Source organism: Miscanthus floridulus, chromosome 8 (assembly GCF_019320115.1).
Source record: "Miscanthus floridulus cultivar M001 chromosome 8, ASM1932011v1, whole genome shotgun sequence".
In the NCBI taxonomy this organism is placed as follows: Eukaryota; Viridiplantae; Streptophyta; class Magnoliopsida; order Poales; family Poaceae; genus Miscanthus; species Miscanthus floridulus.
The window spans coordinates 1,048,408-1,118,540 of record NC_089587.1 but is presented as its reverse complement, the minus strand read 5'-3'; the positions used below and the strand labels follow the sequence as shown (position 1 = coordinate 1,118,540).

The following is a 70,133-nucleotide window of genomic DNA, read 5'->3' as shown; positions in this document are numbered from 1 at the left end:
TTTTACCTCCAATGGTGACAGATTTTACTGCTTAAGTATGGAATTTTACCACCAGTGCTGGATTTTATCGTCCTGGTTGCTTGATTTTACCGCTCGTGGTGACATATTTTATTGGTTAAGTATCCGATTTTACCGTCAGTGCTGGATTTTACTGTCGTTTAGTATCCGATTTTACCGCCACTGGTGACAGATTTTATTGCTAAGTCTTGAATTTTACCGCTCGTGGTGACATATTTTACTGGTTAAGTATCCGATTTTACCGTCAGTGCTGGATTTTACTGTCGTTTAGTATCCGATTTTACCGCCACTGGGACAGATTTTATTGCTTAAGTATCCGATTTTACCGCCAGTGCTAGATTTTATCATCGTGGGCGCCTGATTTTACCGCCCCCAGTGATAGATTTTACTGGTTAACTATCCGATTTTACCACCAGTGCTGGATTTTATCGTCCTGGCTGCCTGATTTTACCGTCAGTGCTAGATTTTACTGTCGTTTAGTATGCGATTTTATCGCCCCCGGTGACAGATTTTACTGGTTAAGTATCCGATTTTACCGTCAGTGCTGGATTTTACTGTCGTTTAGTATGCGATTTTACCGCCCCCGGTGACAGATTTTTGATCAGTATCTCGCTACCGCGCTCATCCAGCTGATCAATGCTGATGATGCTGGAACGCAGCTATGAGATATAATATACATCTGTTAGCGCGCGGTGCTCACTGTTCTGGCACCTGAAGATGATGGTGCCGCGCCCTTAGATAGCCACCCTTGAGCTGTCACCAAATTTCACCATATTGGTAACATCGTCATCGAGCTCAGAGAAGGATGCCTTGGAGCCCGTCATATGGTTGCTAGCACCAGAATCTAGATACCACCGCTGCTCCTGGTCAGCGCCCACACATCCGAGGTGGACTTGGGCGCGTTGTTTGTCGAGGTTGACAGCTTTTAGGGCCTTCCCAGGTCCTTCCACTGTCGTCACCTCTTCGTTCTCCTCGACCTTGATGTCGTGCAGTGCACAAAACATCACCATTAGGATAGTGGCATCATCATCATTATCAACTTGCGCCAGATGAGTCTCAGCCTTCTTCTCCTGCTTGTGATTTGGGCACTCCCGTGCTCAATGGCCCATCTTCTCACAGCGCCAATAGACATTAGGGTTGACCTGCTTCTTCTTCTCCGAAGAAGCCTTGCCGTGGCACTTGCCATCGCCACCGCGGCTAGAGGCTGCCTTCCCGGAGTTCCTCTGAGCAGCCCACTCCTCTTCCATCAGCAGCAGTTTATCGCTGTCCTTCGTTGTTGTCGCCTGCTCTAGGTGCTCGTCCACCGCTCGTAGATGGCCTATCACATCCTCAATGGTGAGGGTGGACAAGTCCAACATCGTCTCTATGGAGAGCAATCTAGATGTACTTTGCTAGCATAGAGTGGAGGTACTTGGAGACCGCCTTCTCTTCGTCGATGGTGATGCCATAGCTCTTCAGCTTGTTGATGAGCGTCTACAGGCGGAGGAAGAAGTCATCCACTGTTTCACCATCCTTAAAGTTGAGGTCGGCATACTTCTGCTTCAAAAGCTAGGCCGTCGCCTTCTTTGCGCGGTTGGAACCGACGCACATCGCCGTAATAGACTCCCACGCCTCCTTAGCCGAGCTCTTAGCCCCCAATGGCTCCCTGTACTCTACCGATACAGCAGCGATGATGGCCTCCAACACTGACATGTCATCTTCTTCATTGTCTATGCCCTTTTTAATAGCATTCCAGAGTCGTCGGGCTCTGAGCTTGACCTTCATGGTCACCGACCACTCTCCATAGTTGGTGCGAGTTAGCGTCGGCCAACTGGTGTCGCTGACCTCCCACACCGTGCGAACAACGACCTCCGGTGGTGGTTGGGTAGCCACAGCAGTGCCACTGTTGTCGCCCATTTCTAAACCGCCCATCATCGTCAGCGGTTAGTCTAGCGACGGCGCTTGTACGGCTCTGATACTACTTGTTAGCCCATAGGATCACCAGCTCAGGTGAGTGAACCACTCATCAGTCTTGCCAAGCACCCACCAGCTAAGCCGATCACAAACAAGTATTGTCCGTCCCCACACACTATGACTAGAGGTTGTAGAAGAGGGGGAACAGAGCATACACACATAGTACAAGACATCAGCGTTGGCCAAAGCTCTGTATGGGAGATGTAACGTCCCACCTCTACAAGGCTGGGCCCGCTTATATCTGGCAGCTTTTCTAGGACATAGACTGCCCTCACAGACCCACACAAGTCTTTTCTGCGCACTTTGTCCTCACTCATGCACACCCGAGAAGGACTTCCTAGTCGATCATCCATTCTAAAATTTCTCTAGACCAAGCATGCTTAACCTCAGAGTTTTTTAGAGATGGGCTTCTAGAAAAGAAGTTGCAACTTGTTTGTATGAGTATCCTATTAATTCTGTTAAGCCCTGAGCCGGGATGCTACATCCTTACCCCCTTAAGAGACCGACGTCCTCGTCGATCAATCCCAAGCCAAGAACGTCCCCTCTTGGCCACATCCGTGTGTCTAGTACCAGCGCATATGCCATGCTATGTGACCACTCTAGGACCACCCTAGTCATGCGCACCATGCCTACGCAACTACGACACAAGCACCTGTGAAACCGCGAGAGTCGGCTCTGAAACCATTCTGTAACGTCCCGCCTCTACAAGGCCGGGCCCGCTTACATCTAGTAGCTTTTCTAGGACATAGACTGCCCTCACAGACCCACACAAGTCTTTTCTGCGCACTTTGTCCACACTCATGCGTAAGTCTTTTCTGCGCACTTTGTCCTCACTCATGCGCACCCAAGAAGGACTTCCCGGTCGGTCACCCATCCTGAAATTGCTCTAGACCAAGCACGCTTAACCTCAGAGTTCTTTAGAGATGGGCTTCTGGAAAAGAAGTTGCAACTTGTTTGTATGAGTAGCCTATTAATCCTGTTAAGCCCTGGGCCGGGATGACCAACGAGGACGTCGGTCTCTTAAGGGGGTGAGGATGTAACATCCCGGCCTAGGGCTTAACAGGATTAATAGGATACTCATACAAACAAGTTGCAACTTCTTTTCTAGAAACCCATCTCTAAAGAACTCTGAGGTTAAGCGTGCTTGGTCTAGAGCAATTTTAGGATGGGTAACCGATCGGGAAGTCCTTCCCAGGTGCGCACGAGTGAGGACAAAGTGCGCAGAAAAGACTTGTGGGTCTGTGAGGGCAGTCTATGTCCTAGAAAAGCTGCCAGATATAAGTGGGCCTGGCCTTATAGAGGTGGGACGTTACAGGAGATGGAAAATCTGAACTCTCTTTACTAAGTTGTCGTGTATGTCTATTTATATAACTCTATCTATCTAGTCCTAGTACAGTGCACATGCTGCAACAGTAACTAGATAACATAGCAGGACTGACTTCTGCATCTGTCCCTACATGTGGCTACAGTCCAGCAGGTGAGCCATTCGACGCCTGCCTCTATAGCGGCTACAGTACCATAGCATGGGGCCTTTTCGACACCGTATTCCCTTTATGTGTTCTCACAGGGAAGCAGTAGATTATTCTAACAGTACTTAGGACATCCCTGAGCTCCTTCATTGTATAAACCAGGGAGAAGCAAAGCACCATTGCCACGGATCAAAGCTATGTGATCAAGGCATATGTATGCTTCTGGGCACGGCGACACGCACATCGTACCTGGATGCCAGCAAAGCCATAGAGCGCCCAAAACTCGATGATGGCGATGGCCATCTCGGGCTTGTGGTTGTCATCCTTGTAGATGGACGGCCGCAGCGCATGCAGCGCCTCGGCGAGTTTTTTGTCCTGGTGCGCCTGGATCGAGAGCGCCTTCGCCACCGGCAGCACCTACAGCAATAACGTACGTAACCAGCGTCGCCGACCGATGGCTGAAGCATATAACGTGCGACGTACGTGATCGAAACAAGCAAGCCAAAACAAACAAAACAGCTAGTGTATGGTACATACCTTAAAGAGGAATGGGAGGTCGCCTCCCCAGCGTGCGGCGACGGCGGGACTGAGCGCGTCGGGTTTCCGCATGAGCCGGTCGCTGAGGAGCAGGAGCTCGCCCTCGCCATCGTCGTCGAGGAGCGTGGAGGGGCCCAACGGGTGCGTTCCATCTAGAGCTCAGCGTAGGGGTCGAGGTCCTGCTGGTCGGCGAGACGCGCGACGAGGGAGGCAGCCCCGCACTGGCCCCACTCGTAGTGCTGCACCGCACAGCGCAGCCTCTATGGCGGTGGCGGTGGGTCCTCTAGATCCATTGGCGGTGCGCTGGGGTTGGAGGGGCAGACGCGTTTCTCTTCTCTTTTCCTTGGTGGCGGCCCAAGGCCCAAGGAGAGCCCGATGCGGCGTGGCGAGTGAACTGGACCGCGTGCGTCCGTTTTCCTGTGTCATTTGTCCTCTATTTTCCTCCAACTCACCCAATCCTGATTGTGCGTGCGCCCCGCCCCGAGGAAGGTTCTCGCCGGTGAGAGGTTGTCACAGAGCCACAAAAGGGAGCCGGTTGAGGGAGATCCGCCATGGAAGACACCGCCGCAGGGGAAGAAAGAGAGCTTAGGGCTACTTTGGCAGTAGGGGATCCCGAAGGGTTCCCTGCGCTTTCCCTGGGCCAAGAAAGCACGCGCCAATTTTTTCTAGGCCAATTGCGGCGTTCTTTGGAAGCCGATCCATGTCGGGACAGAAGCCCGCTTCCCTTCATTTTCCACGTGGAAGAAATCCACGAGCCAGGACAACGGGAGCATTTCCTGACCTATCGCGCTCGCACAGTTGCAGTTGAGAGGCGCCGAGGCCGCCGCCACCCCGGCATCCGTCCGCTGCCAACCCGACATCCATCTGTCGCCCCAACATCCCTCCACCTCGCTGTCGCTTGGTTTCGCTCTCGTGCGTGCGACGCGGGGGTCGCTCGGGCGCTCCTCCACCGTCGCCACCTCGCTTATCCACCACCGCCCCGTCGTCGCCATCTCCATCGCCATTGCCATCCGTCTCAAAGGTCGGTGCACCTCATCTACTTTGTTGCAGTAGTTTCTCGATCCGCTAGGGTTTGACCCTCATCTCTATTGCTTCTAGTAGATCTCGGAGTTGGAGTAGCAATTAGGGACGACGGGCAAGGCGCCGCAGGAATGAGGGAAAGGAGAGGTGAGTGCCCCGCCCTATTCTCTGTCGCACGCGCATGCTGCTCTGCTTGTTTCTTGGTAATACTCCTACAGTCCTACATTACTTTGAATTCCAGCTATTGGACCAGCTGTGGTTGAAAGATAGCACTAGAAAGCCTTCAGTAGTTTCTCATCTTTCTCAACTGCAAAGTATTCTTTGAAGACTATGAATACCACCAGCTTGGAGAACCTTTGGACCAAAGCTTAGTATCAGAAATTTTTGGTCCCAGAGTTACTGCAAAGAAAAAAGATTTATCAGTGAGGAAATTTTTTATTTTATCAACATAACAGAACTTTATTGTGAAAAAGGACAATGGTTGGGTTCTTACAGTGTTCTTTCTTCTTTGAACCCTTGCATGTACGTAGTTATATGTTTTATGGCTCAATTTGTTCATCTAATAAATGAAGGAACTCTTGTTTATCAGTTTGGACAATGGTTTGCAAGTTTGGATTGACATTAAGTAAAAACTTCATGTTTTGCCTGTACAAGACATTTTGCTGTTAACTGGACGATCTTGAATGACATGTGCTGTTAACTGAGTGATCCTTCTATTAACTGAGTTTTTCCTTGTGCTTCCTTGCAGTGCTCTTGGTGGAAGCAATGCATGATTAGCGGCACTTGAATTCAAGAGTGTTTCTGATTCAGGTTCATTCAGCATTTAGCACAGTTTCTGAATGTTTTTCCAATTATTGTTTTGCCTATCAGAACTATTACCTTCATTGTTTGGGTTGTTTTCCTGCTTGTATAAGGAATCTTTTTTACCCGATCTAGATGATGCTCGTTTTGAAAGTGCTTTAGTTAGATTGTATCTATGGTATTAGTGCACCATCATGTGTCCAGAGGTCTGGTTTGTAGCCAGCAGACCGGTGGCGACCTCAGATTCCTGTGGACATCTCTAGCTCCGATGCAAACACTAGATTAGAGCTTATATTAGGCAGCAGCAGTGCCTTCCATTATCATTTAGATATTACATATTAGTGTAGACTTATTTTTAACATCTTTTTGCTATTGCACAACGATGGACAGGTGGTCAAAATGCACTTTTGGTCATTATTGTTGGAACAGATTAGGCTGGGGTCTTTGGAATTGCTTCTAGTTATACGAGATACTTACTTGAGTACTTGACATACAACTATCGGTGCTGCAAATTTTGACCATTGCATGTGAATGTCCTGCTGCCACCCCTGACCTGATAGATTTTTGATCTGGACCTTATGGTTAATTCATTCATTTATTCATGTTACTGCATTGTCTCCACATGTTTCCTGAACGATCAGTAGATGGTGGAATGGTAGTGTGATGATGTAGTTTTATCATTACATCTAGCTGTTGGTGAGATATCTCCTCTCAGTTCATATAATAATGTGCTTCCTTCAGTTGTTTCTTCCATCAAGTGTAGAAGCTCTTCCATGATATGATATATGGGGTTTGCTATTTTTCGGTTTACTTCCATCCACCCACCAAACTTGTAGTTTTAATACAAAGTACTGCTTTGTTTTGTTATTATTGAATGGGGCCTCATGTATACGTGCCTGCTCGACCATTGAGATGCACAAACTCAAAGGTTTGAAAGTTTCTTATTTACCTATATTCTTGTATACTATTGGCTGCATGCATGCTATCGCCCTGTATTAACAAATTTATCGAGTCTATCAGATTGCTTGGTGCTGTGATTCTTGGTACTACTGTTACCTTAGCTATGACAATTTTATCGTTCAAGTAGCCATGGTATGTTTTTTATGAAGGATAAATTTGTAGACTTGGTGATGTTTTGTTTATTCATGTTTTGCTACGCCTGTCCATTTTGCTAGGTTTGCTCATAGATTTCTCTCTCTATATAGTACATATCTTGCTATATGTGTAGTATGCCTCAGCTTTTTTTATCTTGTGATAGAGAGGTGAGTGAGCTCAAGATAATGTGGTCCTAACATAATAATGTGGTATTTCAAATACAACTGGTCTTCCAAATAATGTGGTCCTAACATAATAAAAATAGCGGATACTGATGCCCCTATAAGATGGCGGTAAGATCTTTGGGAGCTCCACACGTGCAATGTCTGCATAAATGGGTTTCACATAGTTAAAGTTATTTACAAAGCGTTTGTGCTGAAATTCACACACTGCTCAGAAAGTTATTTACAAAGGGATATTTTTTTTTATCTGATCAAAATTGCATAATTAGGTCCTTGACCTAACCTGAATTTTGTGTTTTTTTTCAGAGTTCTTCCTTCTGAAGAAAAATACATTTTTCAGTATATGTCCCCAGACTTTGCAATGGTTTGTTCGCACAAGAGCAGCAATGCTACATCTTGCACAACAAAACCTATCTAATATCTATTTTTAGGTTAATTTAATAATTAATTTTTAATTATTCTATCATCCTAGTTGGACATTGTGTTCATAATTAACCTTCTTTGCTCTTTTTTTTGTGTTATACTTGCAGATGGCTTGGAGGAAGTAATGCATGATTTCAGATAAGTGAAATATGCACTTTTCGTAGCGGTTTTTGCACATTTTCATCTTTTATATACATGTGCAAAGATCTCACACAAGAGAGAATTGTAGATGTTCATGGATCAGCCATGATGATGTTATCTATTGGATGTAAGGATGCAGAAGCACCTATATGAATGCTACTACTTGGCTCTGGATTTTAGATTATACATTTGCATTAGGTAGATTTGCTTTTAGGTTTGAAATATCTTGTATTTGTATGGAGAGAGACTTCCAGATATTTTTCATGATTTTGTAGTTCTGACATTGATCAGTGGTGACTTTCTATATCATTTTACTTTTTATATTTTTTCTTTGTTTTTCTTTTATTTTTTCTAGACATTGTTTCTGATTTTTTTCATCATGTGTTACTAAATAATGACAAGAACGCACCAAAAACTTCTTGAATATTGTTTTTTTCTGAGTAGTGGTACCCTGGGAATTCAGTGAAGTTGTTGTTGTTCTGCTCCTTAGAGGATTCCATGGGATAAGGCTTGTGCATACAGCTTCTGAATATTGGTCGTTCCACATCCACAGCATCAGGGAATGAAACGTTCATGATGGCACTGCCAAACAGCAGCAGGGAAACTCCCCCCAACGTGGATTTCTTCCCTGGAGTTGGAAGGGGATCGAACTGTCCAAGAAAATCCCGCTGGGGGGTTCTGTGCCCTGGGTTAATTACCCTCTGCTGCCAAAGTAAGCCTTAAGGTGCTCCCTCTCACTAGGGAAGGGAGCTTGGGCATGACTCATCGAGGGAGCCACGCCGAGGTAGGGTCTTGCTGGGGAAGAAGGAGGCGAATCATCGTCGGAGGCGGATGGGCGGGCGTGGTTCCACGAGTGCACAGGAGGGAAAACTATCACAACCGTCACTTGAGGACTTGCACCAGGGCCCCTATGAATGAAGGGCGGGAAGGGATTCAAGAGGGCCCCTAAAATTTAAGGGCTCATAAAGCTCTTTTTTTTTACTCTGGCCCTTAAATTTGATTTCGAGGGCTCAAGTAGTGACCATGCTGAAGTTGCTCTTAGAGAAAGCAATGCACCTAGATTATCATTTGTGCTCTAGCATAGGTATTAAAAGTTCCATGAATAAATTTAATGCATGCATCTAAAAAAATGATTATCTTTACTCTCTCTATTTATTTTGTAACAAAAATACCCATCTAGAATCTCTATCCATCATCTAAAAAAATCTAGTATCTCTATCCGGATATGTTTAAATTTGCCAATTACTCTATATGCGTTTTCATTATTTGAATTACATCTCTATGGATATTAGTTAAAACCTTCGCTTAGTTTATACGAACTCTTGTTGCTAATAAATCAATATTTTGGCTTTCAACTTTTGGTCTTATATGGTTGTTACAAATTTTGATCCATGTGTTAAATTCAAACTCTAATTCTTATTAACTACTACGTAAACCCACCCTTTTTACCACCAGTTTAGAAGAATCGACAGTGATAATATTTCACCGCCCGGTTCTAGGGCCGAAAGGGGTGCAATGGCTGTTTGAGCCATAGTAAAAGCACCTTGTTGTTGAAGTACTCCATCAATTCCAAATTACAAGATGTTTTATAATTTGGAATGAGGACGTACATGTCAATACAAGTCACTTAATTTGGACTGGTAGGATGTGGCACAACCACCAAAAGAAGCAATTCTTGGTTCTAACCCATTTTTTCTGAGGTTAAGTAGGTAGCTAAGAAGTACATGCAAGTATAATTTGCAAGAAATGACTGGGTCTTGGACTTAACGTAAGGAGGTTTGCTAATAAGTTCTCATATTCTTCTTCTGAAGGACGGGACGGAGACTGATCCATTAGAGCATCTATTCTCATTCCAGCGATGTGACGTGTTGCCGAACCAGGCGAAACTTTCTACGAAATGGTGGCGCCCTCGAGTGAACAATGCCACGACCCATGACGCAATGGGACAACGTACAATGGTGGAAAATTGGAAATGTAGTTTACTGGTGGTCACACGTACCATTTATCATTTTATATACTGGCTAGCAGATGAGCCCGAGTCCGCTGCCCTAGCATACCTGTTCTCACTTGAAAGCCCCATTTGAAGCTTATAAATTTCACGAAACAGACTAATCTATTACTTATTATTATTATAAAATTAACACAAGATTACTAGAAGTCAATGATGCATGTGACTAGGTTTCATCATCGTTTCATGATGAATGGTTAGCCGCCAAATGCATGTTACAGTACCAAATGATAATGTTGCCAAATGCAAGCAGCAAAAGGAAAGTCGAAAAATGATGAGTAAAATGCACTGGAGGCCCATTAACTTTCGTTGGTGTGTCATATAGGTCCATCAACTTTGAAACTGCATTTTTTGTCCATGAACTTTTAAAATGGTTCACTGTAGGTCCATGCTCATTTATTTAACTTAAATTCAACATACATTTGCAGAAAACCCCCTACCGAGTCCGAAGGTGACGAACCCGAACATGCGCTTCTGCTGGTACGGGATGCGCACGTCGTGGACGGGGCCGTAGATGCTGCAGTAGTTCGCCGGAGCCGGTCAGAAGAGACCGTGCATGGTTCCTGGGGGACCGGAGCAGCGCGCTGGTAGTGGAACACAGGAACAGTTAGTTACCTGAGGTAGTTGGAGACGTCCTCCTCGCGGAAGGTGCTGTCCACCGGGAAGGTGAGGTAAATCTGGCACGAGCCCGGGTTCATCATGCTCGCCAAGTCGGCGCAGTCCAGCCACGGCTGCCCCATGAACTTGTGCGCGTCGTCGCCGCCCAGCATCAGCGCGCGCAGCGGCCGCTGCAGCTGCCGCCCTGTAGGAATCGGGGAGATCGTGAGCACGAGCGAGAGGGGGGAGTGTCTACTGTCTGCGAGCTAGCTCCTCGAACATGCATGGCAGACCTCTGGTTCTCGTTCTGCTGCTGCTGCAAGAGCAAGCTGAGGCACTTGGTAGCCGCGGACGGGGAGCCAGGGAGCGAGCCAGTTGCGGAGTAGGGGAAGGCGGTGGCGGCGGCAAGGCGCTAGGACTTGGAGCGTAGCAGGATGTCCTGGCACTGCTGCTCCAAGGTGGCGGTGTCCATCTTAGCACCAGCAAGAGCGGTGGCGTCGTCGGGGAGGCTGCCGTGCACGAACCGGCAAGCGCTGTCGTTCTTGCAGTACCCGCGGGCATAGTACAGGCAGGGCCACCATCACCGCCGCTGCGACCAAAGTTCTGGCGAGAGAGAGGAGGAATGGCGAGTGCGCGACGGAGGTAGGCGTGCCCGGGCCGGAGCCCGGTGCCGGGAGCAGGCCGAGGTCCTTGCGCGCCTTGGCCATGACGGTGTGGAGCAGCGCCTGGGGGCCAAAGGCGAGGCGTATCATCTCCTTCTCGCCGTGGTCCTAGATGAGGTGGAAGCCCATGATCTTGGCGGCATGGTCTGGGTCCAGCGCCTGGATCCACGAGAACACCACCTGGCCTCGTAGGCATCCATGGATGGCCGGCTCTACGTTGCCACCCGCAAGCAAGCACGCATGCACCGGCACCACCAGAGAGCTTCCTTTTTCCTCTTCTTGGACCTCTGTTCTCGCAGCTGCGGTGTGCTAGTACAAGAAGAGTGAGCAAGTTGTGCTCTGCTCAAGCTCGAGGCTAGCTGCTACCTTCACTTCACTAGAGTAGGAGCTTACTTGGAGCGGCGCCAGGCCACTGGGGTAGTGAGCGGCTGCACCATTTCCCAAAGCCAAGCCTCGGAGGTCGTAGTTCCTGTGTCCCTTGGAGATGGTCTCTGTAACACCCCGGTGTTACATTGTAATGTTTTGCTTAAACATTTCGTAAGCATCTGAATTATGTGCATGTGTATGACATAAAGTATAACTCGATGTTCGGCACTTGAAACATTCATACGAAACATGAGTCCGTGGTTACGTTTCATATAATACTATGTAATCGCATTGTTCTGGAAACTAAAAGGGCTAAAGAACGTTTGGCTAACGGCGATAAAATAGGTGTGGTTGGACAAAGATAGCTGGTTAGTACCTCACGTAGGCTGGGTTGGATTCCGACACGGAACCGTTCGTTTCAACGTCGTTCGCGTAAGTTTCGGAAGTGGCCGACGATGCCACTTTTGGCAAACTCTGTGGAACGATCGGCTTAAGCAGTAGGAAGATATCTTGGCTCCGTTAGATAGCTTAATGTACCCTATTGTGCATCGAATAGTTAGTTCAGCTTTTGGAGCATCGTGTACAAGTTTTCTGCTTGCTTTAAAAAGTGTGCACGTCACTGGAAATGACACTGGGTGCGGTCAACGTTGGCCGGGCACACTGCTGGCATTGCTAGCGCTCGGCCGTGCCGGCTGCATTCGCGCGTGCACCGCCCCGCCGGCCACGCGCGCGGCTCTGGCGTCACGTGCCAAGGCCGCCTGCCACAGCGCTATCCGCGACCCTAGCCATTGCCAGCCTCGGCCACGCTGCTGCCCGCCGACCAAACTGCCGCGCCATGCCTTGCTCTGCACTGTCTTGGCTGGGAGCGCGCCAGGTCATTCACTGCACGTCGCCAGCGGCTAGGCCAGCTCTGCTCCGTTGACTCCTTGGCTGTGCGCTCGAAGGACGTTCGCCTGCCCCGCCATACCCTCCGCGTCGCATCGCTCTGCGTCGGTTGTCTGGCACTGCCCGCAGCAATGGCGCCATACCGCGTTCGTCGCTTTGCTGCTGTGGCCGTGCAGGCAGCCGTCTGGGGGTACGTCCCGCCTGTCCCGTTGTTCCGTAGTGGTGATGTTGGCCCGTGCGTTGACGCCACAGACGAGCCAAGCCATGACCTCCCCTGTCTCCGCTGTCTCCTTGGCCGCCGAGGCGATTCTCCTCAATTCGCCTTAACCGTAGCAGTAGACTCCAATTTGTCTTAGGCTCGGCTTCGTTAGGCATCTGGCTGCGTCCCGTCCCCACCTTGCAGTGTATGCCATTGCATAGGGCCGTAATTTCATAATCCCGCGCCACCGGGTCCATAAGACAGCGCTGGCACTCCTCGACGACAAGCCAGCCACGCAGTGCCTCTCGTAATGATTCAGTGCACCCATAGCCTCGCCATACCCTCCTGAGCACCCCGTGCACCGTAGCTGTAGCTTCGCAGTAGGCCGGCCACCACCATGGCGGTCGTGCCACCGTCGGGCACCACCGCACCGCCGCGAGCGCACGTGGCTAGCTCTGCGTAGACCACCTCCGACCGAACCGTCAACGTGAAGGTATCCGTGAGTACTCCCTGGTGCTCGCTGGCTCATGTGCTGGCTTTGCCTCCGTTGTTGCTTACGGGAACGCGCCCGCCTTTGCAGGTCAAGGGCCACCGCCGGGGAGGGAGTTTGTGACTGCGCCTCTGCTCGCCGTGTCGCCTCCAGTAGCTTCTACTTGTCATCAAGGTACCTATCGACCCCTTAGGTAGGCAGTAGAGGTTCGAGTGAGGCCGGCGTGGTCGCTCAGTGCCCGCGCCGTCGCGCCGGTGCGTGCCCTGGGGGCCAGGGACTTAGTCGCGGTGAAGACGTAGAAATGGGAGGGTGCAGCTGTAAAACGGTAGACTGAGGAAATAGTGCTCTATGCTCGTGGAGATTATCTAGGACTTCGGGGGTGCCCGTGCATTTTTGCCGACACGCGCAGGCCTTTCCCCGTCGTGGGCCGTTGGCCGTCTGGGCCGCGCCTCCGCGTGAGCCGCGCGGTGGCCTGCTGTCGTGCGCGGGCGGGATGGCGCGCTGGGCCGAGCCGCGCGTTGTGGGCCGACATAAGAGGATTCGGTTTTTTTTATTTTCCTGAGAATAGAAATGTTTATTTATTTTCTGTTATGAATCCAACTTCGGTAAATCATAGTAAATTGCATGGTTGTCCAAAAATAGTGAAACTAAGTTTGTTAGGTTCGCAAAAATGTCATCTACCTGTTAGTATAGTTAGTTCACCATTAGCTGTTATGATTATAGGCTCATAAATTCTAATTAGAAGACTTAGCATTATGTAGATTAATGTTTGTAGGAATTCTTGTGACAAATCGGTAATAGTTTTGGCTTTAGAAATTTTACAGTATGTTCACTAGGATATTATGTACTTGCAATAAAATTGGTAGCCATAGAATGAGTTGCTTAATAGCGTAGTTATTGTCCTTGCTTTACTGTATGTATCGTAAATTGGCATTAGGAGTAGGAATATCCGTAGTCGCCGTAAGAATGTATGTCACGTTCATACTTGTTAGTGGTGCTAGTACGTAGCTTAGACTTTAGTGGGTAGATCTCACTTAGTAGTTTAATAGATGTACTTTTGCATTTAGGGTTGCTGTTGTCGTAGTGTTAATCATTGCATCATCATTTCATGTAGATCACAAACAGGTAGACTTCGTACCTGTCTACGAGCCAGAGTACGACGAGGTGATCGAGGAGTACAAGGAGGAGCTCTTCACATAGGAGGGAGCCCAGGAGCCTGTTGGTACTGACCTTGCTGACCCGGCACCTGCCCAAGGCAAACCCCGGTGCATAACCCCTATTTTTAAAGGATCACTGATTATATTTATATGATATGCATTTACGTTACAGGCATTTTATGGAAACTACATACATAAATATATCCACCATGAGTCCTACTAGTACAGGTCGAGTAGCTGCTATGCTCAGGATGTCGGTAACGTGAGTAACCTGCCATTACTCGCAAATAGGTGATTAAACTATGATATCATGCTGAAATAATGGAAAGGAAAATGGTGACCGGACAGGGATGTGGATTTGGTACTGGTGGGTGTGAGGGGTTGTGTCCTGCGGCCAACAGGGCATAGCCCGATTACACTTTTTCCCGGTCTGTGTCGATTAAGGACCGGTCGTTGCATATGACTCTAGGCAAGTCATAGATATTGTCCCGAGCACATACTTGGGTATGGGCGTAGGGAAGACTTGCTGCTCTCTTGTCGTAGATCCGGCTCTTTCCGGACCGACTGATGGGAAGAGGAGGCGGTGGAGGTCCTTGCACCGCACTGAGTCCGGGACTCAGGGGCGGGGGCTTGGAGTCCAAGTTTGGACGGGGACCTGGACAACCGGGATAGGAGAGTGGTGGGTTAGTCCTGCTTGTGCCTAGGGTACAAGCGGGGCGTGTGTCTTCGGGGCACCCGGCTGGGCACATTGATTCACAAATCGCCGGGTTATCCGGTACGGCTTGTCTGCGGTTTAGCACCGTAGTAAGAACTGGAAGTGGAAAAGGAGAAGGAACAGATCGATTGCTCAACTCTTGCTTGAAAGTAGAACAGATGCTTATATAGATTGACTAGATGAAAACTTAATACGGCTGATAATAATAAGCATCAATAAGGACTCAGTATTAGTATTGCTTTCTGCTAAAGAAAACCAGCAACCATAAAGCCTAGCATATTCCTTGGAGTCGGAAAAGTATTCCCACTGGTCGGATAAGTCTTGCGAGTACATTGTGTACTCAGGGTTTATTTACCCCTGTTGCAGGTGATGCTTGAGGAGTACCTTGTGTGGAGGATCCTTCTGGTGGGCTCAGACGGAATCCTCGTTATCTTATCGCTAGATGTTATCTTTTAATATTCCGCTGTTTATCATTCCGCACTGGTATTGTAATAATGTACTTGTTAAGAAACTCTAATGTATGAAGTGGACTTGTGTTGTAACTCATTCTCATTATTGGATCCTTGGGAAAAATGTGGATCTTTCGGGTTCTCCCTCGGGGTGTGCCCGACGGACACCGCTCGCGGTAGTTACTTTCGGGGTGCTTAGTGTCTAGTGGAAGACGAGCGCCTCCGTAAGTACGCTATTTCGGGCGGTTCTGCCACAGTCTCCCCCTGCTTCTTCCCTGGCCTCGGCGGCGTGCGCATGCACGGCAACATCCGCAGGCACGACCTGTCCGCGCGCACCTCCTCGCTCTCGCCACCCTCGGTGGCGGCCTACAGGATGTCCAGGTCCAGCGACGCGCTGCTCCTCCTGCTCACGCTGGACCTCCTCCCTTGGTCAAGGCTCACCTTGGGCGACCGCCACACTGGCTTCTTCTGCACGGCCTCCACCCCGGGCCACGTCAGGATCTTCTGAGACGGCATCAGCGACGGCGTCTTGCCCTCACACACCTCCAGCTCCTGGAGCAGCGCCGTGATGGGGTCGCAGGGCTCGCAGGGCACGGGCACGGCGGGGCCACCGGACGGCGGGTAGTAGATGCCGTCGGCGTGCACGGCATCGGCCTCCTCGCACCAGGTGCCGATGTACATCCCGCCGTCAGCCCACCGAAACGTGCCCTGGCCCTTGGGCCTGGTGTCCTTCCACGCGCAGGTCGCCCTCGTAGGTGGCGCTGGAGGTCCAGGAGAACTTGCCGCGGCCCGACGCGCGGCCGCGGTGCTAGGCGCCCTCGTACATGCTGCCGTCGGTCCACAAGAACTTGCCCACGCCATGCGGGAGGTCCCCGCGCAGGTCGCCCTGTTAGAAGTCGCCACTGGGCAGCAGCTGCTCTGCCTGTGTGGCCTCGCCGAGCGCCTCGGCGTCCTCGTGCTCGTCGGTGCCGGCTGAGTCGTTGCCGTCGTCGGTGCTGGTGTCGATGTCCTCTCCGTCCTCGTGGTGGTACTGGTAGATGGTGCTGGACGCGGAGGAGCTGACGTGGAGGAGGCTGGGCGCGAGGGCCTTTCAATTCTTTTTTTTTCTTTGAAAAATTGTACTTACTACTTTTAAATTCTTTTCATGGCACAACAAAGATATCACTGTACGCACTCGGTAGGGGGTTTTCTGCAAATATACGTTAGATTTAAGGTTAAATAAATGGGTATGGACCTATAGTGAACCATTTTAAAAGTTTATGAATCCAAAAATGCAGTTTCAAAGTTGATGGACCTATATGACACCCTAACGAAATTTAATGGAACTCCGGTGCATTTTACTCAAAAATGATCTGCGGCTTAATGAAGGCAGATAAATAATATTTGGCTGCTTACAATTAACGAATTTAGACTGCATGCCAGTTTGATTAGTTTGACTTCATGCCTCACATGCAAAAGGAAGAAGAAAATACTTTTTGGGTGGTCAAGTTCCAAGCTCGAGCAGCAAGCAGAAGCGAGCAGACCCCCATGTGTTTTATGTCTAAAATTGTACTACACACACACACACGAGCACTCGAGTATCTTTTGTAGGCCGTCGTCTCTCGAGAATTTCCAGCCAACAACAACTGAAAAACGGCCGGTTGTTGGTACTATCGAGACTGTAGCAACAAACGTTCGGCCCATGTTCATACATTGCTTAGCCGCCTTAGCGCAGTCAGAAGTTGACTGGATTGGTTTTGATGTACTTAGAATGTTGGGATGTAGGTGTAGCGATTAATGATGAAGAGATAGATTGATGAAGTAGCACCTAATATAGTTATCTGTCGATGATACCCCGGTCATAAATAATGCCGGGGCACCCTCTATATAAGCAGGTGCATATATTCTGAAGCGGCAACTCACTGCGACTCTGATATCTCAGCTAGCTCCTGCAGCATTGCCTCTCTGGCGAAGTGGCAAGCAAGGAACTTAACCGCAAGCCATGGCGTCTGTTCCGAAGCTTCTTCTCCTGAGCCTCCTCTTTTTTCTCAGCTGCTATCGCTCTCACATTGCTCACGCAGGTGATGATGGCAGCTACAAGGTTCTGTCCATTGGCTCTCAGTCTCTGAGGACCAACAAGTCCGTCTGTTCCGAGTCCAAAGGTGCAGTACTGTCCGTGCACGCACCAGCAGTTTCCTTTCCTTGGACTCGGTTGATTATTTTGTGCACAGTTTTACTCATATATATGACGTACAATCGTTTCCCTTGCTTTGATGGTTGTTCCCAGCAGCGGTTCGGTCGTCGTCCGGTGCCGCCACGGTGCCGTTGCATCACCGTCACGGCCCATGCTCGCCGTTGCCGACCAACAAGATGCCAACTTTGGAGGAGAGGCTGCACCGCGACCAGCTCCGAGCTGCCTACATCCAGCGGAAGTTGTCCGGCGGCGTCAAGAAGGGCGGCCGCGGCGGCGCTGGTGGTGACGTCCAGCAATCGCACGCTGCCACCGTGCCGACGACCCTGGGCACCTCCCTGAACACGCTGGAGTACTTGATCACCGTACGCCTCGGCTCGCCGGGCAAGTCCCAGACCATGTTCATCGACACCGGCAGCGACGTGTCATGGGTGCAGTGCAAGCCGTGCTGGCAGTGCCACTCCCAGGTGGACCCACTCTTCGACCCCAGCTCGTCGAGCACGTACTCCCCGTTCTCCTGCAGTTCCGCCGCCTGCGCGCAGCTCGGCCAGGAAGGCAACGGCAACGGCTGCTCCACGTCCCAGTGCCAGTACATTGTCAGGTACGGCGACGGCTCGGTGGGCACGACCGGGACCTACAGCTCCGACACGCTCGCGCTGGGCTCCAACACCGTCGTCAGGAATTTCCGGTTCGGGTGCAGCCACGTGGAGTCGGGCTTCAGGGACAACGACCAGACCGACGGGCTCATGGGGCTCGGCGGCGGCGCGCAGTCGCTGGTGTCGCAGACGGCGGGGAGGTTCGGCGGCACGGCCTTCTCGTACTGCCTCCCGCCGACGCCGAGCTCCTCCGGGTTCCTCACGCTCGGCGCCGCCGGAACCTCATCGGGCTTCGTCAAGACGCCGATGCTGAGGAGCAGGCAGGTCCCCACGTTCTACGGCGTGCGCCTTGAGGCCATCAGGGTGGGCGGGAGGCAGCTCAGCATCCCCACCTCGGTCTTCTCCGCCGGGATGATCATGGACTCCGGCACGGTCCTCACGCGGCTGCCGCCGCCGGCCTACTCGGCGCTGTCGTCGGCGTTCAAGGCCGGGATGAAGCGGTACCCGCCGGCACCGCCCAGCGGCATCCTCGACACTTGCTTTGACTTCAGCGGCCAGTCCAGCGTCAGCATACCGACCGTCGCGCTAGTGTTCTCCGGGGGAGCCGTTGTCAACCTCGACGCCAACGGGATCATGCTGCAGACCAGCAGCAGCATCCTCTGCCTCGCCTTCGCGGCCAACAGTGACGACTCTCCCGGCATCATCGGCAACGTGCAGCAGCGGACGTTCGAGGTGCTGTACGACGTCCGCGGCGGTGCTGTGGGGTTCAAGGCTGGGGCGTGCTAGCCTGATATATATCGTGATCAGCGAAGGACGTCGTTGATATATTTATCTTTGTGATTGCAATTATCTTTGTTAATTTAATTTTCTTTTTTAGAGAATTGTTAATTTAATTATCTTTGTGATTGCAATAACGTGATGCAAGTGTGCAAATTAACTACAGTCCAAAAGATAATTGGCTCCGTTCGGTTTGCTGAATCTTGGCTGAAAAACATGGTTCTTGCTGAATTGTTGTGAGAGAAAAACACTGTTCCGGCTGAAAAAAATAAGCCGAACAAGCTGAATATGGGGTAAGCCGAACGGGGTCATTGTAATTTCTCCTAATTGATATATTTATTAATGCAATGGCGAAGCTAGAGCAAATTAGAGGGTAGTGTACTTACCTTGTGGGTGCATAAACATGTCTGGGGACTGTGAAATTTTAATCAATCTCACAGTTTTTACATTTTTTGGGTGGTGCATTAGCATCCCTACACATTACCTACCTTCGCCCCTGTATTAATGATATATTATGTTGCTCTTCGCGTGTGATTGATACTAACTATGACCTATATGTCAATGTTTATGGTATATACATACATACTGTATATGGGCACTTCAAAATTGTTTCATCATGCGCCACTCCTGGTCACCTGCCGAAGGCCACGAGCGGCGGCCGGCGAGGGGTCGTGCGAGGTCCCCCGAGCGGTGGCGCATGCTTTCTCCTGCTGACCCTCCGCCAGTAGTCTGCCCTACCACTAGCCAATCCGTGCAGCTGCCTGCCCTATCGACTATCGTACGTGCCCCTTCACCGCAGGAACCAGGCCGTCTACCACCGGCACGCCTGGGGTTTATGACGGTGGCGGCGAGCAAGGGGCTCCGTCCTGCGCACATCAACGCATGCATGCAGTCCGCGGGAGAGCTGCGCACTATGTAAAAAAAGGTCATATGCACCAGCAGCACCTACAGACGCCGAACGAAAGCGCGTCCGTGGTAACAAATTTGTCGAATTGTTTTGCTCTGGCAATATCCAGCAACGTGCTCGAAGCGACGCCTACATATTGTATATGGACACTTCAAAATTGTTTCATCATGCGCCGCTCCCACCTGCCCAAGGCTACGACCGGGCATTCCTCCATGGCGCCGACGACGTCCCCCGAGCGGCGGCGCATGCTTTCTCCGGCCTGCTGACCCTCTGCCAGTAGTCCGCCTAAAAGCTCTAGTTTGGTTTTGGTGAATTGATGAAACCCTAAGTGCTAACCTAGTTTATCAAAGTGATCATGAGATAGGTAACATGTTTCAAGTGGTGAAGCAAATGAAGATCATGACATGATGATGGTGATGCCATGATGATGATCAAGTGCGTGGACTTGAAAAGAAGAAAGAGAAAAACAAAAGGCTCAAGACAAAGGTATAAGTAGTAGGAGCCATTTTGTTTTGGTGATCGAGACACTTAGTGAGTGTGATCACATTTAGGATCGATAGCCGTACTATTAAGAGGAGTGAAACTCGTATCGAAATACGGTTATCAAAGTGTCACTAGATGCTCTAACTCATTGCATATGCATTTAGGATCTAGTGAAGTGCTAACACCCTTGAAAATGTTTGTGAAAATTTGCTAACACATGTGCACAAGGTGATACACTTGGTGGTTGGCACATTTGAGCAAGGGTTTAGAAATTTCACCGGTGGAGTGTTCGCCCGTAGAGTGCGAACAGTCCGACGGTGCCACCGGCGTCCTATACAGAAAAGACAGAGTTTTCACAAAGTGCACCGAACGCTAGTCTCAACTGAAATGGAGCGTCCGGTCAATGGAAGCTGTGAAGATGCTGGCGTCGGTCTTGGACCGGACGCTGGGTCACTTTGCGACCGGACGCTGGCGGGGTGCATCCGGTCTTGCTGATGTGGCAGCGCATAGAGGAGACAGTGGGTGACTGGACGCTGGGTGAGTCCGGTCGAGTATGACCGGACGCTTCCGGTCGTGAGTGGAGGCTTACTGAAAATGATCGGACGCTGGTGTCCTGTGTCCGGTCATGATCAAACTGACGTGTCCGATCGTAGCTGGAACCTTACTGGAAGTGACCAGACACAGGGGTCCTGCGTCCGGTCATGGCACTGTGCTGCATCTGGTCATCACTTGACCGTTGGGATCGGACGCTCAGTATTTGAAGAGAGGGATGACGTGGCAGCCATCCATTGACTGTATGCTGGAAGGGCACGTCTGGTCGATCTGACCGGAGCGTCCGGTCACCCCTAGTTCTGCCTAGTGAAGGGGTACAACAGCTCTATTTCGTGGGGGCTTCTATTTAAATCCTATGGCCGGCTCTAGCTCACTCTCTTGGCCATTTGCATTGATATAGCAACCTTGTGAGCTTAGCTAAAGCCCTCCCACTCATTTTCCATCATTGATTCATCATCTTTGTAAGATTGGGAGAGAATCCAAGTGCATTGCTTGAGTGTTTGCATTTAGAGGCACTTGGTGTTCGTGTTTCGCTGCGGGATTCGCTTGTTACTCTTGGTGGTTGCCGCCACCTAGACAGCTTGGAGCAACGAGGATCGTCGAGCGGAGGTTGGTGATTATCTCCGGCTCCGATCGTGGTGATTGTGAGGGGTTCTTAACCTTTCTCCGACGGAGAGCCAAAAGGCACTCTAATGAATTACTCGTGGCTTGTGTGATCCTCATCTTATGTTGGTCGTGCGGCACCCTATTGAGGATTTGGCGTGTGATGCCAATTAGCGCGTGAACCTCCAAGTGAGTGAATCGCCACAACGAAGATTAGCTTGCCGGCAAGTAAGTGAACCTCGGTAAAAATCATTGTGTCATCATTTGATTCCGAGGTGATTGGTCTTCATTGGTATTCATTTTTGTGATTGATTGGCTCAATCCTCGACACGGCGGTATAACCATCTTGCTCACTCTCTCTACATTACCGCAAACTAGTTGTCAAGCTCTTTAGTGTAGCTAGTTGTGAGAGCTTGTTAGTTTGGTTAGTGTGGCTCTTTAATTAGCCTTTGAGAGCACAATAACTTAGTGTAGTGACATAGTTATTGTGTGGATAGAAACTACATAAACTAGAATTGTGGTAGGTGACTTGCATTTTTAGTAGACTAGCGCAACACTCGTTTCGCTTCATAATTGTCTAACCAATTTATTAAATGTTGTTGTAGAAATTTTTAATAGACTATTCACTCCTCTCTGACCTTTCACCGCCCTACTACTAGCCGATCCGCGCTGCTGCCTGCCCTATCGACTATCGACTATCCTACGTGCCCCTTCGCCGCAGGAACCCAACCGTCCACCACCGGCAGGCCAGGGGTTTATGACGGTGGCGCCGGCAAGCGAGGGGTCCATCCTGCGCACATCAACGCATGCATGTAGTCTGCGGGAGAGCTGCGGGACCAGGAGCCAGGCTATCCACTAGCGTGCTGAAATGCAATACCTTAGAATACCTTAGGTATATGAGAACACGGGTTTGAACCCGTCAGGCTAACTTTTTAGTGACTCTAAAACGATTCGTTTCTAAATCGGTTTTTGATATGAGAAACTTAGAAAACGTGTTTTGCAGTTGTTTACTATTAGAATAAGACCCACACCACTATATATACAAGAGGATCATAACCAATTAAAGATCCCGACACCCAATTATCTAAAACACATCTAGTACCTCTCTTTATCCTCTTTACACATGTCGGAACCCAAATTTCCTTCTTTTACCAGTACAGTGATTAATTCGCTATATAGGAGTACATGTTAGTAAGTGCTAGTTACATTTTCTTCCCTTTTCATTTAACCAGGTCATGGCACTAGGGGATGCATGGAGAAAACGATAAAGAGATGCCGGCCTTGGTGTCGCGCTCTCCAATGGCTGTGGGGTGACAAAGCTAGTTACAAATACCTCTAGAAAATGATTCCACCTGGTTTAGCATTTCTGTTGTGCTGTGAGGCAATAGCCTAATGAATCTTGCTTGCAACTTCTATATGCAAGCGTATCGTATTTGAACTTTAATAATTGTATGCTTATGCTACTGTAATCATTTCAAACTTAGGTTGTTTTAACTTAATAAATTCCAACTTAATAGCGTATTATTTATTTGTGACTCAATTTTGTAACATTGTCTCGTTGCAAACTCCATGTACATGATATGATGTGTATTTGCTTAATCGAGTATGATCTTGGTTGTTGATGTGGCTTATCGAGGTCCTTCGTAACGCTCGATGGACTATCGGGTTTATATAAGTGATGGTAGGCGCGTGCCAACGTTTTTAACGGGGCAGTCATACTTGATCTTGTATAAATTGGACGGTTCTGTAACAGCCCTGCCCGGCGAGGCCAGCCCTGGCAGCGTTGCCTCGCCCTCCGCCACGGACGCCTTGCGTCCACGCTGCCTCCCTGGTGTCTAAGGTGAGAAGAACATGAGAGAGAATTCTCTAGGAGGATAGTTTTTGGGTTTTAGATAGTACTGCTAGAGAAAACAACAACAAAAGTACTATTGAAATATCTGGCTACCCAAATAGATAAATATGTGGCTACCAAACAGATAAGTAGGGGTCTGATTTGGATAACATTGTTCTGAAGATCATGTGATTCGATTTGTTTTGCGGTAATGCTCCAGTCAGGGCATCCGTCCGTTCGGACAACTTCTCCATTAAAAAAACTCGACGCCCGTTCACCCATCACGGCCCTATCCACCACGCTCATCTTTCGCGCCCAACTCCACCTCGCTCGTCTTCCTCGCCTTCGCGCGCGCTTCCTGGCCGTCGTTCTCCATCCTCGGCAGCTCCGGCGCCTAGTCCGCCGTCTGCTTGGCCGGCGCGACCTCCCATCGATCGGATCGCGATGTCCGCTGCCGTTACCGGTCTCCTCTGTCCTGGCCAACGCGACCTCCCATCTCCTCCTGTAGCCGCATGACTGTCGTCCTCCATCCTCGGCAGCTCTGGCGCCTGGTCGTCCACCGGCTTGCCCGATGTGACCTCCCATCGGCCGTCACCCCCATTCTCGACCGCCGTTTGGCCGTTCCCCCACTCTGAGCTACGTTGTACGGAAGAAATATGAAAACGCATGTTGGAAGCTTATGTTTCAAGTGTTTCAGATGTTTCATAGGCATGTTGCAAAAGTAGATCGGGCTGTTGCGTATGTTGCAATGGTTGTACACGTATGTTGCAAGCTTCTGTTCTCATGGTTTCATCTGTTTCCTAGACGTATGTTGCATGTGTGTTTATTTAGATGTTGCATATGTTTCGCCCGGATGTTGTGTATGTTTTTGCAATAGTTTTAAGTGTTTTGTAAGTGTTTCAGATGTATGTTTCAAGTGTTTCATCTGCCTTTAGACGTATGTTGCAAGTGTTGCACATGAACGTTTCAAAAGTAGATCGAGTGTTACATCTCCCTCCTCGCCTTCTGCTGCATCGCCTTGATGTTTCCTCCCCTCCTCCCGACGCCGGCTGGGTATCCGCCGACGCCTCCCCTCTTCTCGATGCTGGTGATGTTTAGGGTGGCTCGGTGTCTCCTTCCGACGCCGGCTAGGTATCTGCTGCCGCCTCCCCTCTTTTTGATACCGGTGATGTTCAGGGCAGCGTGAACCTCACGGGAATACGCAAAATGGCACGAAGAAAAAAAATTCCAGGCGCGGGCATTGGACGTGGCTAGCAAGGCCGTGAAGAGGCGTGCCTGTCGCCGTGTTGCGCTCCGGACCTCGGCCGGGAACGAAAAGCCGAAAAGGACTCTCTGGCTCTCCCTCCTTCTCCTGGTGGGCCAGGCCCAGCGACCGAACCCGACCCAAATTCCCAACCCGTCCGTGCTCGCCTTCCTCTCCTCCGCCCGCCGTCTCTATCGCCGCCCCGCCCGGCCCCAAGCCCCCAACCCTCTCGGACTAGGCAAGGGGACCGGCCGCCCAGCGTCGTAGCCGGCGAGATCTGCCCGCCGGCGGTGGCAATGGCTGCCCCGCACGACGAGGCCGCGGCGTGGTCCGAGGAGGCGGCGCGCCGGGTCTGGGCCGGCGCCGTGCCGCTCCAGGTCCACCTCCACGACGCCGACGTCACCGCGCTGCCCCCGCCGCCGCCCTTCCTGGTATGCGTGCGTATGCCCCCCTTCCCCTACGGAGACCCGCTCCCTCCTCAGCATCTACCTACCGCCTCCTGCCCTTCGCTTGCTATTTCGGCTGCGAACTCGCTTTGTTCCCAGGATAGGAATTCTCCGTCGTGCTACTCCATTGCCGATTGCTCGGCTCGCTTAACTGTTACGTTAATTAAGATCACTGCTGCTCAGTTTCTAGGCCACTACAGTGGTGCACAGTACAGGCCATTTGTGCTGATCACATCAGAAATTGAGCTGCTGTTGTAGGATTTGCCAGTCTTTTGGTTGAACCCATGTACAAGATACCCAACTACGGGTTGTAAAATCCTCGTCTTCACCCACGAATCTGTAATGCAAACAAAGCAAAACTTCATGCCAGCCTTACAAGCTAGTCTAGGTTAATTAATATTTTGAAGTTGAATATCAGTGGGTCGTCATGACTCCCGCGTCAATTTCTCGGGGCTCACAAGGTCTTCTCTACTCTATATCTGGAACCTACTCCTTCCATTTGTGTGAGGAGTTGAATTTAGCGCTACCGATCCCTGCAGAGTTTTATGCAGTGGCCAGTGATAAGGTTTAGTATATAAGGTTTGTGTGCTCCTTCGCTGTTACAATTACTGCACAGGAGAATTCATTGTGTCTGTCGTTAATACCTGTCTGAGCATGATTCCAGTCTGATAATCATGTGTGCACTCTATTTTTTATTTCCTTGGCTTGTTTAGTTGGCATCTTATGTGCACTCAGATGGTGTATACTAGTGTTTCTATGGAATTCACTGAAAATTCATCTATGTACCCCTTCCTACCCACGAGTACAACAAAAGTGCAAACCTGCTATTCACCTTTTGTTTCTATGGAAAGTCCTATACTTCCCTTTACAGGACTGTTCTTCGTGTTGAGAAATATTTGGAGTTTTGGCATACGCTGTTAGTCCTCCATAATCTTATCTGTTTCAATTATGGATCTTCTTTTTGTCTTGAACAGACTTTGGGGCCAAGAATTGGGTACTTGCCCCTCTTGATACCTGTTATAAAGGCTCATTTCAGCAATGCGCTCCCACCTGGTGTTGACACTGTTTGGTTTGAATATAAAGGGCTGCCTTTAAAATGGTAACATGTGTTCCTTTCTCCATATAGCTTTGATGGTCATTTACTCCTGAGTTAAATAATGGAAACGCATGCTATTGTTCAATACTCTTTAAAATTGCTGACAGCCTTATTTTATTTTATTTTGCACTCTTAGGTATGTGCCAATTGGTGTTCTTTTCGACCTTCTATGCGCAGATCCAGAAAGACCATGGAATCTAATAGTAAGGCTGCATTTTTCACTTCTACTTTTATCTTCGGATGTACTTTTATGTACCTGATTGTTTTGTAGTATGTTCTCTGTCATTTGTGGTCTGTTGATGTAATATACATATGCAAAGAGGGACCGATATATCTCCTTTCATAAACTATTTACATTATGTTTCATATTTTTGTTAGCTTGAATTATTATTAACTATGTATTTTATACCAACTCTACCCCTTCTGAAGTTTTCTCTATTTTGACTTTTGACTTAATTTTGGACCATACTCCTACAACTCTAGTTACTAGGTTAGCAATTCAGCTCAGTGAAGGGCCAGTTAGGTCAATCTGAAATAATGGAAACATTTTTTACTGCAAGATATTCACTTTGTATCCCTTGCTTTATAGAAGTCATACAGACATCAACGTTTCAAAGGTTGCTCACGTTGTGTAATATGGCTAGGTCGCTAGGTTAAAAAGAACAGCGTTGGGTGTTTATGACACTTTACTTGACTGGGGTAAAAAAAAAAAGGGCAGACCCAGTGCCGGAGGCTCCCACATGAGTGGGGGTCTGGGTCAATATGTGTTAGACAGCTGCATAGGCGCATGGGCTGTTGGCCCATTATGGCTAATTATAGATTGATTGATGTAATATTAGGCAAGGAGATCCCACGGTGATCATGATTCTATAAACCAGCCCAGAGCCCTCCTTGCCTATATAAAAAACAAACTTAAAGATTTTTTTATTACATGGCAGTTTTCAGTTGGAGTCTGGAATTATGAGAATAAAATTTCTGCATTAGCTTGATGTTTCTGGTACCACATGCCCGTTTCTCTTCTTCAGTTCTTATATAGTTGTATATTAACTCAACTTATGTATCAACTATAGGTCCATTTTAGGGGATATCCCTCAGAAATCTTGTCACCATGCGAGGGTGAAGATAGCGTGAAGTGGAGCTACATGAATTCCCTGAAAGAGGTTTGTTTTGAGAACCAAAATTACCACCAAGTACCATCACAAAGGAACCGATAGTAATTTTGGTTTTTTTTCCCCTCTCTTCAGGCCACCTTCATCATTACTGGGAACAATAAGAGTGTGATGAATATGTCACATGCTGATCAAGTCGCTCTGTGGGAATCTGTAATGAAAGGTACCCTCTAGAAACATCATCTCACTTTGACAAACATATCTCTGGCTGGTGAAATGTTCTGAAATGCATTTCCGCCACATTTTAACCATCATTGTGTTATTTGTTATTAGGTAACTTAGATGGGTATAAAAATATCTCCACCAGGCTTAAGCTTGGACCATTCGAAGATGATGGGTTAGTACGAACAGCCTCCGCGGAGCGGCAACGCCAACAAAATTCTGATGAACCTGAGTCTCCTGGATCTAGCAAACCGTGTATGCTCTTTTGCTCTGGGACTTTTATATTGTCATTCATGTTAAACATTCATGTGCTTACAAGAATTTAATACGATAATCCGGATTTTTTTTCATAGTTTCATTCAATGCACTTTCCAAGTTATATAACATTAAGTGATGCCATGTTATGGTATGCCCACATACCTTGCTGGCTCTGATCAATAATCTATGGTTAGGCAGGGTCCCTGTTCGACTATATGTACGCAATGTTCAAGAAGAGGTTGAGTATATAGAAGATGCAATACCTGTTAGTGACTGGGAAAGTGTGTCCTACATAAATCGGCCATTTGAGATTCGCAAGGTTGAAGGTATGTGGTACCACAGAACTTTTATGCTTTTGTATGGCTATATGAGCTAGTTGTTTTCCTTAACATGTACTTCACTCTACGTCGCAGGTAGAAGTTACATCACCCTGGAACACGCATTGCAAACATTACTTCCAGAGTTCTTCAGCTCAAAGCCCGCAGGCAGAGCCGACGACTCCCAACGTGCAGGGGCACTGGATTCAGCTGCTGACAGTTCAGATGCCACCAATTCTTCAAGAAGTTCTCAGGAGGCAGGACAAGCCCTGGCAAGTCCACGAGAGGCGGCGGGTGCTGCCAAGAAAGCGAATGTGAAGCTGGTAAGGGTGCAAGGCATCGAGCTGGACATGGACATCCCGTTCCTTTGGGTTGCCAATAACCTGAAGAACCCTGAATACTACCTCCACATTTGTGTATATGTCGGCACTCGGGAACAATAGAGCTAAGAGTAGATGAAAAAAATTGTTAGATACTACGTGTAGTAGAGTGTGCTCCAGATCATTGGCTTTGTTCTTTGGTTATTAGATGTGTCATCCTTTGTATATACAGATACAGATGCTGAAATTGTAAACCTTTTGGATGCACGGTGGTGGAAGGATGGAATTGGATGGTGAACCTTCTTTTTTTTTTGGTTCCCGACCGACATATTGCAAATGGTATACCTGCTTGGAGCAGAATTCTGTGGTATGATATTGTTGCTAGGAGAGAGTTATGAAGCTATGGGAGAGAGTTATCGAGCATCGCTTAAGAGCAATAACGCGGGTCTCTATGAACCAATTTGGTTTCATGCCCGGAAGGTCAACCATGGAAGCCATTTTCTTAATAAGACAAGTTATGGAGCGGTATAGGGAGAAGAAGAAGGACCTACATATGGTTTTTATTGACTTGGAGAAGGCTTATGATAAAATACCAAGGAATGTTATGTGGTGGGCTTTGGACAAACATAAAGTCCCAACGAAGTACGTCGGGCTCATTAAGGACATGTACAACAATATTGTGACTAGAGTTCGAACAAGCGATGGAGACACGGATGACTTTCCGATTAAGATAGGACTACATCAAGGGTCAGCTTTGAGCCCTTATTTGTTTGCTTTAGTGATGGATGAGGTCACAAGGGACATACAAGGGGACATCCCTTGGTGTATGCTTTTCGCGGACGATGTAGTGCTAGTTGATGAAAGCCGGACAGGAGTGAATCAGAAACTGGAGTTATGGCGGGAGACCTTGGAGTCCAAAGGTTTTAGACTTAGTAGAACTAAAACTGAGTATATGAGATGTGACTTCGGCACTACTACTCGGGAGGAGGAAGATGTTAGTTTGGAAGGTCAAGTAGTGCCTAGGAAGGATACCTTTCGATATTTAGGATCAATGCTACAGAGGGACGGGGATATTGATGAAGATGTTAGCCATAGAATCAAAGCAGGGTGGATGAAGTGGCGGCAAGCGTCTGGTGTCCTATGTGATAAAAGGGTACCACAGAAGCTAAAAGGCAAGTTTTATAGGACGGCGATTAGACCTGCTATGTTGTATGGTGCAGAATGTTGGCCTACGAAAAGACGACATATTCAACAGCTAAGTGTCGCGGAAATGCGTATGTTGCGTTGGATTTGCGGTCATACAAGAAGGGATCGAGTTCGGAACGATGATATACGTGAGAGATTAGGGGTAGCACCAATTGAAGAAAAGCTTGTCCAACACCGGTTGAGATGGTTTGGACATGTGCAACGGAGACCTCCAGATGCACCGGTGCGTAGTGGAATCCTAAGTCAGGATAGTAACGTGAAGAGAGGCAGAGGAAGACCGAAGTTGACTTGGGTAGAGGCAATAAAAGGAGACTTGAAAGGATGGAATATACCCAAAGACTTAGCCTTAGATAGGAGTGCTTGGAAGACAGCTATTCACGTGCCTGAACCTTGATTGCTTCTGTTGGGTTTCAACTCTAGCCTACCCCAACTTGTTTGGGACTTAAAGGCTTTGTTGTTGTTGTTGTTGATATTGTTGCTAGGAAGCATATATATTGAACAAACACATGAGTTCTGAACCTGATTATTCTGATAGTCGCTGTCGCTCACATGTCTGGGTGAATGCCATCTCTTCTAGATCTAACGCTGATAAATATATCGAACAAGCTAGCATCCCAGATCAAATTCGTGGCCTCGTGGGTGAAAACTAAACCAAGAAAAATTCCAGCTCGCTATCTGAAGGAGAAAAAAATAAAAAAATAAAAGGAGAAAAAAACAATGAATGGATTAAATAAAAGGAGAAAAAAATAATACAATAAAAATAGCGCTTCCTCCGCCGGTAACGGGCTGTCTCTTGCGACGGCCCCTTTTTTTGGGTGGTTCATCATCCCGCCATCGCTCTGCCTTATAATAACCGACACCTCCTTCCTCCGATCTCCCCGTCTCCCTCCTCTCTCTCAGATCCATCTCCCGGCGTCAGGCGCGCATCTTGCAGTTGCAGTAATGGCGGACGAGAAGCTTGCCAAGCTGCGCGAAGCCACCGCCGGCCTCACGCAGATCAGGTCTCCTGCACCCTTCCACTCTCAGATCACGTACTCGTTGCCCCATGGGAGAGATCGCAATTCTTTCTTCTCTATACTCTCTACCATGCCCATCTATTCCCGATGCTTTTTCTTCTTGGTGACACTGATTGGTTGGTTGGGTTCTTGGTGTCTGCAGCGATAATGAGAAGTCTGGCTTCCTCAGCCTCGTCGGCCGCTACCTCAGGTAAGTGCCATCAGCTCATGATGAAGAATTGCTCGGACCAGAAATGTCGATCGATCTGACAGTGTCTCATCGTGCCGGCGAACTTGAAGCGGCAACGAGGAGATCATCGAGTGGGCCAAGATCCACACGCCCACCGACGAGGTGGTGGTGCCGTACGACACCCTGGAATCCCCGCCTGAAGGTACGCCTACTCTTCTGCTGCGTAATCCTGAATCTGATGCACGGGAATGTGAATGCCAAGGCTGATTTGCCTAAGTAATATACTGTAATAAATAAATGCAGACATTGAGGCAACCAAGAAACTGCTCGACAAGCTCGCCGTGCTCAAGCTCAACGGCGGCCTGGGGACGACCATGGGATGCACCGGACCCAAGTAAGCCGTGCCCAGATCTATCGGATCAAGTTCAGGAATGCAGTAGGCTGTAAAGTCTGCTTTTGGTTTAGTTTCAATTCAATGCCTGAATCAAGCTCTAGCATTTTGCTTCCATATATATGTCGCTGCTAGTATCGTATCTGAATATGAGCATCATGTTCACAGAGCTCTCTCAACAATGCTGTCTGAAACTAACGTTAATTGCATGCAGATCGGTCATCGAAGTGCGCAACGGATTCACTTTCCTCGACCTGATTGTCATCCAGATCGAGGTGGGTTAACTTAAAACATCATCACGACTGACTAATGCAGCGCTGTTCCTGCAAACTTCAGCACTTGATCTTCTTTCTATCTTGTATGTATGGTGACACTTGGTGGCATGTCATCATTTCTCTTACAGTCACTCAACAAGAAGTACGGCAGCAATGTGCCGCTGCTTCTGATGAACTCCTTCAACACCCATGAGGACACCTTGAAAGTAAATTCTCTCTTCATCACAAGTTCTTCCTCTTCTTCATATTGGAGATCGAAAGCTAATGGTTATGCTTGTCCTACAGATTGTTGAGAAATACGCAAATTCAAGCATTGACATCCACACATTCAACCAGGTACGCTAGGCAATTTTTTTTCTAATCTTAGTTTACCAATTCGACTCCGAAAATATGCTAAGCTGACAATAAAACAATCTGTATCATTACAGAGCCAGTATCCTCGTGTGGTAGCTGACGAGTTCTTGCCATGGCCGTCCAAGGGAAAGACTGACAAGGATGGCTGGTAAGCCAACGCTATATGTAGCTCAACCAGAACATACATGGCATGAATCTAGTACCAACTCTGAACATCTTTGCCTTATATAAAATTTCAGGTACCCTCCTGGCCATGGTGATATCTTCCCATCACTGATGAACAGTGGAAAGCTCGATTTACTACTCTCACAGGTCTGCATTGATCTGGATATACCCTTAGCTCCCATTGTTGTTGATCCAGAGTTTTTCATGCATTATTAACATAATAATATTCTTTTCTTTGTTGACCCTGTTGCAGGGAAAAGAGTATGTGTTCATTGCAAACTCGGATAACTTGGGCGCTATTGTTGACATGAGTATCCTTATGTACACTAGCATTACCATTTACTTTTGCAAGTTTTCTGATTAATAAAGAGCATGCTACTTTGCAATGTACTTAACCGTTGAATAGAGATACTGAACCATTTGATCCACAAGCAGAATGAATATTGCATGGAGGTATGTAGTTATCTGATGAAGCAAGATTACTTGGAGTTGGACAGTTGGCCGATACGGAATCTCTACAAACTCTTTTCAGGTCACCCCGAAAACTTTGGCTGATGTAAAAGGTGGCACACTGATCTCATACGAAGGAAGGGTTCAGGTTATCTTTTCTACTTCCTTGTGCTACTGGAGCAATGAATTTTTCTTTCTATGCTTTCCAGTCTGCAATGTAGTTTCATGTATTATTATTGGAAAGTGTTTATAAAGCCGTTTTCATGCCTTTACCTTTTTTTTCATTGATGCCTGATTACTGTTTAAATGACAATAACCTTCTCTCTGTATGCAGCTTCTGGAGATTGCACAAGTGCCTGATGCACATGTAAGTTCTAAGATAGCACTGCATATGCATTGATAATAAGTATCACAGAAAGTAATTGTACGGTTTTTTCTGAGATCATTGCCAAAACTTTCTGAACATAGGTGAATGAGTTCAAATCAATTGAGAAATTCAAGATATTCAACACCAACAATCTGTAAGGATCATATTTAAATTTCATTTCTTCTAAAGAAAATTGCTCATGTTATCTAATGCTACTGCTGGTTTGGCAGGTGGGTGAACTTGAAGGCCATCAAACGCCTTGTTGAAGCTGATGCACTCAAGATGGAGATCATTCCGAATCCTAAGGCAAGAGTGAACATTAGGAAACCCTGTTTCCATCTGGGCCACTTCATGAACTTAATAACCAGTATGAATTTCAAGAGAAAAATATAGTTATAATGGATAACATATAATTTCAGGAAGTCGATGGTGTCAAAGTTCTTCAGCTGGAAACAGCAGCTGGTGCAGCGATTAGGGTACTGCCAAAATACTATGTACATTACCATGCTATTATATGACTATATATAAATATAACAAACAATATTTTATTGGACCAGTTCTTTGACCACGCCATTGGTATCAACGTTCCAAGGTCCCGGTTCCTACCAGTTAAGGCAACATCAGATTTGCAGCTAGTACAGGTTTGTATGCTATGCTGAATAAAATTGAGTATGTAATGTGCTCTCTAGCTGTCTAAATGAAAACCTTTATTTTTTGCCTTGTAGTCTGATCTATATACCTTGGTTGATGGTTTCGTTACACGTAATTCAGCAAGAACAAATCCATCAAATCCCTCAATTGAACTTGGTCCTGAGTTCAAGAAGGTCAGACTCTAGCATTTAATTCATGAAAAAAAGAGGTTCAAACATTAACTCGTGAGGTCCAAACGCAGATAGGATGATCGTTTTTTTTAACAAATTGGCAGGTTGGGAGCTTCCTTGGTCGCTTCAAGTCTATCCCTAGCATTGTTGAGCTTGACAGCTTGAAGGTTTCTGGTGATGTTTGGTTTGGTTCTGGCATTGTACTGAAGGTACATCTTCCTAAGTTAGAGAACAGCTATAATATTCCTAAGTTGCAGAACACCTTCCTAGTTCAGATAAGTTTCATGTATTTATTCGAAGATCACATGTATCATGCTAAAAAGTTGCAGAGAAACTTTATGGGACAATTTGCAGCTCCTTTTCCCATGTTGTTTGTTATGATGCCTTTATGAAGATACATAGTATCTTACAGTGCTAAAGCCATGGAGTAATGACACTTCTTCTCTGTAACTTTTAGGGGAAAGTGACCATCACAGCAAAACCTGGCGTCAAGCTAGAAATCCCAGACGGAGCAGTGATCGAGAACAAGGTATTTTTTTTCTCAAGAGGCACTACTGTTGATGTCTCAGGAATTTTGTAGTTTTAAAGCAAACACTTACCTCAGTTTTGTTCCGATGTTTGTCACATTTATGTTATCTTCAGGATAATTTTGAAAAGGAAAGAGGACAGTACTATAACTGTTACGTGCTCACGCTAGTTAGAACTCCTAGACAAGTCATTAAATTTTAGCATTCCTCTTCTGGATAGGAAAAGGAATGTAAGGACAATTTTGAAAAGGAAAGAGAACAATCTAGAACTGTTACATGCTCACACTAGTTAGAACTCCTAGACAATGTAAGGTTATCATAACTTGATGAGAAAGCAAGCTGATAGCACAATTGATGTTTCTAACAACAGGGTATTCATTCTTTTATCCAGGATATCAATGGCCCTGAGGACCTATAGATGAGAATCAGCAAGCAAGCTCACTTCACCAAGTGGCGGATCATTTTTTTTTGTTGCGTTTTTCCTATATATTCAAACAGGCCCCATGACGTGACACTACGGAGAATATTCATTGCCCAGTTTTGTTTCAATATAATCAAGAAACTTTACATGTATTTTACTTTGAGGGAAATATTTTACACACTTTAGTTCTGCTTATTGTCCAAAAAAAATTTCCGTCTTGAACAAAAAATTCTTGTCCTGGCAACTACCATCTCAGCATGCATCTAATCATAGGTTATTACAATTGCATATCTAATCAGCATGGGCCTCAAATGTCAGTAAATCATATAATCCATTCCTCTGAAATTTGGCACACTCCATAAGTACCTCAATGCTCCCTGTCCGGTGCAAATAGAAAAGGTCATTTTTTGGCAGGAGAAATGAGTTCCAGTAGCTCTATATCCAGTTCAAAAGGAGCATCAGGCTGCAAAGAAGCATGGAATCAGACAAAACAACTTCAATACATGAATCTGCTAATCAATCTGCTTGACCAATGAAATTTTAATGAATCAAAACATGTACCGGTATCTCGCTCATTCCCCTTTTCCCATATCCCAGCTCTGGAGGAACAATTACTCTCCTCTGCATGACCAATAGCATATATATACATATCAGAGATGAAGTTAGTAATATACTAGAGGTAGAAAGGCTGAATTATTTGCCTTCACTTGTGCTAGTTGTTCTTGTCCATACCTTTCCCCCTACTTTCATCCCCTCAGTTATCGTGTACATGGCGGCTGGAGGCTTTGGTGCCGCTTGCGCTGAGTATAGCCCATTGGCATTGTCTGCAAAATCCCGCTTTCGTTCTTTCCCAGGCAGCGACCCAACAGTGAACTCATAAGGCTACTAGAAGACACCCAAACATCTTAATTCTCATTGGTCTAGAGCAGGGATATCAGAACTAACACACAAGAATCAGGTGCAGTTTGCCACATCACCTGGGCGATACTCCGGTTCCCTGCCAGGAGCTTTGATTCACGGCTTGACACTGCAGTGATGCCACGGTATATGCAGTCGAAATGAACCTTTAAGAGTTGAGAAGATAGCCATTAATTTCAGTTAAGAAGGAAGCGCGATGCGCACTGGAAGCATGAACAAGTGTTAAGTTACCTGCACAGCTGAGCCCTTTTCAGCAATTGGCCCCTTCCCTTCAACAAGATCATAGTACTTCAGACCATCAGCTGCTCCCAAATGTTATCAGATCAGATTACTTGGAGAAACTCAAAATGGAATTTCAATCAATCAACACAGTGCATATTCAGGAAGGAATATATGGTGTTGCAGACATAAAAAAAAGTTAGGACCAACAGCATTTGCATTAAAAAGATCTTAATCTTAACAGCAAAGGCTGTAATTAGCTGAATTCAGTCAGTCGCAAATAAAAGTGCCAACTTTAGCAAGAAACTGAGCGCAGATACAGAAACCAGCAGCGCCAGGAAGCAGGCAGGCACACCGACGTACGTGCAGTGGCGTAGTCCTCCGGCGGCACTACAATGCGTCCCCTCCTCGCGGCGAGCGACGGCGGTGGCGGCGCGACGGACGTCAAGAATCCGGCGGAGAGGAGCTGCACGGCCGCTCGCCGCCGCGAGACGGCGCCGGGGAGGCAGCAGGGGGCGAAGGTCTCCCTCGAAGGATGAGACGGGGCAGACGAGGGGAGCGCGCGGCGGTAGAAGGTTCTAGAAGGCAGAGCAGAGGAAGCCATGGGAGGGTTGAGTGGAGGGTCCGAAATGGCGCGCCCACAACGTCCGCTTCATCATCATATCCATAGCACAGGTGGAAAGGGTACCAGGAATATCCCATTTCCCCCTTTTTTTCTGAAACCAACTATTGTCGTCATTTTTTCTATATTATTTTCATTATGCCATCAATTTTCACTTTTCATTTCTTCATTTTCCAGGGTGTGCTGGACAGCTGGAGTAGCCCCAAAATTCCAATGTCTGGTGGTTGTTTAGTGACTTGGAGAGTGTGTTTGTGTGCGTGTTTAAAAAAATTGAAACCTTTGCAATCAATCTCTTGCGTTTGAAATAAGAACAAATGAACAACTTGGATTGTACTGTCTGTACACAAAAGAATGCAACTCTAGCACATCGCTAACCACTACTAAGTATCTTAAGTTTGACCAACTTATATACTATATATAAAAGCATTAATACTTTATGATACCAAACAAGTATCGTTACATTTGTCGTGAGATATATTTTTATACGTACTTATGTGGTGTCATAGACATTAATATTTTTATCTATATATTTGGTTCAACTTTAGCAACTTTAACCAATAATGCATCTAGAATTGCTTTCCCTTGTGAAATCAATGTGTTCGACAAAAAAAAACTTGTAAAATCAATTCACGGTGGCCAGAAGATACATCGAAAGATGAGAGAAATCTGAAACAACAACAACAACAACAAAGCTTTTAAATCCCAAACAAGTTGGGGTAGGCTAGAGTTGAAACCCAGCAGAAGCAATCAAGGTTCAGGCACATGAATAGCTGTCTTCCAAGCACTCCTATCTAAGGCTAAGTCTTTGGGTATATTCCATCCTTTCAAGTCTCCTTTTATTGCCTCTACCCAAGTCAACTTCGGTATTCCTCTGCCTCTCTTCACGTTACTATCCTGGTCTAGGATTCCACTACGCACTGGTGCCTCTGGAGGTCTCCGTTGGACATGTCCAAACCATCTCAACCGGTGTTGGACAAGCTTATCTTCAATTGGTGCTACCCCTAATCTATCACGTATATCATCGTTCCAAACTCGATCCCTTCTTGTATGACTGCAAATCCAACGCAACATACGCATTTCCGCGACACTTATTTGTTGAACAAATCTGAAAGAACAAATAAAATGAAACAAACATATATTCCATTCATAACACCATCATCATTCGTGAACAAGAGTTGACTCTATACAATTTTACAGTTTTGCCAAACTCGGACGACTTGTTATCCACTTATCCTTGGGCGGTTGGGGTGCTAAAAACCGACAAATGCAATCCGCTACACAGCCTTTGGCTCTAATTTCCTATATATAAGGACACATAGATTGGCCCAAAGATGATGTATCCCAGGTCAAAAACGTATACACGAGCACTAGCTTTCTATATCAATATCAGTACCAGGACGGTTACTCATTGGCGTTGTTGGCATTGAACTTCTAGAGAGGCTCATGGTCCGCTTTTTCTTTGGTGGCGGCTGCCTGTCATCGACGAATGAAATGAATTTTCTGAGGCTGCACTTCGATGTCGATGACCCTGCATCCACGGAGATTGCTGATCCCGGCTGTTCATGTCTCAGGTACTGGCGTAGCGTGATGCCAAAGTAAATGAGCAGGGCGAGGACACATGCTGCGCCACAAATGAGGAAGAGGCCCATGAAGCTCTCAAGTCGGAGCTGGTTCGAGTCCACAAACTCATTGTTGTCAGTTGAGCAATCGCCTGTCTTGAGCCACTTGTCATGGATCCGCTGCAGTTCCCCATTCTCCGACAGTGTTAGGATTGCGGTGGACAGGTCTACTTGCAGAGGGGAATCCCTTGGAAATGCCTGATAGAGTGAGTTCTGTAAGAGCTATGTTTGAAATAATGAAACAAGGTTGCTACACTCTGGATATTAGACTTCTGAAACACTAATCTTAGAGAATGTGCCCTTTTTCTTAAGAAAAACTGATCTTAGAGTGTACCATCAGCTACGTAAACAGTAGATGGAACGCTTGTAGTTAATGCTGTAACTCTAGTTTGATAATCTTGAAGGAATTATGAGATGTGTTTTTGTTTATATTTCTAGACTAGACTAGAATATATTTCAAGACAACTTAAAGCTCAATGCACTTACAAAGCCCCATCTTCTACTGGTGAAATCTGAGCCAGCAACAGCAATCTTGCAGTAAGTTGACAAAAACAGCTCAACATAGGGGCGCTCATCAACAATGGCCATAACACCTCCTTTCTTAGGGCCTAACTTGAGGTTTTCAGCGTATTCTTCAGAAGAACCAAGAGCTTTTAACCTCGACCGTGAGATGTTCAGTTCCTTGACCATGTATTCTTCGGCAAAAGAACCAACTTGGAAACCAATAGGATAATCACTATCTTTCAGGTCATCAATTCCTCTTATAGAAGTATCAAGTTGTTGCACGGTTAGGATGGAAGTAAGACTTGCAGTATAGCTTGATTGAATGATCAATACAACAAATAGCCATATGATCAGAACACCACGTCCTAAAGTACTCATAGTGTTTTCTCCTGGTAATAAAAAAATTAAGGGTAGAGGTGCCACATCAGTACAGAGGGTCAGTTACACTAAAGGACATAACAGGAAAGGCTAGTTTACTCACTATGTGCAAAAAATAGAGTCGAAAAGCTGAACCTGCAGAGAATAAGACACATCATAAGCATTAATTTCAGAGGAAAGAATCAAGCCATCAGACAGGCATTTAATAATACGTGTGCAGAAGTACTTTGACAGGCAAAACTAGAAAATAGAGGATAATATACCATATTATCACGTGAAATAGATTACGAGTGCAGACATCTTTTCTTCAACCAATCTAAAATTACAAGATTTAAATTCCTTGTTCATTCCTAGATGTTCCATTTGGACAAAATGTCAATGTTGAAAAACAAAGTTTAAGGCTGCCAATAATGTGGAACATGTTGCATGGGAACAAATGGAAAAATTAACATCTGTAATTGAAAACAAGATGTATGTATAGTGAGTGCAAAAGATGCCACTCAGATCCTTACCAAACAATAGTTATTATTTGTTGCCGCGGTGAGCCACGAAATTCATCATTTATTCGATGCTCAAGAATCCAAATAACCACACCCACAACAAGAAAAGACAACCCTGTAACAAACCACATCCCCAATGTAAATGGCTGCAAGAATGCCCAAGAACTTGTCATATGCTTTTTGATTGGAGCCAAGATAACCAGGCCTGACTCAATAAAGGGCTGGGTGAAATCAATAGTTTTAGTTCGGCTCATTGTAATTGCAATATCCCCTACTGCTGCATCAAAATCCTGCAGGATAAAGTAACTCTGATCACTATTATACATGCTGAAATGTGGAGGAGGGAAAAAAATTGCATGTCCATACTTACATTGTCCGCTACCATCTGTACAAGTTCGTCATAATGAGGATTTTTAGTACCACTGCCGAAAGGTATAAACCTGTATGTAACTGGATAAGGAAGCAATGACAATGCTTGAGTGAAGACATCGATGCAATAGCCCTTCATTGACCCAGTAGCATTATCTTCACTAACAAACTCTTTAAAGCTAAATCTGTTAGGGACGCCAATTTTCAACTCCTTGGCATTGGAAGGAAAGGCCCAGCCTCGAGGCTTCTGTGCAGTCTCTCCAGGCCAAATGACATCATAGAGTTGTTGATTGGCAAGAGAAGTATTAGGAGGCTTCGAATATAGGTCCTCTGGAAGTACAGTCGATAGCAATCTTGTATAGTTTGACCAAAAACCAATGGTCCGCTTGCCATTCCCAATAATGCTTATGATATCATAGGCAGGATGAATGAGTTCAAAGTGAGCATTGAACTGCACTTGGCCAGACACCCCAGTGAAGTTCACATTTCTAATCTTATCCAGTAGTTTGATTCCCATGTCAAAAATACTCATGGCTTCAAGGTGAAGGGTTCCCCCAGTTTCGTCACGCAACCTTGAGTCATTTGTAAAGGAAATCCTCCCACCATCATCAAAGAAGGCATCCAAGGCCCGAGCTACAGTCCACACACTATCATAAACATAAAAACCATAAGCACTGATGCGAAGATCACTGTGGTTGTATTTCTTGCTTAAGCTGCTCCACCTGGACACCAGATTACTCTTCATCTTTGACTTTGGGGTGTGTGGACGTACAGTCAGAACACCTTGCATGCCATTTATAGTTTCAGCAGGGACCGATGAATTCGCATCAAGATAAGCAGAAAGCCAATCAGTTGCAATCCATACAAAGCCGTTGCCCATCATGTTTAGTGAATTAGCAATTGACAAAAGCTTGAGTCCGGGTTCCGAACCAGTATGGAGGATAATAACACGAGACTCCATATTACTAACAGTAACCAATAGATTTAGAAGCTCACTTTTTTTAGCATTGGAACGGAACCCGGCCTTGTATGAAATTTTGCAGCGCCTTGCGGTAAGTTCATCATCCAAAGCAGCAATGCCGTTTCGACCATAATCATCATCAACGTATATGGCAGTCACTATCTTCCATTGGTAGTAATCAATAACTGCCGCCACAGCTGCCATTTGATAGAGATCGCTGGGCATAGTCCGCATGAAGTACGGGAACTGGATTGATGATAGAGTTGCATCTGATGCAAAGGACATCAAAGGAACTTGAAGCTCATTTGCGACATACGAAATGATATGTGCAATAGGAGAGCATTGTGGCCCAATGATTGCAATAACATCAGTCTCCATGAACTGCAAAGCTGAAGAAAGGTATACTGTATCATCATCACAAGTCTAGAATGGAAGCACGGAGTATTGAACAGTGAAATAAAAAAGGGAATCGGTATTAAAGATGGTCTACCTTGAACCATGCCAAGGAAACCGTCATCACAATTTGTATCTCTCGTGTCAACTCGTAACGTTGTTCCATTTAGAACTGTTGGATCTGAGTTGATATCATCCACTGCTGCATGGATGGCAACATCTGAAACACCTCCAGTGGTGGAGTTCAACCGAAGAATAGACCCAATACTCACAACTGAAGGCCTTGAAGCTAAGCTTTTGTGGATCCCATTAGGGAAGAGAAACAGGGAGAGAACCATCAACATGAGAAAAGATATCTTCATTTTGGCCCAAATGTTTCAGAGGCTGCTTTGAACTTATGCAGAAGTTGGCAAATTATCAATGAGTGTGTGAACCCTATCAAAAGAGAAAAACATGGAGCCACCTTATTAGGATGAATATGTGCAAGAGAATAAATATATAAGACGTTTTCTTGTAAATTGAAAGGGAAACAATAAGAAAGAAGGAGATGAACAAATATAGACAGCAAGAAGCAAATATAGGAATAACATGAACATAATTGACTGGACAGTGCAAAGAAAAGAAACTCAGTCATTACACTAATATATCACGAATGGAAAAAAAACACTCATTTCAAATATGGTACAAAATGTTTTGGTAGGCGCCAATCACGATATCCACTTTCCATATTTCCAGAAGGAAGAGAGAGAGAGAGAGAGAGAGAGAGAGAGAGAGAGAGAGAGAGAGAGAGAGAGAGAGAGAGACCACGAAACATAATCCCAGCATTGATCAATCCTCACCACATGAAGCTTAAATGGATCATGGATTCTCCTGGCAATCATCATCCAGGACCTAACTTTGCTCATATCGCCCTATCCCACCCATAACCCAAATGCAATGCGTGGTCCATGAGTGAACAGCGACAGATAAAAGAGGTGGCTGTCTTACTCAACCCACATATTCCATTTGGCACACCCTTTCGCTATGAACGAAAAGAACAAAAGCTGGATATTTGATACCTTGGCACTGTGCTATGTGCAAGGCATAAGAACCAATCAAGGTATCGATTCTATTCCTTGTGTGGATCAGACAAGAAGAAGAAAAAACACACGCATTCCACACTACTATAATGATGAGGTTGGGTATTGCCAAGCACGCTTGCCACGAGGAGGTACGCTTCCATACAACTAGTACAGTACGTTCCAACAAACTCTCAGGGAGGGGGGGCTTCCTGGAAAAGTGCAGCAATGCCTAGATTGTCAAGCAATCAGCGCCTCCATGCGGTTCGTGCTCGTTTTAGCAAGTGACGATCAACAGGATGGACCTAAATCGCAGATGTTCTGGCAAATTCCTCGCTCCAATCAAACCCCGACAGCGTCAGGTACTAACAGATGTTACTACTAGGAGAAGTACTAGCGGCCGGGAGAGGGATGTGCAGGAACTAGTCCCAAGAAGACAACTTTTGCTCCGAATCACTACTAAGAGCCCAGGAAACGGCCGGAAACGGCAGCCATTGGCAGGTGGAGACACGGGGATTTGCTCGGCTCCAGGAACAAAAATGTTGAAGATGTCTCTGTGCTAGTTCTGGGGCGGGAACAGCATGAGGAGGGAAACTTACGTGATGGCGTTGGTGCTCGTGCTCCCCAGAAAGAGGAAATCTTGGTCGTCTCCGGGGGAGCGTGCCGCGGCTTGACTCCTCGTCAAGACCCCAGGCGGCGGCGGCGGCCTTCCCTGAAGCTCATTTTCTCAGGTGATTTTATTTTGGAGGCGAGGAGGAGCCGGGAGTATATATATATATATAGCAAGAGGAGGGAGATGGGGACGGATATTAACCGAATCCGTTTAGAGAGGTTGAGATCTGTTCGTATTCGAGTTTGGATATCCAACATTTGATATCGTATTTGTATCTGAATACTCAAATTGTATATTTATGATGTCGATATCCAATCATATCATATCCGACATAGTTGACACTATCCGTATTCAAATCCAAATCTGGACAGAAATATGAAAACAAATGTAATATCGGTGATATTCGTCCGTATCCGATCCGTTTTCATCCCTAGAGATGGGAGAGTGGCAGCAGATGGGCCCCACACGGTGGACAAGGGCAATGATACCAGTGCGCGGTGTACCACGTCAGCCGTGAGCCTATATCATGAAACGAGAGTCTACTACTCTGCACTTGCAGATTAGTAGGTGTGATTTGAACCTTTACTCATCGACCACAACAAGCTCTATGGTGACTTGGGTTAAGTGAGGACTTATATTGACTAAATTATATATTGTAGGTAGTTGGGTTTGTCTTGACTCTTGAGTTAAACTTATAGGCCCCTTTTAAAACGTGAGATGAGATATTTTTTTTGTTCATGCGTAAAATGAACCGATTCTCGTGAAATTACTATACAGTTCGTGTAAAATTCATGTGTTCTACTTTCATAGGTATTGTCGGTCATGTTATGAAATTTTAACTTAGTACTCGTATTATTATATATAATAATCCCTCAACCCGATTGCTCCCTGCTCTTCGACAGCAAGATGATTAGTGAAGCGTCTATCAATCTATCCATGGTGATTGGTGGTCGATCGGCATAGACAAGATGACGTGACACACGTGTTACTAGCGCCGTGCAAGCCGGCGTACGTGTCACAACCGCAGTGGTGGATGCATGGTGACGAATCCGGCCGGCCCCACCGACACGCTTCATCTGTTTCATCGCAATGCAAACAGTTTGAGGCAGACAGGGGCAAGGCATCTTTAGGCAACCTCTACCTAAGCAAATAGCACAGTAGCCTAGCCTACTAACAAGCCTAGCTAGTGGTCACAGTACAATCTCTCACAGTCACAGACATTTCACCATGGTCCGTACATCATCGTCGGCCCAATTTGATTTATAAGTCATGACTTATCGGACAATAAATAATATTTTTCTCTCACACCAAACCAATTAATAGTACTTTCAACCACGACTTATAAGCCAAATCAACCTAAACGAACAACCCGCATATCCATTGCCGCCGGTGCCTGCAACCTTGAGCCTTGGAGTTGGAGTGTGTGATTGGGCAAAGAAAGGAATAGAGTTACAGTACATGCCATATATATAGATTTTATTTTTCTCTGTTGTTTTTTTTTTCCTTTCATAGGTAGGCCCCCTTTGGAACATATATGATTTATATATCAAGGAATTTTATAGGTTTGTGAACCTATAGAAAATTTTTCTATGTGACCCATTGGGACAAAGGATTGGTCATCTTGAAATCCTATATAAAATTCTTATGGAATAGCTCAATCTATAGGGAAATTTGAAGGAAACATTCATGTGTCTATCTTTCTATTGTAATTCATGTGTTCGCCTATGTTGTATCGTATCCAAATGCTCCATTAGAAACTTTTCTACGGTAGAGAAAGACTATCTAACAAGTACGTGTACAAGATGTGATATATGTATGTTTCGGAGAGAGACAGGCACAAGGTTAACAAGACAAATACTAGGAGATGAGAGTAATGACGAAGGTGACAGCATGCGTGTAGTCCCAGCTTCCTCCGAATAATCATTTTCAGTACTTGTTGAGAAGAAGCCACTGGGTCATCTATCCATCCATCGATCTCAGTAAAATTTTATTTAAAAAAAATAGTTTTATTTAGGAAGTGACCCAAGTCATTGTGAAGTCATGCATGTGTACATACGCAAGTGATCGATCACCCATTTTATTATTATTAGATTGGTTAACTTTACTTGTTGACTTGAATGTCATGTATGAAAGGGACAAATATACATGCATCGATTTCATGGTGACAATGAGTAAAGCTATATATTTGTGGCAGACAAATTTTATGCTGAGAGCAATTAGGAAGGAACCAAGAACTAGCTAGTCTGTAGTATCCCTATTCTTAACACTACTGCAAAAAGCATGTTTAGGGGCGGCTGGTAACCCTTTGTAGGAGCGGTTTATCCAGCTGTCCCTACGCAAGAGTCTCTACAAATCATACATTTGTAAGGACGGTTCCCAGGCTGCCCCTACAAATCGATTTGTAGGACGGCTCGTATTACCAGGCGCTCCTATAAATCAATTTGTAGGGGCGGTTGTAGTACCAGCCGCCCCTACAAATAGGTATTTGTAGGGGCGGTTCAATCTAGAACCGCCCCTACAGTACGTTTTCCCGCAAAAAAATTCAAATTTACAATTCAAAATCGCGTTGCCGAACGTCCCACGACCAACGTTCCGAACCGCGTTCGCGTTGCTAAACGCCCCGTGACCAACGTTCCGAACAGTGTTCGCGTTGCCGAACGCCCCGCGACCACGACTACAAGCACAAAAGTATTCTATAAATTACAATTACAAGTCCAATTCACAAGAATATATACAATCTATCATTAAATATATAAATTCTATACACATTGTTATCAACGTCCTAGAGCTAGTCTTTCAGTCTCACGAAGGTGTTGGTACTAAGGATTTGTACCTAACTCAGACTCTCGGTCATGGTAGGCGCCTCTGACGTGTACAATCTGGTCCAATATGAAGTTGCAAAGGTCGCCGACGAGCTCTAAGAGTTGGTCATCCTTGTATGGGTCTCTTTTCATTCCTTTCTCTTCTCTCCACTACAAGAGAACAAGTTTCGGTTTAGTATTTTATACCATTTACGAAGTTTTTATACTACGGGTGAAGAGGTTCAAACTTACCCTTAAGGGGTGTCTCCTGTAGGCACCGGTATTACTCATTATAGAACATATATAGTATCCACAATGTACACTCCCAGGCTTCTGCTTGGGGCACTGTGTGTTTTACATATGAAAATGTTAGGTAATGCTTTTGACAGCCATGTAATGGAGTACTGAAGAAGTAAGTTACACTTACCGCACATAGTGTTTTTATAGCTAGCTTTTCCTTCCTTGCTGGATCATGCCTTCTATGATAATTAGTGACATAAAATCTAAATGCCCTGTTCGAATTATTTTAGCAAATACAACTTATTAGTATCTAAAAGTGAATGTTACAAGTATGTATACAAACATATGAGCTAATGAGGATTGTCGATATGTATACGTCTTGAGAATCGATATGAAGTCTTTGTATGTCACCGTGTCCTTATCTAATGAATCAAAGACCCATGCTATGCTCCTCCCGACATCGACGGCTATACAAATCCAGTGGTTGCTGCATGGATTTAATCATAGAACTAGATAAGCTCTTTTACATCGAATAAAATATATTGAACAAAGCTTTAAGTATAGAGTTGAGCTTACTCGAAGTTGTATGGTAGCCATATAGTAGAGTGTTGTTGGAGATTTTTGAAAGCCAGGGCAATGTATGCCGTAACCTTAAGGGACTCTTCCCTTAGTTTCGCCGTACGGATATGCTCTTTCTCCCGAAGAGTCTTTGCAGCAGCTAGCTCTTTGACATCAAGTGTCCACCGTTTAAGGTAATTAAAATTTATTTGGGCTATATCTTGAGGGTCCACATACCCGGCTTTCACACTTGGCATTTGTTTGACAATGTGCACTTGCATTCTACAAATCACGGCTTGGGTTAGTTACAACAAAATTCAAAAATTACATTCATATCATATCGGGAGGACAATAACTTACAGGCACGTTAGTCTTGTCCTAAGTCAAGCATTACTATCTTTGACTTAATTTCAAAAAATCCTTATAATTTATCAACATATGAATTATAGATTAGGGAAATATTTCTCATAGTGAATCTAAACATATAAATCTTATATCATTAACTTACATAAACTTTTCAGAATTAATGGTCAAAGATACAAATGTTTGACTTAGGACAAAGCTAATGTGCCATATAAATAAAAACAGAGGGAGTACTCTACAATTTCCATTCCATCTTTCTTTTTTTAGCTTTGAAGATGACAGCAATTTTGATAATCAATGAAACATATAATGACGTAGAAGGTTGCTTTATTCGCAATTAATGTAAACGCATATCTTTTTCTTGGAAAGACAACAATTAATGTAAATGCGCATCTCTTTTTCATAAGCGTCATCGGTAAGGCAAGCCAGGAAGAACATCTGTATTTAGTTACTCCCTCCGTCCTGAATAAATAGATTTCTAGAGTTGTGTTAAGTTTACTTATTAAACATTGACAAGTTTCTAGAAAATTTTGTCAAGATTTATGACATCAAATTAGTATCATTAGATATATCATAGAATATATTTTCATAATATGCTCATTTTATGTCATAGATGTTGTTATTCTTTCCTGTAAAAAGTTAGTCAAACTTAAAATAGTTTGACTTGCACGGATTTTAGAAATTAATTTATTTAGAAACGGAGGGAGTAGCAATTTTATCTTAGCATCTTGTTTCTAATATACTCTTTTTATAAATGTGCTGTCAATATACTACTAACATTAATTTGGTCGGTCGTGTATGTAGAAAAGGGCAAGCAGGCACCTTTTGGTTATCTGAATATATATCCTCCTTGCCTCGCCTTATTGGAACAACGACAAGACAGGCGATTGGATCTCGGTATTATTAATTACTAATCTTTATATATACCTTGCGTTGCCTCATCAATAAACTGCATTATATATATTCCATGACTAGTACTACCTCCTCCATCCTAGAAAAAAAACAATTTTATAACAATTTTCACTCAATCCTCCTTCTTAAGTTGATCAAATTAATTTGCATAAAAAAGATACCAATATTTAACATACTCTAGCTAGCATGTGATATACCTAAAACAGGATCACTAAGCCATAGATCTAGCATGTCTACTTGCTTTTAGAATAAACAGTGAGTCCTAGAACATCTACTAGTACATGATAAGAGATAGAGTGAGAGAGAGAGAGAGAGATGAAGGGGGTGCAAACCATCGGCCACCTTGGAGGAAGACGGGCTCGCCATCGCGGTGCTTGGTGAAGACCCGGTGGCGGTGCTGTGTCAAAGGGCGGCGGTGCTGTGGCAACGTTGGCCAGTGGCGGTGCTTTCCGTCGCTGGCAGCGCCCCCTCTGTGATCGGTTAGGGTTTAGGACTATAGGTGGGGTGCTAGACGACTCAGGCGAACTCGTGCTTGGCGCCCCGGCCCCCACCTCCTATTTATGGCACTGTGCGACGGGGGCCCATCAACCATATTAGGGTTGAGCGTCCCCGATTAGGGCACGGATCCAAGGGCCCAATTGGCCGTTGGGTCAATTGGTGGAGATCAACTAACATTCTCCCCCTTGATCTCACTTATAACTTAAACTTAACTTACTTACTTTCTCTTGTTTCCATTCCATCATAGATCAGTACATATAGCGTGTCTCATCGTCATGGTATCTTACCATTAGATTAAACAGCTACAATGCACCTCTCTGTTTTAAAACATATTCTTAACTAGGCCCTTCTTATCCAGGAATCATAGGCTTTCCCTTAAACCCATGCCGGCTACGTGTTCTCTGAACACACTGAGTGGTAAGCCTTTTGTAAGCGAATCCATGAGCATCTTTTCTGTTCTTATATGCTCAAGACTAATTATATGATCCCGGACTTTGTTTTTCACAACATAATATTTTATGTCAATATGTTTGGCAGCACCACTAGACTTACTGTTGTGAGCATAACATATCGCTAGATTATTATCGCAGTATAACTTGAGTGGCTTATGTATGTCGTCTACCACTTTTAACCCGGGCATGAATATCTTTAGCCAATTCACCTGTCCTGTGACCACATAACATGCTACAAACTCGTCATACATTGTGGACGATGTAGTGACGGTTTGCTTTGAGCTTTTCCACGATATAGCTCCTCCTGCGAGAGTAAATATGTATCCTGACGTGGACTTTCTTTCATCTCCCGCATAATCAGAATCTATATACTCCTCTATGTGCAGGAAATCAGATCTTCTGTACATTAGCATGAGACCCTTCGTACCTTGTAGGTAACGCAAAACTTTTTTTACTAATTTCTAGTGTTCTATTCCTGGATTGCTCTGATATCTGCCAAGCAACCCGGTAACAAATGCTAAGTCAGGGCGAGTACACACTTAAGCATACTATAAACTTTCGACAGCTGAACTATATGGAACCACTTTCATTTGATCGATCTCATATTGGTTCTGGGACATTGAAATTCCCCATATCTGTCGCCCTTGACTATAGGAGCAGGTGATGACTTACAATTTTGCATATTGTATTTCTTTAGAACCTTTTCTAAGTATGCCTTTTGTGATAATCGTAAAACCCCCTTTTGTCTATCTCGGTGAATCTCTATTCCTAGGACGAACGAAGCTTCACCGAGATCCTTCATATCAAACTTTGAGGACAAGAACTTCTTTGTTTCTAGTAGTAGATTAACATCACTGCTAGCGAGCAAGATGTCATCCACATACAAGACTAGGAAAATGTATTTTCTATTCTTGAACTTTGCATAAACGTAATTGTCCTCTATATTTTGTTGAAACCCAAACTTTCTTATTGTACTGTCAAACTTTAAATACCACTGTCTTGAAGCTTGTTTTAATCCATAAATGGATTTCTTTAGGCGGCATCACATACGTTCTTTTCCTTCCACAACAAAACCTTTCGGTTGTGCCATGTAAACGTTTTTCTCCAAATTCCCGTTTAGGAACGCCGTCTTTATATCCATCTGATGTAATTCTAAGTCGTAATGTGCTACAAGCGCCATTATGATTCTAAAAGAATCCTTACATGAGACTGGAGAAAATGTCTCATTATAATCTATGCCTTCTCTTTGCATGAAACCTTTCGCCACAAGTCACGCTTTAAACCTTTCTATATTCTCTTTGGAGTCATATTTAGTTTTGTAGACCTATTTATAGCCTAGTCTTGGCTCCTTTAGGAATTGTTTCTAAGTTCCAAACTCCTTTGGTTTTCATTTATTTCATTTCATCTTCCATGGCTTCAAGCCACTTGGATGAGTGAGCGCTTCACATGGCTTCTTCAAATGAGGTGGGATCACCCTCCATTTGAAATTCCTCACATTCATAAACTTCATAATCATCAGGAATGGCTGATCTCCTAGCTCTTTGGGACCTTCTAGGGGCCTCGTTAGATGACGCTTGTTCTATATGAGGCTGTTGTTGCTCTTCCTCATGTGTGACAATAGGTTCTATGGGATCCTGAAGGACAGGTTCCTCATATTCATTTATTTTTGCCACAGGAGAACTAACAACAAGTGTTGTTACTATAGTGTCTTACACTATTGGTCCAGCAACAACAGGTAGCGTGAAGAATGGCTCCTGAACCATAGGAGTGGGCACGTATACCCGCTTCTCTTCAAAACTAATTTCTCGCGCTACCATGCTCCCCGTAATCATATCATCCTCCAAGAAGACAGCATGTCATATTTCTATAAACTTCGTTTGTCTGTCAGGACAATAGAAGCGATAACCTTTTGACTTTTCTAGATAGCCAATGAAATAGCAACTGACTGTCTTAGAGTCTAGCTTCCCTATATTTGGGTTAAATACTTTTGCCTCAGCTGGACAACCCCACACACGTAAATAGTTTAGTGAGGGTTCCTTTCCTGTCCACAACTCATACGGTGTCTTAGGCACCGACTTACTTGGCACTCGATTAAGAATATGAATGGCAATTTTTAACGCCTCCATCCATAAACTTATCGGTAAGATAGAGTAACTTATCATGCTTCTCACCATATCCATTAAGGTACGGTTGCATCTTTCAGCTACTCCATTCTGCTGAGGCTCGTCCAATGTAGAATACTAGGCTACTATGTCATTTTCCTGTAAGTACCTTGCAAAGGGTCCAGGAACTTGGCCATATGGGGTGTGTCGACCATAGTACTCTCCCCCATGGTCGGACCTTACTACCTTAATCTTTAAGTTGTGCTAATTCTTTACTTCAGTCTTGAATATTTTAAATTTATCTAATGCTTCCGATCTTTCCTTAATTGGATAAATATAGATAAAACGTGAGTAGTCATCTGTGAATGTTATAAATGAATCATAACCATCCACACTCTTCATAGAAAAAGAACCACAGATGTCTGTGTGAACTATTTCTAAAATTCCTACGCTTCGTTTGGCATCTTTCTTTATTTTCTTAACATACTTTCCTTTTATGCAATCTATACATTGTTCTAAATCTTAAAATTCTAAAGGCGAAAGAATTGATTTCTTAATCAATCGCTCTATTTCCCCCTCGAAATATGGCCTAAACAACAGTGTCATAATTTCAAAGATACATCATGCACTCTCTTCCGCTTATTTGTTGCATTCATAGACGAGGAAGCATTCCCATTCTTAGTACTTATATCATTCACATTCTCAGAAAGTGATAATAAATAAAGCTTATCTTGTCGAAAGACAAGATCAACATATTTATTATTATAAATAATCTGACATTTGTCATTACCAAAATGGCAATCATATCCATCATTATCTAAACGTGAAACACTTATTAAGTTTCTTCGTAAAGATGGTACAAATAGAACATCTGAAAGCTTAAGTAGAAAACCATCAACTAATTCTAGAGAAAGATCTCCAATGGCTTCAACTTGAGCTTCAACTCTATTTGCTACTTTAATTCTTCTTTTTCCTCTTTGTAAGGTCCTCCTCGTACGGAATCCCTATAATGAATTTGCAACATGAACAGTTGCATTTGAATCAATCTACCAAGTAGATTTTGCATAACTTAAATATAGGAATTCATCTATGAATGTAATGAAATCCTCACCTCTCTTCAGAAGGTTCTTCAGGAAGTCTGAACAGTCCCTCTGGTAGTGTCCATGCTTCTTGCACCATTTGCGCTGATCCTTTTCAACTTGAGCATTGTTGTTCTTCGGATGGTGCTCGGTCTGAGGGACTTTTTCTTGAGGTTTGACATTCTTATTGAAGTTCTTTTTCTTGTCCTTCACAAGGTTAGCAGAGTCATCCTGTAATCATCCTGTAAGGACTTCATCCTTTCCTCTTCCTGAACACACATTGCGATGAGCTTCTCTATGCCTCACTTGTCGAGCTGCATGTTGTAGTTAACAGCAAAGGTTTCATATTCCTTTGGCAAGGAAGCAAAAACCAAACGAATCAAGAACTCATCCTTGAGCCTCAAATCTATTGGCTTCAGCTTCTAAGCCATGTTGCTCATCTTCAAAATGTGCTCTCTGATACCGTCACCAGTATATTTTTTATTGAACAATTTCTTGATCAACGTACTTGCATAAACCTTTGAAGAGCTAGTGAACTGACTCTGCATCTTCTTAAGGTACTCCGTGGTGGTATCACAGTCTAGGATAGACCCCCTTATAGCATCTAAAATTATGGACTTAGCCACCATCAAGCACTTGCGGTTTGATATGTCCCATTTATTGCATTCGAGATCATACTTCATCCGCACTTCTGCATGGTCTCGCTGCCGAGCAGTGAAATTAGCATTTGACTCGTTTTCTTCTCTCATCGGGTCCACTGGCTCAGTAGGACACGGGGAGGTTAGCGCTAAGTCATTATCGAACAGCGCAAGTGCGAGCTCATACTTTTCTCGCCATACTCTATAATTGCCCCCTTCTAGAGGTGGCATGTGCGAGATGAATGCCATTGGGTTGAGTCCTAAAAAACACCGTCAGAGATAGTGAGAAAATATGACATTATAATTGCATGCTTTAGTTTAATGTTGGTCAAAATTAAAACATATAATATTCTTATACACTAATTCTACATCACCGTTGGACAGAAATAGAATTAATGCATGAAAAACTTATGATTAAACATTATAATATTGTTATTATCAATGTTGGTCAGAAATATAATAGTATTATAATTTACTGATTAAAATTGACTACTCTTGAAATTAAATTCTCCCGTTGGTTTGAATTTAATTAGAAGATTATAAACTTTAACATCGCAGTGGAAACATGAAAATTTATTTATCTACTTTTTAGAAGCATTTACTGTACTAATCTACTCTCTGAAAAAATTATCCTGTTAGTTTAAATTTTGACAGCCATTTAAACTGGACAAAATTCATCGAAATTTGCTTCTGAAAATAATATAAACATCAAACGTTATTTTGCTGTTCATTCTGGCCTGGCCTGCAATAGTAGTAAGTGGCCCAATAGCAACAGTGCGCGGCCTGACCTGCAGTGGCGGCTCGCGCGCAGGCGCTCGCAGCGCCTCCCCCGCACCCTGGCCGCAACTTGGGCCTGGGTCGGGAAAGCTCTCGCCCGTCTGGGCTCAATCTAGCCCGACATGCTCTCAGTCGTCCATCCAGATCCGACAACCAAGCAATGATTTTGGGTGATCAAAACCCCTCGGCCGATCGTGGCGTCGAAACCCTAACTCATTTGACTCTTCCCTTTCTCTTTCTTCATCGCTCCCCTCTCTCTCCTCAGTGCAACGAGCAGCAGTAGCCAAGCAAAAGCAAGCGGTGATGGCGTCATCGCCGGTCCCCTCGCCAACGCGCGCGCTCCCGAGTGGGTGAGCGCGCCGCCGTCAAGTGGTCTAGGCAGCGGTGCTCTGATCTCCCACACGCGCTGTGGTGAGAGTCTCCCAAAACCCTAGATTTGACCGTTCTCTTCTCCACCTTCTCTCTCTGCCCCACGACGCCGCCGAGTGAGGCAAGGCGATGACGGCGCCATCGTCGTCGAGCGGCCTAGCCGCGGCGCCCTTGGCCAGAGCATGCGTCCGCTCAACGTGCAGCGGTGGCTCAACCCTTCTTCTCGCACGCCGATGAGGCGGCAACGCGATGCAGTGGTGAAGTATGCCTCTTCCCCTTCCCCTTCCCTTTTTCTTCTTTGATTGGATTTTTCTTTCTTTTCTTCTCGGATCTATCCAATTTAGGGTTGGGGATGGGGTTAGGATCGAGATTAGGGTTAGGGTTTCCTCACTGTTCATCTTCCCTGAGCGGTTTGCGCGGGTTAGGGTTTCCTTACTGTTCATCTTTCCCCAAGCGGTTTGCGCGGGTTAGGGTTAGGGTTTGAGTTGCTTTTCAAAACCGAGACCCTTTTCTTACTTCTTTTCTTCACCCAAATTGGGTTTAGGGTTCGAAAAACCCTCTATTTAGATCCCTAAACGAATCTATCACCTCCTTCTAAATGCTGCTACTCGATTTTCTTATCCGATGGGCTAGATCTAGACCTAGTTAGGCATCTGATATCATTGATAGACCTAAAACAGGATCACTAGCTATAGATCTAGCGTGTCTACTTGCTTTTGGAATAAACAGTGAGTCCTAGAATATCTACCAGTACATGATAAGAGATAGAGTGAGAGAGAGAGAGAGAGGTGAAAGGGGTGCAAACCATCGGCCGCCTTGGAGGAAGACGGGCTCGCCATCGCGGTGCTTGGTGAAGACCCAGTGGCGGTGCTGTGTCGAAGGACGGCGGTGCAGTGGCGGCGTTGGCTGGTGGCGGTGCTTCCCATCGCTGGCAGTGCCCCCTCTGTGATCGGTTAGGGTTTAGGACTGTAGGTGGTGTTCTAGACGGCTCAGGCGAACCTTGTGCTTGGCGCCCCGGCCCCCACCTCCTATTTATGACACTGTGCGACGGGGGCCCACCAACCATATTAGGGTTGGGCGCCCCCGATCAGGGCGCGGATCCAAGGGTCCAATTGGTCGTTGGGCCAATTAGTGAAGATCAACTAACAGTATGCACCATTAGTACCTATCATAGAATGTATTTTCATGGTATATCTATTTGAAGTCATAAACAATGTTGGTATTTTTTTAAAAAAAATTATTAGACAAGGTTAAGATAGTTTGATTTGAACCTGCCCTAGAATTAGGTTCATATGGAACACAGGGAGAGTATTTGGCAAGACACTCTTATATATACACACAAAATAAAGAACAAATAAAGGTCACTGAAGAAATAAAACTGATCCTTAGTTGCAATCTGTGAGCTGTTGAAATCAGGGATGAATATGTCCTTATTTTTTGCTTAAGTAACAAGGAAAAGACCAAATAAAGACGCTGTGGTGCATGTGAATGTGATGGATTAGCGCTAGCTGCATGCATCTGATGCTGCCTGCTTGTCTCAGAATTCTCCATCTCGCTCTACGCGGTGTGGCCGGCTTTACAATCATCTAACCAGCCTATATATATGCATGTGTGTGAGAAGAATATGAAGCCTTAACCTGTTTGCCACTCGCCCAGTTAATTAAGCTGGAAATGAAATGAAAACGCAGCATGCTTCTCTTCCGGTTAGTTAACGCCTGCAGCAGCCGAACATTTTCGAATGCACGGCAGTATATTCAGTAGCCAGCTACAAAATAAGTTATTTTGTAGCCACCTCTATTTACGATAATTTTATATACTAATTTACGATAATATCAATACATATTTATGATAGTTGGGTTACTATAACACATGTGGATATTTACCATAACGTTATAGTAAACCACTTAGTAAGGAGTTACTATAATCTCGTAAATTAACATAATAATTATCGTAACTCAAAGTGGATACAGAATAAGTTATTTTATAGCCAGCTACAGGGTAATAGTTATATATATATATATATATATATATATATATATATATATATATATATATATATATATAGGGAGAGTATATTCAGTAGCCAGCTACAAAATAAGTTATTCTGTAGCCACCAAGTATATTCAGTAGCCAGCTACAAAATAAGTTATTCTGTAGTCTAGCCACCAAGTATATTCAGTAGCCAGCTACAAAATAAGTTATTCTGTAGTCACCTCCATTTACGATAATTTTATATACTAATTTACGATAATATCAATACATATTTACGATAGTTGGGTTACTATAACACATGGGGATATTTACCATAACGTTATAGTAAACCACTTAATAAGGAGTTACTATAATCTCGTAAATTAATATAATAATTATCGTAACTCAAAGTGGCTACAGAATAAGTTATTTTGTAGCCAGCTACAGAGTAGTAGTTTTCTCTCTCTCTCTCTCTCTCTCTATATATATATATATATATATATATATATATATATATATATATATATATATATGTATGTATATATATATATATATATATATATATATATATATATATATATATATATATATATATATATATTCTTGCTTTAATTTGGTGCCTAGCTGTGTGATGGCGCGATATGTGCGGATTTGATGCGCTTCGCACGACCAACTATAATAGCTAACGTGCGTCGTTGCCAAGATCATATATATAAAAGTACTCTCCGAGGAAAAAAAAATACCTCTGCTATGTGTATTTATAAACACAGTTTTGTTTTACCTTAGGAGCATGTGCTCCCATCCCGCACCGCACCTATCCTCATACATGGAACCCCATACACATCTAATGATACTAGGGATGGGTTATGGAGCACATGCTCTCAAGGACAAATTTAACTTTGACATGTATTTAGTCAAAGTTTCAAATGTTCAACCGTTCGACTAAGATTATAGAGGGAAAGTATCAATACTTACAACATGCATTTAGCAATAATGCAAAATGGATGTGTTATATCGGTGAAAAGAATAAATTAGATTAAACCACGAGCCCCATGCACGTTATTATTAAACAATAACAGATTTATTAAGGGTGTGGAATTCAGTAGATTGTGTTTGTGTGCAGGAGAAGGAAGCACAAGCATGAAGCATCCCCAGTGCAGTCAAACATTTGGCTCATGACCAAGCTTGCCCTCGTTTAGTTTCACCGAATTGGTGGCAGCAAAGTTACTGTAGAGCAATGTAGTGCACTGTAGTAATTTATTTTTATTTGGTAATAATTATCCGATCGTTGACTAATTAGGCTCAAAACATTCGTCTCGTAAAGTACAACCAAACTGTGCAATTAGTTTTTGATTTCGTCAACATTTAGTACTCCATGTATGTACCGCAAGTTTGATGTGACGAAGAATCTTCTTTTTGCATAGTGTCAAAGTTTGGATTTGGGTGGAACTAAACACCCTTGTTACATTGGTGCCACACGGGAATGGGATTTATTTGGGAAGGCAGGGTCAAACCACGCAAGGCATATATATGGCTTTCGGCCGTGGCTTTGATGCAGAGGAGAATCAGATACTTTCAGACTGTAGCCTACAGTCTACTTTATTTGCATGGAACCTTACCATTTGGGTTTGATCGCTATTGCTACTTCTAATAGGGCCAGGCAAAAGTTGGCCAAAGTTTGGCACCCTTTGGATTTGGACTTGGAGGCTGCAGCAAGATATTCTCCGATCCTGGGGGTCATTTCACCTTTCCCCTGTCCACCATAAAAAACCAAAAGGTTATAGCAACTTTGGAGACGATCTGCTGTAAAATGAAATCCCTATGAAATTTATTTACCTCCCAAACAGATGGACTGATGGAGGAACTGGTTGTTGGTTAACCATGACTAGAGCAAAGCAAATTCCTCATGCATGTGGAATGCATGGGACGCGGTGGACAAATAAGTCAAAGTTCTGGTGAAATCTTGACACAAGGCAAAGGCTTATTCATGCTCTTGATTTGTTTCTCTTTTTTTAGAGAAATATTCTTGCTCTTCTTCTGCACATCATCTTGCTCTTTGTTGTCTTTGGAACAACATGAGTCCAACTAGCTTCTTGTCTTTAGAACTAGCATCAATGCATCATCTTGCTCTTCGTCTGCACTTCAATTCCTCGTCTTATTCAGCCCTTGGCTCACCTACGGTAGCTGGGACCTGGAAACGGTGAAAAAGATGGATCATTTTTTCTAGGAAACCTACAGCGGCGACCGATTAGGTTGCCTGAACTACATCTAATTCGCTTGCCTATAAGAGAACTTGGATCAATTTGTGAGATTCCAGAGTGATTCGACTTCATGAGTCAGGACAATATATGATTTAAGTTCGTCCCAGTATCTCAATTTCTTTCTGGGTAGCCCATTCTGACTCATGAGTTTGACACCCCTAAGCCTAAATTACCGTGGGCCATCAGCCCATTCTGGGTTTGCCACCAACCTTCATATAACTTAGAAACAATTTGCCCCAAGCAACACTAATGAGTCATGAGTATATATGATTAAGCACGGTCGGTAAAATCACTCGCTCTTTATGCCCGTGCTGTAAGATCTGAGGTGTTTTCCCCAAGCTGATTCAACCTGTAAACCCCATAATGAATTTCTTGCCTGCAAAAAAAGGCAAAGCTAATATGATGCAAGAATGCGTCAGCCCAATCAAAGTTCTGGTGAATTCCTTAACGAATCAAGAGCACGTCAGGACATCGCAAGTAACAGCATCTATTTTCCCTCATCTTCCACTCTCTAGTCCAGGCCAAATAATCCGCAAAGTGAAAAACAAAAACTTGTATCATGTAAACCATTTCTAAGTTCTTAAGTAAGCTGAGCCGGTATTACATATTAGAGGTCATCAAGCCCGTTTAGCTGCCAGATGACCTTACACGAAAACTGTCTTCCTGCCCTTTTTCCTCCAGACCCAAATCCTGCTAGAATGCTAGTCCACCTTTTTGTTGCCTTTGGAACTATCATCGTCTTGCTCTTCTTCTGCACCGCCTTCCTCCGCCTCAGCTTTTGACTCGTCAAACTCCAGCAGCTGCATTTGTAAGAAATGCGATCAGAACTCAGAAGGTCCTGCATTCTGATACATATTTTATAACATGCCTACTTTTGTGAGAAACAAAAAGGATAAAACTCATCTGGAAGGCCTGGGCTCCTCTTCGCGTGAAGATCTTCTTGTGGTTGGCGATGAAACGCAGACACTGGACTGCCGATCGACGGACTAGGCACAGCCTGGATGCACGTGATCGCTGCTACCTTTGCGACCAAGCTCCGGAAACAATTGACCACATAATCGCGTGCTGCCCATTCACCAGGGAGGTTTGGCACTTCGTTCTGCAGGCCATCGGCTTACATCCGCCCCAAGGAGCTGAGACAACCATTACGTGGTGGAGGAGGCTGCGTAAGCTTGCTAATGGCAACCGGCGTAAGGGGATCGATTCTCTTTTTGCTTTGGTGTCTTGGCAGGTTTGGAAGGAACAGAAGGCAAGATGTTTCCGGGAAGCCACGGTGACGATCGCTGAGCTGCTGCAAATTATCAAAATGGAAGCGGATCGCTGGATCGAAGCCGGTGCGATGGGATTGAGAGCTTTAGCTGAACAGCACTAGGCTACCTGCATCCCCTTGCTGATTGTTTGGTTTATCAATGCAGCATTTCTGTGCCACCGGCCATGCCGGATACTCTTGTAACATAAACTCCTTTCTTCTTAATGCCAATGATACGCAACTCTCGTGCGTATTCGAGAAAAAAAACAATAAAACTCAAATGCACCCCTCCCACCCCACCCCCCTCAACAAATGACCAGGAGATGGAACTTGTTGTAACATGGCTTTGGCGGGTGGCGAAGGCCCCCGGCAGCGGGGTGTCGCCAAGGCGTCTTCGACCGTCTTAGGGCGGAGACCCGGCGCTGACTAAAGGAAATTTCCCGGCTATGCTCGAAGGGTGTTGAATCTCCTTTTCATCACGGACTCCGCCAAGGCCAGGCACGCATACCGCCGACCGCTCAGGCGGGCGTCTCCGGTATTACGGGCGGAGGCCGCCTTATCTCTAAACTAATCAAATAGACGATCTTGTCTAAGTGTGCGCAGGTACTCAAGCGAGGGCGCTCGCGGTCCGCGCAAGCGCGCCAGCATGGCCCCTGCGCGGCCGGGCGGAGACCTGCGGATGATGTCTCCGCCCGGACTGGCGGAGACTCTCCAAGGCGACGGCACGCCCCTGAAGGCGGAGGCCAGCGGCCGGGCGGAGACCTGCAGGTGATGCCTCCGCCCGGACCGGCGAAGATTCTCCAAGGCAACGGCATGCCCCTGAACGCGGAGGCCAGCGGCGAGAACCATGGCCCCGCGTGGCCGGGCGGAGACCCGCGGATAACATCTCTGACTGTCCGGCGGAGACCCGCCGAGGCAGCGGCGTGCCCCGGGAGATGAAGGCCAGCGCCGGGGATCCAGGCCTTTGGGCCGAAGATGGAAGCCCATTACTTGGAGGCGGTATGGCAGGATTGCCCCGCGAACAAGAGGCTAGCGGCAGAATATTCTAGGAATGTACTGTAGCAGTTGAGGGGTATTGTAATAAATTCTGTTATGTGGTAGTTGAGTCCTATAAATAGGGAACACTTATAACCATAGAGGTTGGTTGGTGAACGAGTTAATGAAACCATAGTTTTCCGTGTCATTCCCTTACTCACCACTCTCCCCCTTATCGTTTGTATCCCGAGCCTCCGCCCGAGGCCGACCGTCCGACGGGTGGAGGCCTCGGTCTTCGCCACGTAGATTGAAACCACTAGTTTCAACATTGGTGCCCACCGTGGTTGAGCCAAGGCAAACCAATGATGCAGGAAAAAGAAAGACCACCACCAGAGCAGCAGTGAGCACGGGTCAGCAAGGAAGGCCTAGGCACAACATTCATAGCGCCTACGCAACCTCGTCAGCGGAGGATGACACTAGAGCAGATGCCCGGGGTCAACCACCAAAACCCCAAGACCAAGAGATTCAAGATCCAAAAGCCCAACCAAACTCAGCCACAGCACCCGAGCAAGAACTGCAACAACTACAAGCACAGTTGCAAAGAGCGCAACAAGAAAGGGACAGAATGGCAGCAGCATTCACAGCAAATCAGTAAGCTATTCAAGTGTCAGCACAAGCAGCAGAAATAAGGCAGCAGTTGGCAGTCCTACATGCTGAGATGCTAAGTATGCAGCATGTAGTACCAGCGACAACCTCCGCAATCCCAGCCTCCACAGCAACACCAACTGCAGCCATGCTTCAAGGTTCTACGCCAGTGATCAGCCAGCCGACAATGCCATCTCAGGTGATGCGGAGGCCTATCGATCCCAAGTCTCCACTATCTGAAGGCATACAACAGTCGCCATGGCCAACAGCATACAAGCCAATCACACTACCCAAGTTCAACAGAAAGACTGACCCCCATTAGTTCATTATGAGTTACGAGGCAGCAGTAGCCTCCGCCGGCAGAGACAATGCCGTCTTGGCAAAGTCATTTGTCATTGCAGCCGAAGGTGACGCGCTGTCTTGGTATTCTATGCTCAAACCAAGCATAGTCTATTCTTGGGAGAACCTCCGGGACAAGATATTGGCAAACTTCAAAGGGCTAACAGCACAGTCGCTAACTTCCACAGATCTGTTTCAGTGCAAGCAAATGTAGGGAGAGACACTACATGACTACTTTCAAAAATTCGTGCAACTAAAGGCGAAGGCACCAGATGTCCCAGACAAGATCGCCATTGAAGCAGCGATCAAAGGCCTCCGAATCGGGCCGTTCGTAGCACACTTAGCAAGAGAGAAACCAACCTCCATTCAATAGTTGTATGACGAGTTTGAGAAGTACTACAGATCAGATAATGACCTACGCAAGAGGCTGGAGGAGCAAGGTCAAAACAGATAACAAAACAGTAGCAAAAATTGCCAGAAAACCTATACGAACCAGAATGTATCAAATTAGAAGCCAGGCCAGGGGCAAGTGCTCAGTATCGAGGGTCAACCCCACCCCGAGCAAGGGCAACAGGCAGCGCCAACACGCCCGGAGATCCAGACAAGGAACCAAGGTCGGCAAGGTTACCAAGGCAAAAACTAGAACAGAAACCAAAGTCAGAAACAACGCAGGCCATATTGCGTCTTTCACGGCGAAAACACAGGGCACATCACCAAAGATTGTCTGGAGACAAAAGAAACACAAGAAAGGATGAAGAACAAGCAGACTGCCCAACCTCCGACACAGCAGAGCGCAAGAGAGGTCAACACCACATACACAACTGGCCACCAGCAGTACTGCCCAATGTACCCAGCGCTAAACGCAACTCAAATACATCCCTCCACACTGGCCTCTGCCTATTACCCAAACTTCCTACCAGCATGGCGGTCATCACCTTCGCAGCAGCCTCCGGCGAGCAACTACAGGTCAGAGGTAAGCCTGACCTACATAAACCCAAAATCTCCCCATATAACCTACCTCGAAACAAACCCACCGGAGCAAAATCGAATAAGGTTCGAGCCTCCGCAGCCACAGCACCACATGCAGTAACTGCCTTCGCCGCCACCACACAACCAACCCCCAACACCAAAAAATGAGCCAAACCCAGAAAACCAAGTCAACCCTCATGGAGCACTGCCAACAATAGGCATGATATTGCCAATCGCCGGAGGATCATCAATGGAGTTTCAAACAAAAAAGCAGAAAAAAGATCACCTCCGCCTGGTAAACAATGTAGCAGTCCAAGGCCCGGCGAAACACATAGATTGGTCCAGAGTCCCAATCACCTTCATAGAAGAAGATCTCCAGCTAGAGAGCTACCCTCACGCAGACGCAATGGTAATCAAGACAAACATAGCAGCATGGGAGATAAGCAGAATACTGGTCGACACGGGTAGTTTAGCAGATATCATCTTCGCAAATATATTCGACCAAATGAAGCTCAGCAGAAATCAACTACAACCCTCTGAATCCCCTTTAATAGGATTCAGAGGCAAGCAGATACAAGCATTAGGAAAAATCTCACTCCCAGTGTCGTTCGGAAACCAAGCGAATGCTAGAACCAAGTACATAACCTTCGACATCGTCGATCTGTATTACCCATACAACGCCATCTTGGGCAGAGGATTTACAACCAAATTCAATGTAGCCCTGCATATGGCTTACCTATGCATGAAAATACCAGCACTCCATGGTATTATCATAGTCCGAGGCAACCAGAAAGAAGTAAGAAACATAGAAAAAGCTATCTACAGAGCCCAAAGAAACATCAATGCAGTCAAGTCGGCGAACAAAGAACTAGAGCCTCCGGACATGCCCAAAGGAGAAACAGATATGGCAGGTCAAGAAGAGACAATGCTGATCCCTCTAGAAAAAGAGTTACCGAACATGAAAGTAACAATCAGCTCAAAATTGTGCAAGGCAGAAGAGGAAGAGCTCATGGCAACCCTAGTCAAAAACAAGGACATCTTTGCCTGGTCAGCCTCCGACCTCCAGGGAGTCAGCAGGGACATCATACAGCACGAACTGGATATCAACGAAAACATGAGACCAAAAAAGCAGAAATAGAGAAAAATGTCGGAGGACAGAATCCTGGCAGCAAAGGCAGAGGTGCAAAGACTGCTAGATGCAAAGTGATCAGGGAAGTCAAGTATTCAGAATGGCTTGCAAACGTAGTCTTGGTACCAAAGAAAAATGGCAAAATGAGAATGTGCATAGATTTCACAGATCTGAATAAAGCTTGCAAGAAAGACCCTTTCCCATTGCCAAGAATAGATGCCTCCGTCGACAAGGCAGCCAGATGCCAGAGGTTCTCTCTCCTCGACTGTTTCTCTGGGTATCACCAAATTTGGATGAAAAAAGAAGACAAAGACAAGACAAGTTTCACCACCCCATTTGGGACATACTGCTACACCAGAATGCCGGAGCAACCTTTGCCAGAATGACAAAGGAGGTTTTGGGATTACAGCTAGATAGAAACATCATAGCCTATGTCGACGACATAGTGGTCATGAGCAAGAACAGGGATGATCATGTCTCCGACTTACAGGAGACCTTCGCCAACCTCAGGACAGCTGGCCTCCACCTCAACCCAGAGAAATGTATATTTAGAGTCACAAAAGGGAAGATGCTTGGTTATATCATAAGCAGTGAAGGCATCAAAGCGAACCCAGACAAAACTAGAGCAATAATGGCAATGGCAGAGCCCAAAAACAAGAAGAAAGTACAAAAGCTAACGGAAAGAATAGCAGTGCTCAACAGATTCACCTCAAAATCAGCAGAACGCAGCCTACCCTTCTTCCAAGCCCTGAGGGGCGGAGACAACTTTGAATGGGGGTCCAAGCAGTCGGAGGCATTTCATAACTTGAAAGAGTATCTGGCAAACTCACTGATGGTCTCCGTCCCCGAATCAGACAGCCACCTATTGCTGTATGTGGCGGCCTTCGACCATGCAGTTAGCGCAGTCTTAGTCCATGAGCTAGAAAAAGAATCAGGCAAAACTCAAAAACCAGTTTATTTCATCTCAGAAGCACTGTCCAGAGCCAAACTAAACTATACAGAGGTAGAAAAAGTTGCCTACGCAGTGCTGATGGCATCAAGAAAACTAAAGCATTACTTCCAAGCCCATGAAATCTTAGTTCCAACATCTCTACCACTACAAGACTTGCTCAGAAACAAAGAAGCCTCTGGTAGAATAGGCAAATGGGCTATAGAGCTATCACAGTTTGGAATCTCATATATCCCTAGAACAGCAATCAAATCACAAGCATTAGCTGATTTTATAGCAGATTGGACACCTCCGACAGAGCCCAAGATACAACCAACAACTCAAGGCTGGATAGCATTCATGGATGGAGCCTGGGGCCAAGCCGGAGTAGGAGCCTCCGCCGTCCTAACGGCACCCTCCGGCGTCAGAATGAAATACGCAGCAAGGCTAGAGTTCAAATCAACAAACAACATAGCAGAATACGAAGGCCTGATCTTAGCACTGAGCAAAGCAAAGGCCCTAGGGGCAAAAACATTGACAGTCAAAATAGATTCTCAAACGGTCACTGGCCAAGTAGAGAAAGAATACACAGCAAGAGAGCTAGAACTCATCAAATACCTATCCATTGTTAGAAATTTGGAGCGGAGATTCGAGGGTTTCACCCTGAAGCACATCCCAAGATCAGAAAACGCAGAGGCAGATGAACTGGCAAAGGCTACGGCAAACAACCTGCCACTGCCTCCAAACACTTTTTACCAGATCTTGAAGTCTCCGGCAATTGTGGAGACATCCAAGGCACTAAAACCCATACTACACCTGCAAAATGAAGATTGGAGAAAGGTGATAACATAATTCCTAGAAGGCAAAACAACCGAAGAAGATGAAGCAAAAGCAGCAAGAATACAGGCCAGGGCAAGAAATTACACAATCGTAAATGGCGTACTAGACAAGAAAGGAGTAGTCCAGCCTCTCCTCAAATGCATATCGTAGAGCGAAGGCATAGAGTTGCTTCAAGAAATACACTCAGGAATTTGTGGGTCGCACATTAGCTCTAGAGCTCTATCAGCAAAGGCAATAAGGCAAGGCTTTTATTGGCCAACACACATACAAGATGCAGAGCAGACAGTTAGAATATGCAAAGCATGCCAAACATTCTCTCTAGGATAGTCAAAACCATCATCGGAGACCCAGCTTATACCTCCGATATGGCCGCTTCAAAGATGGGGGATGGACCTGGTCGGCCCATTACCTCCATCCCAAGGAGGAAACAGATTCGCAGTAGTGGCAGTGGAATATTTCACAAGATGGATAGAGGCAAAGCCGCTGGCGAAGATAACCTCAGAAACTATCAGAAAGTTCTTCTGGCAGAACATCGTTTGCAGATTCGGTGTACCAAGGATCTTGACAGTAGACAATGGAAAAAAATTCGATTCAGAGAACTTCAAAGAATTCTGCAAAAGCATAGGGACAAAATTAGCCTTTGCCTCGGTATACCACCCAGAGTCCAATGGAGCAGTGGAAAGAGCAAACATAATAGTCTTTTCAGCAATATCAAAAACACTGTTGGGCCTACGCAAAGGAAAATGGATATATGAATTACCTAGAGTTATTTGGTCACACAATACATCCGTCTCAAGAACAACAGGATTCACACCATTCAAACTGCTTTATGGAGAAGAGGCCATGATGCCAGAAGAAATAAAGCATGAAAGCCTCCGCACAACAAGTCAGCTGATGTTGCAAGATGAAGAATATGCAAAAGAAACAATAGAAGCCACCAGACTGGAAGCAGTCGACAACATTGCAAAATATCAGTCCCAAACCAAGAAGTGGAGAGATTCTCAGGTGGTAAGGAAAGACATAAAACATGGAGACCTCGTACTCAGGAGAAAACCCAACGCACAACTTGTTGGTAAGTTGCAACCGAAATGGGAAGGCCCATACACAACAACGGCAGCAGGCCGACCTGGTTCTTTCCACTTGACCGATAGCGAAGGTGTCACGACAACCCACACATGGAATATTGACAGCCTTCGCAGATACTACATCTAGGCAATGTAACAAAGGGCAACCTCCGCAAAATATAAGCGGAGGCCCCTACATGCATTTACCTTAGTTTTTTTTACTTCATTCAAAACAAAATATAAAAGAGCCTGCACTCTTTTCCTCATAGGGGAACTCCAAGCGGAGGTGAGGTTTTTAACGAGGCAGGCTCAATGTAAAAATCCTCTACAAATATAAAGAGGTAATTCCCCAAAAAAATGCCACAAAGAACCCAAAACCGAAAGCGGCCAGCTCTGGCGCCGCAATATTCGGTAAACAAAAACCACAGGTCCTTTCAAAGCGCCAGCCATAGGCAAGGGCAATTTGAAACGGACTGTATAGCCAAACAGGCCTTCGCCCTTGACAAAGACCTAACCAAAGTCAGGCATCAAGGCAAAAATCTTTGGCCAAAAAGGCCTCCGACCCTTGACAAAGACCTGACCAAAGTCAGGCATCAAGGCAACAACCTCGGTGGAGCAGGCCTCCGACCTTAACCATAAAAAAAACCTAGCATCAGGGGAAACAAATTTGTGGCGCCAGAACTAGGAAAAAGGTCTCCGCTATCCGAAACAAGAAAAACAGAAAGTGTCTGACAAAACACTGCCACCACTGCGGCGCCAGACCTCTTTACTTCAAAGATCTCAAGGGGAACGAATAATTCAGGCAACATACAGGCCATTAAAGCCAAGATGCGTTCCACCTAACAACGTATAAAAATGTTAACGCCCAAAAGCCACCACCCCACTATAAAAACGGATTCCCCCTGTGCCCTTAAGAAACTCAGTCAGCATAAGGCGCAAGGGCGCAAGGGGGGAGCAAGGCATAGCGTAGGCAAAAACCATAGAAATAGCCATGGAGGCAGGGGTCTCCTTAGATATCCAAATCGGCCATAGATATTATACGAAAACTCATAAAATCGGAGGCAACGGTAGACAGTCGGAGACAATGGGAAAAGAGAGAGGGCCTACGGCACGGTGATGAACAGCAAAGGCCTACGGGAGCAGGGGGATATCGCACGAAAACTCGTAACATCCCCCTGACGCCGGAGACCTAACCTGCCATCCCCAAAGATCAACCATGTCCCATGGGTGTGCAGCATCGGAGACCCACGCCTCTAGATAGCTAAAACACCCAGCTAAACAAATATCTAGAGTCTCCGCTGTCTACACAAGCTGCGCCAAACCCCCAGCCGGATCAAACGACGAATCGGCAAACCTCACCAGGCGGACTTCAAGTATGCCTCCGCCGGTCAAAAAGCTATGGAGACTTCTACCCCAGCCATCAAGCAAACTCAGAGAATGAGAAAAAATGGGGCGAAGGTCCTGGCCACCACCTCTGTATCGCGCTCGATCGCCCAAGCAAAGGACAACTGTGCACGAGCTCGGGACTAGACGAGATATGTAAACTACCACGACGGGCTCGAGCCACCGCACAAACAATCAAAAAAGTGAACCTATCTTGTATTCCATAAAGCATCGAGAAACATTCTTACAGGACACCAACTTGAAATAAAATCCTAACTACTGTGGCGGAGGTCCACACCAAGCGAGTGCGTGAGTAAACCCAGTGCGCTCGTCGTCTATGTCAAACCTAACTGACTCAAATACATCGTGCGCAATGCTGCGGGGGAAGGCCGAACGCCAATACTCCCAAAGCTCTCCGCTCACGTAAATACCGTCGTTGTAGAGAGTCAAAGGAGCAACGCCTTGCGCAGGCTCCTGATTCGGAACCTGCGCAAGGTTAAAATTTTCCACAACCATTCAGAACAAAATAAACTTTATTCACAAAAGCCCAGTTGGACTGCGAGGTACACGCTAGAACAACTAAATGCTACAAAAAGCCTAGACCTCCGGCGCATCAGCCACAGCGGAAGTCCCTAGAGTGGAGCTCGCATCAGCTATGGGCGGGCACGACGCCTGTGGCCTCCGACCACCGCCTCCGTCGACCGTAGATCCCCCTGAAGCACCACCAGCGGTGGAGGCACCAACCGCAGTCGCCGAGCGCGGAACCGACGGAGGCCTGCCCGCAAGACCCTTCTGCGCATCCTGCAACGTAGGCCAGAATGTCAGGGGCAAAAGCAACGAAAGCCTCCACAGCATCAAAAAAAAAGAAAAAAAGGGCGACTACAAAGACTATAAGTACCTTCGCCCTCTTGTCCTCTGCCAATTTCTGGGCAGCAGATCTCCCAAATAGAGCCCAAAAGTGCCTGATGAAATTTCTCAAGGTTTTTCGCAAACCAAGAGAGGTCTCACCATGCTCCTCCGGACCAGGTAGCGCCCCCTCCAAAATACTTTCGGTGTGCATACACCCACCGTGTGCCAAAAGTTTGGCATAGTTCGCCACTCCCGCTAGCGCCCCGTAGTCCATGCAACCGTTGATCAGACCAGGGAGCTTCGCAAGATGACGCTTTAGCCAGGAGGCGAGGGCGTACACGCTATCTTCTTCCGGAGGAGCGGAGGTCTCACCTCTAAGCTCAGCGACGGTGGCCTGGTAGTGACCAACGGTCGCAGCAAGGACTCCTTTGACCGAGTCCAAACGCCTCATCGTCAGAGAAAGCTGCTCCCTCACCGCTGCTGCGGACTCCTTCTCGGAGGCAAGCTCTCGCCGGAGACCCTCGGCCAGCTCATTTGCCCTACGGGCCTGCTCGACGGACAAAACCTCCACCTCCCGGGCCTTGGTGAGATCGACCCTCAAGCCATCCTTTTCTCGCTCCTTCTCCGTTAGAGACAGGTGGAGAGCCATGAGAGAGTCCGACAGACTCCCCTTTTCACCTTTTAGGCGCTCGATTTCAACCTTGAGAGCTTTGATCACGACGTCATGGTCGGAGACCTCGCGGGTGCAGCACTCTTCCATAACAACACCCGTGTGATACCCCTACGACAAAAAAACCCAAAGCGATCAGCAACGGAATCAAGAACAAGTCTAGAAATGAGCGCACAAAAAAAATAATAAAACAAGGAAAGGGGCAAAACTGCCGGAGATGAACCAGGCTCTAGTGTTTTAGGTGAACGCGAAGAAGCTAGAAGAAATCCATATCCCTCATATGCTGTTTGAAGCGATCTGTTCAAAGAAGAACAAACAAACAAGAAACGATGAGGTGAGAAAAGCAAATCTCACGTTAAATGCACCAACAGCCAAAGGCCACCTCTGACGTCTCCAAGAACAGCAAGATAACACTCCTCCCAACCTGAGATTGAAGTGTCGGAGGAGCCTATATAAAAACAACAACAACAACAATAACAACAACAACAACAACAACAACAACAACAACAACAGCTTAGGTCAGAGGGCAGATCACAAACAGGCCAGATGATGATCAAAATGAAAACATTTTTACTTACTCGGACCCAGCGCCGTCAGCCGCGGTTGCCCCAGACCAAAACTAGCACCAGCGGTGGTTGCTCGCTCCTCTGGGGTGAGAAGTCCAGCCATGACATCACCTACAAAGCAACAGATGCATAGTGTTGGCACTTAGCACAATACGCAAAGGAATGAACTGGGTGAAGACAATAAACAAAAGGACGTGCACCAAACAAACTTACTCATAAAGAGCCCAGGCAGGGTAGCTTGCCACGCCCTCTGAGCAGAAGTCTCCACCATATCGTGTGGTGAAGGCCCAAAGGGGTGGACTTCCTCAGCCAGCGGCCCGGCGGGCGGAGGGCTCGAAGAAGGCCGAGCCGCCGGAGCCTCCTCAGCAAGAGCAGCCTCCAGCCACCCTACGTCAGCCGCAGGTGCGGGCAAAGGCACGATAGTGGCAGAGGACGAAGGAACATGCCGCAGGATGGCCTCCGTGTCCTCTTCAGAGCTTGAGCACAGCCCGCCAAGAACGTCGGGCATAGGCTCGGTGGCGCTATCCTTCGGCCGTTCGCCGACGCTTGTAGCACCATGCGAGGAGCACGCCAGGACAACGCCAGTCTCCGGACGCCCGGCACCGCTCACAGCCCCACTCGTCGGGCACACCAGAGCTACGGGAGAGCCGTGATCCCCTCCGTTCGCAACTCGAGCATCCGTTGATAGGGCGGAGGAGCTCTCAACGTCTTCGCTGCCGGCGGAGGCAGCGCCCGCACTGCCAGTAGAAGACAATGTTGGCGCAATCAACGGGGCTTCGCTTTTCTTCTTCTTTTTCATAGGCGCCCGAGAGCCGACGGCGCCCTTCCTCTTTTTAGACTTGGCCTCTGCTGTAACATTTTTTGCGTAGGCCTTCTTCTTCTTCTTCTCAATCGAGGCTAGGACCTTAGCAGGAACCTCGTGCTCCCGATAGATGATCCTGACCTCCTCAAAAACTCGATTGAGCCGCGGCATGGTGCCTGCCACGGCCATCCGAGATGTGTACTCACGCTCAGAAATCTTGCCAACCAGCCCTATGGCGGCCTCCTCGACTTCGGAGATGAAACCGTCCTCCATCACCCCCTACCCCAAAGA

The 70,133-nt window shown here is 45.9% G+C and overlaps 5 protein-coding genes and 1 pseudogene across 6 annotated transcripts; 3 read left to right on the top strand and 3 right to left on the bottom strand.

Annotated features, from left to right (window-relative positions):
- Positions 1–10,058: 10,058 nt before the first annotated feature.
- On the bottom strand, positions 10,059–11,106 carry LOC136476849 (zinc finger CCCH domain-containing protein 53-like; annotated as a pseudogene).
- Positions 11,107–17,143: 6,037 nt separating this feature from the next.
- LOC136470833 (aspartyl protease family protein At5g10770-like) lies at positions 17,144–18,719 on the top strand. Its single transcript, XM_066468565.1, has 2 exons — positions 17,144–17,308; positions 17,434–18,719. The coding sequence occupies exons 1-2, from the start codon at positions 17,149–17,151 to the stop codon at positions 18,717–18,719; spliced, it is 1,446 nt and encodes a 481-aa protein (XP_066324662.1). The 5' UTR covers positions 17,144–17,148.
- Positions 18,720–24,485: 5,766 nt separating this feature from the next.
- On the top strand, positions 24,486–28,351 carry LOC136470832 (autophagy protein 5-like). The gene is made up of 8 exons (XM_066468564.1): positions 24,486–24,760; positions 25,750–25,874; positions 26,008–26,074; positions 26,942–27,031; positions 27,116–27,203; positions 27,314–27,457; positions 27,655–27,786; positions 27,874–28,351. The coding sequence occupies exons 1-8, from the start codon at positions 24,626–24,628 to the stop codon at positions 28,218–28,220; spliced, it is 1,128 nt and encodes a 375-aa protein (XP_066324661.1). The 5' UTR covers positions 24,486–24,625; the 3' UTR covers positions 28,221–28,351.
- Positions 28,352–30,161: 1,810 nt separating this feature from the next.
- Positions 30,162–34,368, top strand: LOC136475476 (UTP--glucose-1-phosphate uridylyltransferase-like). Its single transcript, XM_066472951.1, has 21 exons — positions 30,162–30,304; positions 30,462–30,509; positions 30,599–30,690; positions 30,792–30,882; positions 31,094–31,154; positions 31,283–31,360; positions 31,440–31,490; positions 31,583–31,656; positions 31,748–31,820; positions 31,927–31,984; positions 32,080–32,126; positions 32,206–32,271; positions 32,458–32,490; positions 32,592–32,644; positions 32,721–32,796; positions 32,910–32,966; positions 33,048–33,131; positions 33,216–33,314; positions 33,416–33,520; positions 33,769–33,840; positions 34,230–34,368. The coding sequence occupies exons 1-21, from the start codon at positions 30,246–30,248 to the stop codon at positions 34,254–34,256; spliced, it is 1,404 nt and encodes a 467-aa protein (XP_066329048.1). The 5' UTR covers positions 30,162–30,245; the 3' UTR covers positions 34,257–34,368.
- On the bottom strand, positions 32,656–36,284 carry LOC136475477 (peptidyl-prolyl cis-trans isomerase FKBP18, chloroplastic-like). Of its 2 annotated transcripts, XM_066472953.1 has the most exons (7): positions 35,760–36,284; positions 35,409–35,479; positions 35,237–35,323; positions 34,992–35,141; positions 34,821–34,880; positions 34,626–34,722; positions 32,656–32,791 (listed from the first exon to the last, which is right to left on the bottom strand). In XM_066472953.1, the coding sequence occupies exons 1-6, from the start codon at positions 35,998–36,000 to the stop codon at positions 34,660–34,662; spliced, it is 672 nt and encodes a 223-aa protein (XP_066329050.1). In that variant the 5' UTR covers positions 36,001–36,284; the 3' UTR covers positions 32,656–32,791; positions 34,626–34,659. The 2 variants fall into 2 exon arrangements, with proteins under 2 accessions (XP_066329050.1, XP_066329049.1); XM_066472952.1 differs by lacking the exon at positions 32,656–32,791 and having other exon boundaries at positions 34,584–34,722; positions 35,760–36,280.
- Positions 36,285–37,136: 852 nt separating this feature from the next.
- On the bottom strand, positions 37,137–42,529 carry LOC136475475 (glutamate receptor 3.1-like). Its single transcript, XM_066472950.1, has 7 exons — positions 42,400–42,529; positions 40,840–41,177; positions 39,390–40,738; positions 39,032–39,309; positions 38,623–38,654; positions 38,124–38,530; positions 37,137–37,835 (listed from the first exon to the last, which is right to left on the bottom strand). The coding sequence occupies exons 2-7, from the start codon at positions 41,102–41,104 to the stop codon at positions 37,386–37,388; spliced, it is 2,781 nt and encodes a 926-aa protein (XP_066329047.1). The 5' UTR covers positions 41,105–41,177; positions 42,400–42,529; the 3' UTR covers positions 37,137–37,385.
- Between the last annotated feature and the right edge of the window lie 27,604 nt (positions 42,530–70,133).

Coding starts and splice junctions, on each gene's coding strand:
- LOC136470833 (XM_066468565.1), top strand. CDS start 17,149: ATGGCGTCTGTTCCGAAGCTTCTTCTCCTGAGCCTCCTCTTTTTTCTC. Junction 17,309..17,433: donor CGTCTGTTCCGAGTCCAAAG/GTGCAGTACTGT, acceptor GGTTGTTCCCAG/CAGCGGTTCGGTCGTCGTCC.
- LOC136470832 (XM_066468564.1), top strand. CDS start 24,626: ATGGCTGCCCCGCACGACGAGGCCGCGGCGTGGTCCGAGGAGGCGGCG. Junction 26,075..26,941: donor AAAGACCATGGAATCTAATA/GTAAGGCTGCAT, acceptor TATCAACTATAG/GTCCATTTTAGGGGATATCC. Junction 27,032..27,115: donor ACATGAATTCCCTGAAAGAG/GTTTGTTTTGAG, acceptor CCCTCTCTTCAG/GCCACCTTCATCATTACTGG.
- LOC136475476 (XM_066472951.1), top strand. CDS start 30,246: ATGGCGGACGAGAAGCTTGCCAAGCTGCGCGAAGCCACCGCCGGCCTC. Junction 31,361..31,439: donor CCCATGAGGACACCTTGAAA/GTAAATTCTCTC, acceptor CTTGTCCTACAG/ATTGTTGAGAAATACGCAAA. Junction 33,841..34,229: donor GAGCAGTGATCGAGAACAAG/GTATTTTTTTTC, acceptor TCTTTTATCCAG/GATATCAATGGCCCTGAGGA.
- LOC136475477 (XM_066472953.1), bottom strand. CDS start 36,000: ATGGCTTCCTCTGCTCTGCCTTCTAGAACCTTCTACCGCCGCGCGCTC. Junction 35,480..35,759: donor GGAGGACTACGCCACTGCAC/GTACGTCGGTGT, acceptor ATTTGGGAGCAG/CTGATGGTCTGAAGTACTAT. Junction 35,142..35,236: donor GGAACCGGAGTATCGCCCAG/GTGATGTGGCAA, acceptor GTCTTCTAGTAG/CCTTATGAGTTCACTGTTGG.
- LOC136475475 (XM_066472950.1), bottom strand. CDS start 41,104: ATGAAGATATCTTTTCTCATGTTGATGGTTCTCTCCCTGTTTCTCTTC. Junction 39,310..39,389: donor TACAGATGGTAGCGGACAAT/GTAAGTATGGAC, acceptor TTTATCCTGCAG/GATTTTGATGCAGCAGTAGG. Junction 38,655..39,031: donor CAAATAATAACTATTGTTTG/GTAAGGATCTGA, acceptor TATTCTCTGCAG/GTTCAGCTTTTCGACTCTAT.